At 39.6% G+C, this 55,693-nt stretch overlaps 2 protein-coding genes across 2 annotated transcripts; both read right to left on the reverse strand.

The window, feature by feature from the left end:
- Nucleotides 1-1,210: 1,210 nt before the first annotated feature.
- Nucleotides 1,211-22,975, reverse strand: arih2 (ariadne homolog 2 (Drosophila); the record flags this gene model as incomplete). The annotated part of the gene is given in 14 exon segments (XM_038723498.1): nt 1,211-1,336; nt 2,015-2,083; nt 2,446-2,589; nt 2,783-2,934; nt 3,476-3,497; nt 4,100-4,150; nt 4,342-4,459; nt 4,873-4,982; nt 6,071-6,192; nt 6,911-7,052; nt 12,088-12,160; nt 13,061-13,128; nt 15,318-15,844; nt 22,824-22,975. Coding segments are annotated over 13 exon segments (1,464 nt in total), but the record flags the coding sequence as incomplete, so codon positions are not given.
- A 3,533-nt stretch (nt 22,976-26,508) lies between these two features.
- xpc (xeroderma pigmentosum, complementation group C) lies at nt 26,509-50,304 on the reverse strand. Its single transcript, XM_038723175.1, has 14 exons — nt 50,021-50,304; nt 43,941-44,231; nt 43,695-43,791; nt 42,299-42,383; nt 40,580-40,737; nt 40,294-40,414; nt 40,078-40,167; nt 37,490-38,356; nt 36,238-36,398; nt 33,317-33,398; nt 28,593-28,724; nt 28,205-28,374; nt 27,426-27,519; nt 26,509-27,252 (listed from the first exon to the last, which is right to left on the reverse strand). The coding sequence occupies exons 1-14, from the start codon at nt 50,124-50,126 to the stop codon at nt 26,920-26,922; spliced, it is 2,787 nt and encodes a 928-aa protein (XP_038579103.1). The 5' UTR covers nt 50,127-50,304; the 3' UTR covers nt 26,509-26,919.
- Nucleotides 50,305-55,693: the final 5,389 nt, after the last annotated feature.

A 55,693-nucleotide genomic window follows, 5' to 3' on the forward strand; every position in this document is an offset into this window, starting at 1 on the left:
ACTTTTAAAGACACTTCCAAAGGAAAATGGGCCAAATGAAAATTGTAGTCCAAAAAAAGTTAGTTGTCACTGGTCAGTTACGCCAAGAATCCACTGACTCCAGCTACGGCTGCGCCACAGTTTTGATGCGTCCATAGCTCCGTCAACTTCAGGCTGCATTTCCCACAAGGAGAATTTCAGAATCAGAGCATTTTGCCTGCCCGATTTTGCTGACATGTTTAGATTTTTTTGACTTTTTGTGCTTCTACTATGATTAAGTAGGCAACGTAGTTAAATGTTTTAACCGTGTTTATTGTTGTTTTACAGCAGCTATCATTAAGGATTAGACCTTTTCGGGTTGAAAATGGACTGAGACTCAACTTCGAAACTTACTGCCAGTTTCTGGAAGATACTTTCTTCAAGCAGTGGTACAGGAAGAAGACCTCAGCATTCAAGAAGGCCATGATCTTTATGCAGGACAATGCTCCATCACATGCATCAAAGTACTCCACTGCTTGGCTATCCAGCAAGGGCCTCACCTGACTTAAATCCTATTGAAAACTTTTGGGGCCTTCTCAAACAGGAGATTTACAGTCAGGGAAGACACTACACCTCTTTGAACAGCATCTGGGAGGCTATGGTTGCTCCTTCAGTGAAAGTTGATAATGAAGAGATCAAGAAACGGACAGACTCCATGTATGTGTTCATGGCAGTTATTGAAAGGAAAGGCTGGCTATATTGGTCATAGTTTTGAAAGGCCAAAAATGCTATTTAATTTTAATTTTGTGTTGTTAAAGTTACTCTTGAGAACAAACGAGTAATTTGATAGAAAGAATAGATTTTTGTAATTTAGTTGCCTAACAATTCTGCACATTTATACATTCTCCTGAGTAAGACAAAACTCACTTTTTCTTTCATTTAGGTTTGAGGTTTAATTATATTCTGGATTAACTGAGAGCACTGTGTTTGTCCAATGATTAGTAAGCACTTTCCCCAAGTGCTTACTCACAGTGGGAATTGTTGGGTCTCTATAAATAATATTAGAAAGAGTACAGTCTAGACCTGCTCTATATGAAAAGTGCAATGAAATGACTTCTGTTATGAATGGGCACTCAATACATAAATATATTTTATAACTGGCGTACAGGACAAATTAAATGTTTTTTCACCAAAGTTATTACAATCACCTTGCTGGGACATGAATTTTAGAACAATCCATTCAATAGCTTACCCCTCTGTCACTGGCACTGAGCTCCCCCTCGCCTCCCACCACTCCTCTCTCATAGCTGTCAGCCCGCTCCACCTTCCATGACAAGTTTTCTATCTCTGCTTCCAGCTGTGCCTGCTGGTACTCAAACTGCAGAGAAGAACAGATGAAAAATGAAATAAATGAGTAACTTCACTTCCACCGGGAAAAACAATGATTGAAGACACCATTAACACAGGTATTAAAGGGGCGAAAAAGTAGGTTTCACATATTTCAAGGAAAATAATTATAGGTGGAAATGGGTGTGGCCTATATCATGGGATGTAGCTCAATTCCAAGTGCCTTGCTACACTGAGGCTCTGCTACAAATTTCACCCATTTCACTTGCATCACCTCCGTGGGGCAATGGGCTTGCGTTGGGGGGCTTGGACCCTATTATTACCTGCTAGCAGGTCTCGTGTTAAGCAGAATTTAGAATTGTTTTGGAGAATCAATATGATAGAATATGTAATTGTTCCACTTGGTTTTAAATGTTTAAATCTGTTTTATATATTTACTTATCTGTTTGTCAAATATACTTTTCAACATGTTTACACAAGCACAGCCTAAAAGTAGATCCATGTCTGATTCTGTTTCCCCTCTTAATCCAAAAGTTAAAATAAAATACATTCAGGGTAAGGCCCCCACGCCCCTCTGGCTTGGACCTCTAACTATTGGGTCAAGGCTAAAAATAGGCTATAGTAGGAGGAGAGGTGGAAGAAGGGTGAAGAAAACAACAGTATTTGAAAATGTGTGTTCTGCAATTCCAGGACACGCATGGAGACTCACCAGTTTCTTGCGTGGGCCAGACTCCATGTAATAGGCGTAAGGGTACGTATACTGCAGTGTGTAGCGACACTGGAAACGAAAAGACAAGACACACTCATAACCGAGTAAAATTTGGAAAATGTTTACTCACAGTCATGACTAGCAAAATTAAGAATGGCACCTTGATAATTTATTGACATGATCTTAACTCAACTGCTTTACTGATGCAGATGTACTTGAGACTAAATGGATAACATTAACCCTTAGAAGTATGTTTGGAATATTTTAAGAAAAAGATGGAAGAAAAATTTGTTCTAATAAAAAGTTTGGTTTTTTGCGTGCACCCTGTCGGTCTTTCTGTGCATCAACTACTGCATTTACATATCCATTTCTCCCCCTTACTACTTCTGCATCTAGATTAGGCACAGTCATAGTTCTTGTTGTGTGAGCACCTTAGCCAGTAGCTTTGCAGCGTTATGCAGGTACTGCCAGTCAATCCAGGTTCCCAGGTTGTTCATCACTCTCTCCTGGATCTTCTCCTGGATCCTCTGGTACGTCTGAGCCTCCAACTGCAGAGACTTGTTGTGATTCTCCCACTGGTGGGGTAAAGATTGAAAAACAAAAATAAAATCTCAGCATTTTCGTAAAAAAGAAAACAAAAGAGGGAGGAAATAAAGTTTTTTTTTTTTATCATTTGCTGGACATTTTTGTTCTTACTACATTTCTATTTCATGTTATTTGAGCAGCAACATAAAGTAAATACAAAGGGTGACCCAAAGTAAAACTTACCCTCTCGAAGTAGAAGAGGTATTTTTTGAGGGCCTCTCTGGCCTGAGCTTGCTGGCTCTGGTTGACTATATCAGGGTTTTCTTTGTAGCGGCTGCACTCGTAGTATTCACTACCGTGAGTTTTCCAGTCACCAAGACACATCCAGCAGAAGTCTTTCAAGAAACACACAACACACATTTATGGAGAAACCACTACATGCATGCATTATACAGTTTCTACAGTGACATGTTTACAAGTTTTGTATTATAGCACAACCTACTGTTGTCTCCGTCTAAACGGCCTGATATTGACTTTGGTGGGCAATATATTTCCCATTTATCCAGATGACTAACCACAATTTGGTTTAACCACATTACTAATCTAACGGACAAAATCTATGTAATTAAGAGGAAGCTGATGAATTGTATGGCACATTGGTGTGAAAAACAATTGTAAACAACTGACGTGAAGAATTTGTTTTCCCTTCATTTTGACTACTCAACTTAACTATATGTTCCTTTAGACTCTCAGCTTTCACCATTATCCAAAAGACGCAAAAACGACTTTTATTATGACAAAGCGTCAACTTTCACTTTTTTCACCTCAAAGTTATGGTTGATGGCTACTTTATTTGACGTATCATGCCACTAGGTGAACGAAAAGTGCCCCACAGAACAGTGAGTTCATGCTTCACTCTGAAATTGTGAGACTTACCGTGTTTGCACTTTGAGCATTGCTGAAACAAACAAAGACACAAGAGAAAGTCAGAATTACTGAAACAACACACCTGACAAAACAACCACGAAAGTCACACTTTGAATAAATCTGGGTAAATTAGCAGCTGAATGTTTTATACAATATCATTTAGTGCTTGATTTAACAACTGCTGTCACACAAGAAGCTTAGAATTGGGGCTGGACGATATGACCTAAAATCAAAATCATGATCAATTGAACATTTAACCTCAATTACGATTAATGAATGATCATTTTTTTATTTGGTTGTTTTTTGTTACGTTTTGTTTTGACCTCACAGTTGACAAGGTCTTTACTGGAAATATGCCCAACTATTAAAGTTAGTATATTTGCAGTAAATTCACAATTGTGAACCCAGTGCAGGAAATATTAATATGATTTTAAAAAAACGTAAGTTAGAGTGTCTAAATTACTTTTCAATTAATCGTCCAGGCGTACTAGAAGACGCACACAGCAGCTAACATTTCTGCCCAGGAGTGATTTAATCAAATGTCAAACTATTAAAGTTGAGGACTTAATCTCTTAATAATATTTTTAGCATTTCCTGTGTTCTGGGAAAGGGTGATTTTCAGCGCTGACTCACCATGTGATTGCATCCTCCGTTCTTCTCAATGCAGATATTGCACTTAGGACACTAGGGGAAAATTAGGGTAATTAGGTCAGGGTAAGTGACAGGTTTGTGTGTATTACAGATTATATAATAATGTATGTGAGTGTCTGTGGCTATGTGAGTGTACAAAACAACATAATGTGTGCAAGTATGTTAAAATACCAGTGGTTGTGTGTGTGCATGACTGGATGTGTACACGTTTAGCTCCACCATACATCTTTAGTGTGTGCGCTGATGTAGTTAGCCGTCTCCGAGTCATCTGCACATTTGGTCAGCCATTTCCGGATCGTTGCACAGTCTGTGGGTGCGTGGTACATCTGACGGCATTTAAAACTGAGAGAGAAAATGAGACAGAAAATACAGAGACTTACAGTTGTACTGCTTACAAGGGCATAGCATACAGCTTCATTATAACCTGATATGTTTAGGCAAAAAGAAATTCTGTCACCCAAAACAGAACAAATACACCAAACCACATTCATCCATCAGTATAATGTGCCAAAAGTTTTTGACCAGTAGTTACATCTTAATACTAGCATGGGACTCAGGACAATTTCTTCTTAATTGATTCTGACATCATATAATAGGTTAGTAACAGTTTAAAAACACAGGTTTTAAATTTCCATATTTCCACAAAAACTGCAGTTTTTGTGAAACTCTTACTGTTGAACATCGGCATGTGCGTGTGTGTGTGTGTGTGTGTGTGTGTGTGTGTGTGTGTGCGTGCGTGCGTGCGTGCGTAATACCAAAAGACTTCACTGCAACGGCTACACTGCACCCTGCGCGCCCGTGGCTCCTGCACCTTGATGACAATGGGACAGTCTGCACCTGGACACAACTGCAACTGGAAGTGACTCTGTGGGACGGAATGAGAGACAGAGATAATGATAAAACAGCCAGAGAGAGGATTCAGATTTAATGCTGTGTGAAGGACATTCAGGGCCCTATCTTGCACTTGCTGTCTTGTATTGCTATCTTAAGGCAGCAGAAAACGACTGCATCAATGACCAACAATAACCTGGTCTAAAGTCAATCGCGCATTATTTCCCAGCTATTTAAAGGGCACATTATTTAGATAGATTTAGTAAGATGCGCCTGCGTAAGTATCGTTCTAGTGATGTGCAGATCGCACTTATATCCGCAGATCGGGAGGGGGGAGGGGACTGGTTTAAATGAACATCCAGATTAATAGATGGTGGGTACAATTAGGTGAATCGTCTCCCCATTAAGAAAGACGCTGTGCACATTTACGCACGAGATAAAGCGGCATAACTTCACTGGATTATTTTAATATTCCAACACACCGACAGGATTGATCATTAAAATATATCATTAAGAAAACATTCATCCATCGATACAACACACAATAAAGAAATCACCTGGAAGACAGAGATGTGACCCATGACCAGTTCATCATAGTTTATAATGCAGTGCAGTGACGATACAGACATTTCATAGAGGGGAAGACCATACAGTATTTCCCACACACAGACTTCATTTGGGCGGGCCACACAGGTAAATTAAGTGTAGGGATTGTTAATTTTTATTGATACCATTATTGAGACTGCTTAACGATCTGAGTCTCTATTGATACCACTATCGATACATTGCTATTATTTGGTAATGGTTATTTGGTAAACTAAAATTCATCCTCAGCACTTCTACATGGAATATTGTTTATTTCTGTTTACCATTTTCATAACTGATTTTATACTACTGTATATTGTCTGCTATGTAGCAGAAGGGACTTACAAACTCAATTTCACTTTCGACCTGTTGTAACGTGAAAAATCTACCAACCTACACACAATGGCTCAGAGATTTTCTCTCCTTCTCACTCCATTTTCACATGCCTCTGACGTTTCATTGGCTATATATATGCAGACCCTGACATAGCATCTGAACAAAAAGATTCAGCACACACAGACAGAAACACACACACACCTCAACATAGTCTCTGAAGAGGTATCGTCTGTATTTGTCCTTCAGCTCCTCTGCTGGCAGCAACGGCAGGACAAAGTCTTCTGGCATCTGCAGGGAACAGTCCTGAGCCATACATGAGATACCTGAACACACGCACACACACTTATTAAGAAGAGTCCTGAATCACTGACAGAGTATACTGAGAGAAGCAACATGTACACAGTTTCATATAAAGGCTGCAACTGCTGTTTGTGTGTGCCTTTAATATATAATAAATTCATAAAGTTCCTCTGCAGGTGTGTTTGATTTAGGCGAGCTCATTTCCAGTTAAAGTGACCAAAAAACTGGATTAAGGTCATTTGTCATCATAAATTATCCTTTATTGGTTACATTGACTGTAATAGTCCCTCTGATAAAACAAAGTAGCACAGGAACAACTGCATACAAATATGCTCACACACAAATACAAAAGCACTTGTGCTCCTACACACTTAAGTAAAAGGACAGGGAGTTTGCTAAACTGTATGCACTTTACCACACATTTAAAATAAAAAAAAACCCTTGTAACTGATTTCCGTACACCCCCATCTGCTCTCCTGCTGACAGCCAGTCAAAATCACATATTATACTTCCCTCATCTTCAAAGTCAAAAGTCACCTGTCATTACAAACTGTACAATGAAGTGACTGATGTATGAGGCTTTGTTAAATTCAACACCAGTCTGCAGACCCTGCTGGTCTGGCAGGAAGATATAGGCTTAAATAAACTTCCTAAAGGATCAGAGGCTGAAACTGTGTCGTGATGAGACCCTGAAAGTGATGAATCCCAGGGCGGAAACGCATGCACACTTAGACTACTCACCCACTCCCATGCCATCTTTGACTAGTACAGTGCAGTACTGCTCCCAGCATCCTTTGCAGAAGGAGTGCTGGCAGGGTAGTGCCAGCAGGGAGTCTCTTCGTACAACCTGTAGGCACACACCACACTGGAGGGACTGAGGGGCCTGAAACACACAATCACGTATATCATCAACACGCCATTAAACACACACCATGCAGCAGAGCTAGTATAGGAGGGCAAAATACATACTAGGGATGAAACAGTTACCTGGTTGCCGATAAACCATGGTAGGATTCCTGACTGTTAATATTACCGTTACCAAATTTTAATTATCATTAAAACCATGTTCAATTACCAAACTTACTTAGGGTAAATACTGTCCAGCATAAACTAGCAACAGTCTCCCAGACAAATGTGCGCTTGCATGGCAGAACGCAGTAACAGCGCTCCAGAGATCACTGTCTTCTTATAACTCATTTGTATTTATGTAAATTGCGCATGTGGTCGTTACATATACTTCATATCTTTTTAAATGCACATTTCATGTGGTTTTCATACGTTTACATAAGATATTTTGTAAACAAAAAGTGCACAGTGCTGCTCATTTTATTTGTGGGTTTCAAAATAAAACTGGTGAAATGGTTTCAGTGTGTGTACCAGTACTCTTTGAACATTTTAACAACAATAATACTGATAACTGATCATTTTGGGCACTATAATTGTGATGTGAAATTTTCATACTGTTTCACCTCTAATACATACAAAACCCTCATATGCTTGTTACATGTTAAATGGCACAATAGAATCAAATCAAAGGTATCGATATCTGTAGCACTGATATTTATCATACAGCTTAGACCAGTGTTTGTATTTTGTTGATAAATCAGTGACAAAACTTATTTGAATTTTGCTGTAAGCAATAAAAACAATTTGTATCACTCTCCATTAGAAGTATAAATTACTGCTGCTGGTTGTTATTCAGCCAACTGAATGCATTGTATAATTCAAACAAAACAACTGTATAACTGATGACGTTGATTCGCGTAGCAAATAAGCTCCGCCCAGCTGATTAGACACCAGCGTACGACGTGATAGTAATCAAGTCAACCCGCTCTCATGCTGAGAGTGGTAACTAACTGATATAGTTGCATTGTAAACATCTAAAAACTGAGGCACAACCTTGCTCTGTTTGGGACTGTGAGTTGCACTTTATCGGCGGTGCTTAAGTTAACTTGTGTGTGGATTGGCCAACCGGTCTTGTCGGTTAGTTTCAGTTTCCCATGCAAATGCAGTGTCAGTCAAATGGTCTGAAGGGGATACTACCAGCAGAGTAAAGGACAGGTAGACTTTAAATTTTCATTAAATGATGACATTATTCTCATAATATTACGACTTCAACATGCCGGAGAACAACAATCTGTGTTTTGAATGTGCAGAAAGTTTTGAACATGAACAGAAAACCTGCTGAAACAGCGGAGCTATTAAAGTCCAGGAGTTAATAACTTAATTGAACTAACTTTTAACTGAATTAAAATGAATTTATTTATAGAGGTGAAAAGGTGCCAGTCACATTTAAAGAGGTTTCTTCCCCTAACAAAGACACAAAAGAAGAGGGAAGGCTAAAATCACGCCTGAATGTGTGCTGACTCAGCAAGGATGATATTCTATTCTATTCCTGTCATCATCACGCATAGACCAGTAAACCGAAATGTGCACATCCCACACAACAATATTATATTAGTAATCTCTTAAGGATTAGGACAACTGCACCAACTCCAGCACCCAGAACAAACTCATTTAAAATGGCTCTCTTCAATGTGAGATCACTTTTAAGTAAGACTTTTATCTTAAATGATTTTATCTTGTCTGCGAATCTAGATTTTATGTTTTTAACTGAATCCTGGTTGCAAATGAATGACTATAGCCAGCTAGCTGAACTGTGTCCGCCTCAATATGATTGTTTTAGTCAACCGAGGGTCAGTGGTCGTGGTGGTGGGCTAGTGAGCGTGTATAGGAAAAATTTTAAATGTCATCAAGTACGCTGTGATGAATTTAACTCCTTTGAAGTTCTCACTCTTAAAGTTGGAGGGCTGCAACCTATCATACTTGTTATAATTTATCGCCCCCCAAAACCGCCTGGAGGATTTTTATCAGAACTTCCTGAATTTTTATCTACTCTGGTTTTAAATTATGACAGAATTGTTCTTTGTGGCGATTTTAATATTCATGTTGATGACCCCAACAATGTTAATGCAACTGACTTTTTAAATATGGCCACTTCTTTTAACTTCAAACAACATGTCAAAGGGCAAACACATAACCGTGGTCATACACTGGACTTGGTTTTTACCCTGGGTGTCAGCATTTCCTCGGTGGAGTTAGTGGACATGACCATATCTGACCACAGATGTATTGTTTTTAGCTGCGATTCGCCTGTTACTCACGCCGCCTCACCAAGCTCCGTGTGTTGTCGCATCTTTAATGAACAAAGTGTTTCAAAGTTTTGCGCATTCTTTCAGAGCCAAAGCCAACACCTGTCTGATTCCAACACCAACAATCTGGTTGATCACTTCAATCATATCTGCTTGTCGTCACTAAATATTACTGCTCCTCTAAAGGTTAGGCCTACGTCTAAAGCTAGTAAACAACCCTGGATAAATGACAGCATTCGCAGCCTAAAAAGGGAATGCAGGAAAGCAGAGCGCAGATGGAAAAAATCCAATCTCCAAGTCCATTACCTCAGTCTGAAGGATTTATTAATTAACTACAATAAAATGGTTAAGGATGCGAGAACACACTATTTTTCTGAATTCATTACTACACATAAACACAATCCCAGGTTTCTGTTTAAGACTGTGGATCAGCTGGTAAACCCAACCCCTCCTTGTGCCTCAGCTGGAAGTAATGATGACTGAATTGTTTTTATCTTATTTTACCAATAAGGTGGTGTCAATCAGAGCCTCTATTACCCCCGTGGCCTCTTACTCAGAGGTTCCTCACCAGCAACAACAGAGTTTTAACCAGTTTTATCCCATCGACTTGTCTGAGCTTTTAAAAACAATATCACAAATGAGAGTGTCCTCCAGCCCACTTGATATAATACCTACAAAATTTTTACTAAAAGTAATAGATTCTGTTGGGCCCCATTTGATCTCTGTTTTCAACAGCTCCCTATCTACTGGTTGTGTCCCTGATTATTTTAAAACGGCTTGCGTGAACCCACTTTTAAAGAAACCTGGTTTAGATCCCTCCCTCCCACATAATTTTAGACCAATTTCAAAACTGCCTTTTATTGCAAAGATTCTAGAAAGAATTGTGTCCAAACAGCTGCTCACTGTGCTGGAAAATAACAAATTATTTGAAAAGTTTCAGTCTGGTTTTAGGAAGTACCACAGCACTGAGACTGCCCTGCTTAAAGTCACCAATGACCTTTTAATGTCTGCTGATGAAGGTATGTGCTCAGTCCTTGTACTCCTGGACCTTAGCGCTGCTTTTGACACCATTGATCACAACATCATGTTAGACAGACTGAGGCACTGGGTGGGGATCTCTGGTACTGCTCTAGAATGGTTTTCATCCTACCTGTCAAATAGGAAGTTTTGCGTGTCTGTAAACAACTATGTCTCCTCATTCTGTCCAGTTAAATATGGTGTGCCTCAGGGGTCGGTCTTAGGACCCATTTTGTTTTCCTTGTATCTGCTTCCCCTTGGACATATTATCCATAAACATGGCATTTCTTTTCATATTTATGCTGATGACACACAAATATACTTGCCCGTCAGATCCACAGACCCTGGAATGCTGAGTTCACTTAACAACTGCCTTTGTGAAGTTAAAAAATGGATGTCAAATAATTTCCTCCAGCTGAACTCAGACAAAACAGAAATCCTGGTCATCGGGTCCCAGCAGATGGCAAATCAAATACTGCCATCTGCTGGTTCCCTAGTAAATCACATTAAGCCTGTGGCAAAGAACCTTGGTGTTTGATTTGATAGTAATTTAAATTTCGAGCAGCACACCACAAAGCTTGTTCAATCATGTTTTTATCAACTTAGAAATATAGCTAAAATTCGATCTATGTTAACTTTTAAGGACACCGAGACCATTTTACACGCCTTCATCTCATCACGCCTGGATTATTGCAACAGCCTTTTCACCTGTTTAACCCAAAAATCTATTGATCGACTCCAGACTGTCCAGAACTCAGCTGCCAGGCTTTTAACCAGAACAAAGAAATATGACCACATTACTCCTATTTTAGCTTCATTACACTGGCTCCCAGTATGTTTTAGAATTGACTTTAAAATTCTATTGATCACTTTTAAAGCTCTTCATGGCCTCTCGCCTTGTTATATTTCTGACCTTTTAGTCCCATACGCACCAGCACGTACCTTGAGATCCTCGGGCAGAGGTCTGTTGTCTGTTCCAGAGTCTCGACTGAAAACTAAAGGGGACAGAGCGTTTGCTGTCAGGGCCCCGAGGCTCTGGAACAGCCTGCCCGAGGAAATCAGGTCGGCTGAGTCAGTGAACTCTTTTAAGTCCCTTCTTAAAACATACTTTTATAGGACAGCTTTTCCCGATCTTATATGACTTTATTTTATCCCTTTTATTTTATTGTATTTTACTAATTTTATATTAAATTTTCATGCTCTTATCTTTTTTTGTATTATTCTTTACACTTGTTAAAGCACTTTGTAACTTGTTTTTGAAAAGTGCTCTACAAATAAGGATTATTATTATTATTATTATTATTATATTATATGAGAAAAGGATCTACAAGAGAAAACATAAAAAAAAAACATACATTCCCCAAAATGCAGGAAATTAACTGTTTACTGCTCCGAATGTTCCTATAATTCAGCATGTAAGTAAATTCCGTAAATGCTCCGTATTTGCATAGAGCCTTTCTAGTCTTTTCCACCACTCAAAGCGCTTTTACACTACATCTGCATTCACCATTCACACACATTCATACACTGGCGGAGCAGCCGCCAGGGGCAATTCGGGGTTCAGTATCTTGCCCAAGCCACAGCGTATAGTGTTAAAATCTTGTCTCCATCTCGTGTCTCGTCACCTAAGTCGTGTCATACCAGTAGATATGAAAAAAATTCAGAATAAAAAGGTATAAACAAAGTATTTAAACAGTATATGTGTACAGAGTAAGCCTTCACATTTATTGCACATAGTCTGTTACTCACAGTGACTGATCGGCAGGTGCTGCTGGGCTGGACCAGAGCGTCAGACAACAACAGAGACGAGTTGGACTTATATCTGTTGGGAACAAGAACAGAGCCAAGAGTTGTATGATGATGAGGTTTGAAAAGTTCACACTGCAGTGCAGAAGAATAAGAAGTAGAGAAAAAGAAAATGAGAACAAGAATGACAAAATTAAAGCTGCAAGGACCGTTGAGAAGGCCCTCGCACGTGTATCGTGTCCGGGTGTGACGTGGTCGCTCTGCAGATCAGGCAGCTCTGCCGGCGCCACTCTGAATTTGCCACGCATTTTATTTTAATCACATAATGTCACACAGACCTTAATTCCCCTTGCCAGTAGGTGGTGCTACAAGTATAACTGACTACTGGCATTTTGATGTGTTCAAGGCGGGACTCTTATCAACGAGTAAAGTTTGTTGCAGATGTGAGCATGTACACTGAAGACAAAACAACTTCCTAATTCATGGCCAATCATCGATTTTGGACGCCACGCCACAGGCACGCCATTCCACGACAACTTACTGTTAGTGCAATTTTTAATCATCAGTGGGACTGGACTGCACAACGAAAACTTTGAGTTGATCGGACCAATTCCCTAGGAGGAGTTTATTAAAGTACGAAGTGAGTAAATCGCCAAAAATTACCATTAAATTCAAAATGTCTGACTTCCTGTTGGGTTTATGGTGCTCCAAGATGCTATTTTGTATATCTGGACATGATATCTACCACAAAAATTTCATACATTTTGCTTAAAAATGGGGCTTCCTGGGGGGTTTTGCCACACCTATGCACGAAAACATATCACACGTACATTTTCACAGGAACCTGAGAGAATAATAAACATGCCGAAAGGAAGGGAAGGGAAGGGTGAATTAAACAAGCAGAGATGGCGCAATTAAAAGAAAATAAAAAAAGGCAGAAATGGTGAAAGAAGCAGAGGATATCTGTCTTACATACCTGTCCAGTATTTGTGAAACCTGCCAGTGAAAATGTACCAGGATCAGCTTTGCTACTGCTGGTAAAACCTGAGAGAGAAAGATCAAACAGAAAGAGACGGTTGAAATGTTGTTTCAATGATATTCAGTTCAAAGCAATGAAATATTGCTTCAGTGACGGTGACAGAGAAATGCTTCAAGATCCTGATGTAAACACATCAGTACCCCTTAGTACTTATATACTGGCTAAATAACAAGTCACATACCAACAAAATACTGCCAAAAATGTAGGACATTTAAAAGCCAGTAGACCTCAGATAAGGTACTGATTAATTGAGTCACCAAAAGAAAATGACTGAACAAAAGACTGAAGTTGTACTGTGCAGGTCCAATGTGTGATTGTGACATAGTTATTACTCCTAAACACCAACATGCAGACTCAAAGTTAAAGAAATGTATCACAATACCATGCCGTTAAAATGATAAAATACTGCCTTTAATTGGTATCAATATTTTAAAAATGACAGTGTTTTAATAGAGTATAGGTCACTGGCTTCTGCGAGTGGGTGGTGAACTGGTATTCCTGATTGGATAGTTAAATGACATGTTAATCAGAGCATCCCCATTGGTTATTCAGTAGAATGTGTCAAATGTGGGACAAAAGTACTTGTAGAATCGATCCATACCTGTAAACTTTGGGTTTTTCTAATATTAAGATACAAAACTTTTCCACACAGCTACAATCCAAAATAGCGTTTGTGAGGTCAGGCACTGATGTTGGATGAAAAGGCCTGTCTCACAATCTGAGTTCTAATTCCTCCCCATGGTGTTCAATGGGGTTGAGGTCAGAGTTCCTCCACACCAAACTCGTCAAACCTTGTCTTTATGGACCTTGCTCTGTGCAAAGGGACACAGTCATGCTGGAACAGCAAAGCCTTCCCCAAACTGCCACAAAATTGGAAGCACCCAGTTGTCTAAAATAGACAACTTTTAAACAACTGGGCTGGACGAAATCATGATTAATTGAACATTTTACTTCAAATTATGATAATTTTGTTTTTGAATGTTGTTTTTTGCCCTCATAGTTCACAACCAACATGGTTTCACTGTAAATATGCTCAACTATTTAGTTAATTATTGAATTTATTTATAAAAAAAAAATCAATGATCTAAAATGTTAATTGATAAGGTTATGTTGACGTGCACATGACAGAGACGTATGACCCTTATATTCGGCACATCGCTGCTGCTGAATTATGAGACCGCTAAAATTTCACTCAATTATTAATATTAATGCAGAACTAATGATTTTCCCCGCACACTGCGCGAGCACAGCAACACACGGTTTGCTAGCATTTAGTTACGTGACAGCTGCGGTTATATAAGCAGCGGCGTTAACATCAGGCCTTTTAAGGAGTGCAGTGCGTGTGTGTAGCGAGTGAGTAATGTATGGTGGAGAAAGTGACGGAGAAAGCAAGCAAGTTTGTCGTCAGTCTGGCAGTAAATGTACAAAAACATGTTTTATTCTGTGGTAAAGTTATAGAGTAAATAGGTAATTTTGCCCTTCGTGACAACTGTTAGGGGTGTGAACTTTTGTATAACTCACCCGTTTAAATAATATTAAGCCTTAAAGTTCTGCATTATTAGGGGCGTGACCACGTTGAGTGACAGATTACTGCTGCCGCTTTCACTGCTAGCCGTCTGACTGCCGTCTGTTAGCTCCGCTAATACAGGCAGTGATGGAGCTCTGCAGCTCTGCCTGTTTGAGCCTTTTGGACATTTCTTCATGCAGATACAGGACAAATAATGTCAGACTGTGCTATTTATTGGAGAGAAAGGGAACCCCCACAAACCTCAGGCTACACAGGCTACCAACCTCCAACCAGACAAGTCCCGGGTAAAAGCATTAGCTCCTTAGCCTGAACCAACTCGGTCACATCCAACAAGGCGGGCGTGGTTTCTGCAACCAGTCACCTCAGCTCCACCCATGACCCGCCTCTTCGCCCATTTTTGGTTATTATTTTGCTGCTATTAAATAATTTTGCTATTATTTTACAACAGCCTGATAGGAAAGTCTGAAAGCAAGGTCTATCTTAAAGGTTATGAACGAAATTGTCACAGTGACCCATACAATTTATTGGATGTTATCAGCACCTTGTTCTTGCCCAGTGGTAATTTTGGATACAACTTTTACAAATACTACGATGGAAATAATTAATTTCATTCTCAGTATTATGACAGTGCAGCATCACATAACCCAGCTACACACACAAGCTCACCTTCAGTGCAGCAGCCACAGTGTTAACCTCCTCCGTCAGCACCTTCTGACTCTCTCTATACGTTAGACAGGTGAACTGGTACTCCTCTGGGTCGAAGGAGTCCGCACCCTGTTGCTCAACATCGCTGGCCACACCCTCATAGTAGGCGGCAATGTCACCCTGATCCTCCTCTTCGCCTCCATCGTCCTCATCCTCCTCTTCTTCAGAGTTCACCCCGAAGTCTTCCTCATTGCTGTCCGATGCCTGGCTGTTCATATCCACAGACATTCAGTCGATTGAATCAATCACCCGGACAGGTAGACGGCCCGCCTACCTGTCGGATCAAAGTTGTCCGATTGGCTAAAATGGCTCCTTTGAAGCTGCACGTCCCCGTTTCTTTCCACGGCTCTTTCGCTCGTGTCAGTGTTCATAGACGCCCTGCCTTCCCGTTGGTCTGAGGCGCTTAGAGAGCACACTCAGCAGCAGCGGAAGAAGCAGAAGAAGTCACACTCCCCGTCACTCATTTGGAAAGCTGGTTTCAGGGCGAGCTGAGGACAGACAAAAATACGGATTAAAGTTATTATTCATCATTCTTTTGAATTTTTTGTATTACATGTAATTTTAAAAAATGTATTCTTAATCTGAATAAGTAAGTGGGGCGGCTGTGGCTCAGGAGGTAGAGTGGGTTGCCCGTTAATTGGAAAATCTGTGGTTCAATCCATAGTGTCAAAGTGTCCTTTGGCAAGAAACTGAGGCCCAAATTCTTAGGCTCAGTGTATCAATATGTGTGAATGGGTGAATGTTACGTAGTGTAACAGTGCTTTGAGCAACTAGAAAGGCCCTATACAAATACAGTCAATTTACCATTTAACAGTGGGTCTCCTGCAAGTTAACAACTACTGCAATCGATCCTTTTTGTAACCACATTGGGAAAAAACCATTATGCCCGCACGGCACTTGTTGGCGTCAGCTGCGGTCTTAGGCATGTTCTTCACTGTTGCAAGTTTCTCACCACAAGCTTGGCTTTCTGTTTCTTTCATCTCCTGATATCCTTTAACCCTACTGTAACATTTTTTGTTGTGCTTTACATCACTTGTCACCGAGCAATCACTGCATTCTATCATATTAATTAAACGCTGCGGGTAACATTTTGTTTGGGGTTGAGCTGAACATGTTTATGAAGGGTTTTTTTCTCAATGCTGCGGCAACATTGAGTCTGCATTACAGCCCCCATGACACTAATCTACACATTATAACATAGGAATACTTTTAAACAGTGACAATCTAACTCCGACAATACTGTCAAACTACGTTAAATACCCTAATTGACAACACTGAGCCACAGAAGAGTAGATTAAGTGACCCAATATTCTGCCCACAGCACGGTAGTAGGCCAAAGTTTTGAGCATGTTGTGGCTATAGTGAAATATGAGGGACCCACTCAGACCTCTTTATTTGCCATTAAGTGCTCCTCAATACCGTGTTTTAATGGTGGCCATTATTCCAAATGAGCCCTGGATGGTGTGCTATTTAAATAGGCTAATGACTCAAAATTACCCCAACATTTCAATCCGTGTATGTGTTCATATACAGTTCACTGAATTAACTAATAACTGTTCATGTTTGCTGTGTACCATTGGATGTACTGATAACTATCACTGAATTACTTTGATACTGAAGAAATCTTAAAAACCTTAGGCCAATCCTTCGTTGTAGATATTGTCCGCTGGCAATTTTATAGACATCGCCTAACCCTAACATGTATTGAAACAATGCAATCATTGTGAATTGTGCCCTATTCAAAAGTTTTATAGTATTTTAATATCCAACTGTTGCAATACATGTATTGTGATTTGTCTGCATAAATAATTGCACATACATTTGAATATTGCTATATTGTACGTAGGGCTGGATGATTTCACATAAAATCAAAATGAATTAACATTAATTAATTGAACATTTTACCTCAATTACGATTATTGAACAATCATTTTGTTTTTAGTGTTTTTTCTTTTTGCCCTACTAGTTCACTGACAAGGTTTGTTCTGTAAATATGCTCTATTACTATTACTGAATAATGGCCACTCCTACTAAACTTTCACTCAATTATTAAAGTGGAATGGATTTTCACCCGCACTCTGTGCAAGCACGGCAACACACGCTTTTGCTAGCTTCCTCTCCATATCCAAGAACATCAAAGGACATCTAAGTTACATGCAGGGCTCGTGCAGACTACACAACTTTCAGCGTTGGCCGATGGCCGTGCTGTTCACACTACACAACTTGCCGTCTTCTGAGGGGAGTCTGAAGTCGTTGTGGCGTTCACACTATGTCACACACTACACGAGCTGACAGCGGCTGTGTCATCTGACACTGGTCTCCAAACACAAATTAGATCACGGACCCCAATTTAATATGCCGTTTAGGTCCCCATTACTAAATAACAATTTCTTTTTAAATTCATTACGATTCAAGTTAAATCCGCTTTAATTTAAATTACATGACTTGTCTCTTGAGACATAAGTTACATTATAGGTCCTGCAGTATCAATAAGCTTAGATCTTGTTGATTTTACTTTCCTTATTGAGTACACTGTTGTATGGATGAGCAACGCCGTTTCAGCCATGACCTGTGTGTCAGGTAACAGTTAATGACTTGCCCACGGACATTCAGCTAACTTTCTAGTTCACTAAGACGTGGTGGTGTTGTGATGTTAGCTATAGCAGCAGGAGAGTTGTATTGCTGTCTGGAGCTGCTGTGTTGTTCAGAGACCGTCTCATCCTCTCATGTCAGCTTTGCAGCAATAAGTAGCATTAGTTTGCTAACCCACAACCTAGCTAACGTTAGTTACAATGTTACATTACTTGCTGTGTCGTTGTTCACTCTATATTATTGTATTTCTCAAGAACAGCTTACCCCACCTTTATAATGCAGAGAAAAATCACGAGTTCATAATATTTCACTGAATTTACAAAACATGTTCTCTATCAGGATATATATCATTATTGGGAAATGAAAACACCTGTATCGGGAATTTATATCCCAATATTGCATAGCCCTACTTAGCATTTACAAATTAGAGAGTGAATCAACCACCATGAGCATTTTTCTTGCACAAGGATTAAATTAATAAAAACTATCCACAAAATTAAACTGCGGTAAGTGGAATTATTATACTAGTGGTAAGCTATAGTATACAAATGTATGAAATTATAATCAATTTAGTAACATAAAATTAATAATATTATACTTACAATATACTATTAAATGAGCAATTTAATTTTTATTTAATGATATGAGAGTACATGCATTTATACTTTACTCCTCCAGGTTGTGGATAGAGCATCTGCAGTGGACAAATGTAGATTTAACAAAGATGCGGGCAGGAGGTTGTGGTAAAACAGGGCTCTACAGTGCGACCATTTTGCTTGCATATAACATTAAAAATCAATCCGCGCTTTATTTGTGCAAACAGGAAAAATGATTTACGAGCACAATGTGTGCGTAACTACAAACCTACCATAATCTCCCCCACCCCGCCCGTCCCACCGCTAATCGTTCAAAACACCTCGCCCCGAGTAGAGGGCAGGACACAATGCAAAGCTGGTGTCAGTCAAATGACAGTTATCAAAACTCTGGCAGGAAAAAAGCCAGCTAGCCACCGGAGCACCGGGAGAGTTCCCAGTGGGCGGGTCAGTCAGAGAGATGCGGCGTCAGCAGCTGGAGCAGTGAGACAGAAGACAGTACGGAGAAGATGAGGAGGTTGTGGGTTTGGCTAGCGGCTATTTTGCTATATCAGGTGCCTTTTAAAACATGTTCAACTTTTCATAAAGTTTATGTGCTCATCAATGTCACTTTTCATCAACTGGCCAATCACAGCCTGGATGGGGCAGGACATAAAAAAAAAGTTTGACGTGCTACAGTAAACTTTCAAATGTTGAACTTGTTCTGCATGAAATGTTTTGTTTATTTATGAGATAGTAGCATTAACAAATTAAGAGACAAATAAATGTAGGCCATTTTTCTTGCACAAGGATTTAATGAATGAAAACAATTTACAAACTCACCAACTGGAATTAATATGATACCGGTGATGGGCTATATAGTATACCAGCGGTTGACAACCACATGCCGGCGTGGACACGCAGAGACATTTTAAGTGGCCCGTGAGAAGGCAAACTCAATCCTTCAATATTGATGCAGCTACGTTGTTTAATATTACATTAAGTTAGTGGAAAAACAGATGATCAATCACCATGATGAATTAATTTTGACATTTTAATTAGGGTTGTCAAAATGATAGAAAAATAGAAATAAAATTAATACCTTACGCAGGATTAATCATAGTAATCTGCGGCCGGTCAGCTGCAGCAGAACGTTGTCTATGAGAGAGGGCCAAACTAAAACATTCAATATTGAGGGGGGATAGGAAAGGTCCCTCCCAACTTGGCCTGATCCTCGTTTTTACTGTAATCTGATCAAAAGGAGTTTACTTTCCATACGGTTTGGGTGACAAATGCTACATAGACAGTAAATATGGTGAAAAAATGTTGGCACAAATGGCATTTGTAACTATTTTAGCCTTCTGACTGACTCTACACATTCCAGCTTAGGCTAGACCTGTTGTGACTTGCTTATTCAAACCTAGGAGGCAGGTGCCTAAAGTTTCTTGAAGGTCTTCAACACCACAAATATAGATATGCGATTCATTACGATTCATTCTATTAATTAATTACTACAAACAAGTTACAAAACTTGTAATTAATTAGATAATTTTTTTTTAATCGCTTGACAGGTCTATTTATGTCTTATTATTGTTAACAAGGTCAAACTTCAATTAAAATCTGACTATCAGTGCATAAATTAAAAATAAATGACATGCATTAACAAACACTGTTGGCACACTGGATGTCTTCGTCTTTGTATAATGGCACTCATCACAGGTTGCCGACCTCCTGTAGTAGAACAGTATACTGTTAGATTCAAATTTTTATCTATTGTTATAATATTAATTATATATAATTCTTTTTATACTATTACACTAATATAAACTAGTTTCTCTTTCGTGTTGAGTGAAAGAGCCTCTGCAGTGGAAAGATTTCCACAGCACAGGATGTCAGTGTGCCAATGTGCTCCTTCTAGCCTCCTCCTTGTTCTGTTTTATGAAAGTTATTGTAATACTGTTCAGTAGCCTTCTTTACATTAGGTGTGGCTTGGGTTGTGTGGGTGCTGTTGGTGTTTCGTGAATCCACCCCTGGTTCAAAAACTACACCAGCGCCAATCACAGTAAAGTTTTTTTGTGTTTTTCAACATCAAATTTTCAAAACATCTGTTTCAATATTTTAAAAAGCTTCAACAAATTTTTAAGGCCAATGCCGAGTGTCCAGTTACAAGGGTCTTCAGTTCCATAGTCATCTAAGGGTTTCACACCATAGTTGAACACTAGGTGAAGGAGCACACACATAGTATAAATACATATATAATAAATTGTTTGTTGAACATTTTTCACTGTGCTCCTAATTTATTTTATTTTTTTATTTAATTCCCATTTAGGAGCACATGTGCTCCCTTGGGAAAAAGTTTAGCATAGAGCCCTGTGCAAGAGGAATGCTATGCCGTGTGTATATTGTAGGCAGTGTGGCCTGTCAATTGCAGGCAATTCTCTTGTCAACGGATCAACACAGTTTAAGCTTGATTCTTTGAAGCTGCACAACAGTAAGAAACACAAAACTTGCAGGGACTGATGCATCACCCTCCACACCTCTTACCAGCGGTGAAATACAGTACCAATAGAATTATGCGCTGCTGAGGAAAGTTTAAAAAGTTAGTCTGGAGCCCTGGTTTGTGGTCCCCAAACTACATTTCATCATAAAAACACTTGTGAACTGACAAGAAAAAGAACATGAATGAGAGAATGGATTATACACCTACAATTGGATATGAAGGATGCAAGAATTTTCTTCTCCGCAGAGTTGGAGGTAAATAAATAATAAAACCTTTCCATGAAAACGTACAGCTGCCTGCTCGTATTGTGGCCTTTCACAACATCTTCTGTTGTATTCCATAAAGCAAGAGCGTACTGTTAAAAATTAAAGTAGAATTTTGTTTATTTACTACCGTGTGACACGGTGACAACTGTATCCTATAAGACGAGCTAGCCATGATATAAAGACCAATGGCTTTGAGTGATTTAGATACAAGGTCCCCTATTACCCATTTGACTATTTCTGTGTTATGAACAACTAAAATCCTCCTTACTTAAACTACTCCAGTTTGTTCTCTGGCTGCATATTTATCTGTGATCCTCTGTCTGCTCCTCATGTCTGCTTTTAGCTGTGTATTGAACTTTCAAGATTCAATATTTTGCTAACATATCCTGTACACATGTGGGACACAAGGAATTAGTTAAGGCTTCATGTCAAGGTTTGGAGGATTAACTTAAGATGTTGTTCTAGTTTTGAGGATGAGGGAAACAGACAAACCGTGACGTGTGTTAACGTTGTGGTAAACTGTGCAGTAACAGTGAACACAAAACGGAAAGAGAAAAAAAAACACCTCAGTTAAATCCAAGATAAGGGCAAGCGCACAACAGCAAAGCAGTGATGCATGTTTGGACTATGCTGTCAAACACATTTGTATGTGCCTTATCTACCCATTTAATCGTTCGGGGGACTTCCATATTGTGCAGCTTGATCCACATTTGTTACCTACCCAGGCAGATTTCGCCTGTGATGACTTTTAAAACACTTTAAAAAACATCAATTGAAAATGACCTCAGTGGCCCCAAAGTTAGCTTATAATCGACAAGTGATGTGTATCCACTATGTTCAAAAGACACCATTCAACACAGTTTCCTGGCACCGGGGTTCAAATGGGACTTCGCACAATATCCACCTGGAAAGAAGACAAGGACAGCCGTGAAGCCTGCGAGTCGGCGGCGGTGCCAGTACAGCGACACATGAATGCAAACATTCCGCTTAGTCCAAGCTAAAAATAGGCAGCAAAGTGGGTGACACACATCTTGCTAGGCTAATGTATCACAGCGAATCAGCACAGGGTTGAAAACACGTCTTGGGGGGATGGGGAGGTAACGTTAAGGAGGTTTGGCAAAAGATGAACCAACCCAAAAACAGCTTGGTTGTTGCACATAAGCATTTCTGTCAGACTTGAAAGAAACTAAAGCCAAATCCACAGAACGGCTGGCTAAGTCACCATTAGCCGGATTAGCTTCCAAGCTAGCGTCCTGGCAGTTTTATTCAACAGCGAAGTTAATGTTTACGACTTGCCAAACCCACGGGTTCAATTATTCAGAACAGACTTGCAAAGGTTTTCAAGAAAACGTTGATAGCAGAATTTGCAACTCGAGAGCTAGTCGGGTTAGGCACCACCTTATGCCTCCCGCGGTGCCTCCGCCTCTCAGCCACTCTAGTCCGGGGATTGAAATGTAAACAAGGCCCTCGGGAGTAAAAAGGCACATTTACACAACCCCTGCATTAATTTCCACTAGTTAAAATCAGTGATATTTACCTCTCACGGGAGCGTCAGCTCTGTCCACGTTGGCAGTCAGAAGTGGTTTTAGTTTGAGGAAACCCAAAACGCGATTTACGCTCCGTGCGCTCGGGTGGTTGACGGAATACAGACGGGTAAAGAGGTACTTATCTATGACGTCACGTCCGTGCTTCTCGTGCCAGCCTCCTAAGACGCAGCAGTTTCACTTTGTATCAATATTATCCATTTGTACTTCAGCAGTAGACGATGCTGCAACATCGTTTTACTTTTTACTAACATACATTCACATTACAACAACCAGTAAGTATCTCAAGTTAGTTGCAGGGTTTCAAGTTTTCTAATAACTTGATGGCCATTCTTATTTCCCTGTGTACATTTACATTTACTCATTTGACGCTTTTATCCAAAGCGACTTACATGTGAGGAAGAACATACAAGCATCAACAGAGCATCAAATACAGATCTACAACTGACAATACATACTAGTAAGAGCAGCAATAAATACTAGTAAGAGCTCATAGTACATATCACATCAATGGGGTAGATACCTAGGGAAGGAAGAGTTAACAAAAAAGTGCTATCAATACAAGATAATTGTAAGGGGACAGAAGAAGAAGAGCACGCGAAGTGCATGTTAGAGGTTAGGAGTGTTGCGTTTTCAGATTTTGAGAAAGGAGAGGCTTTGTCCAAATCAGAATTAACAAAAAGATTTAATTACAAAATTGGTGAATAAAAAGACGTCATTACAGACCAAACAAATAACACTGCAGTGGACTGAAAAGTTGAGTTGAGTCACTAATGAGTTATTTTCTATCCTCCAGGTACGTGGGCGGGTTTTTTTCCTCCACATGGCTTAGGTCCATAGTCATTGGTCGTTTGGTTAGCTTCTTCCTCACCCAATTAAGAAGGGTGTACCTTACTGTTCTTCGCTACTTTTGGTCAAACAAGAGAGCGGCGATCCCAGACGTGAAACTCCACTTTGATCTGACAGGAACAAACAGTCTTTGCTCTATCAACTAGTCAGACAGCACAACAGGAGGTGTCTCTAAAACGGTCGACACCCAATCTTAGATCTCTATGAAAAAGTTAAACAAAAGAATCCTTCTGGCACTAAAGAAAGAGGTGTCAGTTTCCTTCACATTACAAAGAGGAGATAAACAATGGTTTAATTAACATTCTAATGAAATTGTCTAGCCTAAACCCCCCCAGTATTACATTTGAAAAAACACTGAAATACATTTGGTAAAAACTTTGTTGTAAAATTTTAAACTCTACAGGAGTTAGAGGTGTTATAAGAAAAAGTGTTCTCGGAAGAGATGAGTTTTCAAGAGCTTCTTGAAGTTAGAGAGGGACGCCCCTGCTCTGATGGCATGTGGTAGTTCCACTATTGTGGTGTCACAGATGAGAACAGCCAGGACTGGGATTGCTTTCTGTGAAGGGATGGCAGAGCCAGGTGGTGTTTGTTGGAGGAGCGTAGCAGGCGAGAAAGAACATAAGTTTGTATTATGGAGTTTAGGTAGATGGGTGCAGACCCAGTAGTCACTCTGTATGCAAGCATTAGTGACTTGAATTTGATTCTGGAGGCCACGGGGAGCCAGTGGAGGTCACTGAGTAATGGAGTGACATGAGTCCTTTTGGGCTGATCAAAAATCAGACGCGCTGCTGCGTTCTGAACCATTCACCACACAAGCTGGAAGACCTGCTAGGAGGGCATTGCAATAGTCGAGGTGAGAGATAACCATGGCCTGTACCAGAGGCTGGGTGGCGTACTGTAGGGCCTGATTTTCATTATGTTGTATAGAGCGAAGCGGCATGACCGAGAGACAGCATGGTCTGAAAAGGACAGCTGGTCATCAATCATGACACCCAAGTTTCTCATCACTCTGGTTGGAGTGTTGATAGTCAATTTGTATAAACTGCCCCTGCTTTCTTTGGCTATAGGTGGCACAGGTAGGCCTGAAAGTGCTGTGGCTCTGCAACTGGATGGAAACACTGCACTAAAGTGGTTTTAGAACAAATGGATTTATAAATAAACAATGCATCACACTCTGCTGTGCTTCTCAGCCGCATCTGAGAGAAGCAGAGGGTCCAACCTGTGGAGTTAGTGCATTGTAATTGGTCTTGAAATGCTGAGGAGGTAGATGCATCGGCATCAAATGCAACAGTTCAGTCAGTTGTTATTTGTGCAAAATTACAAATATATTACTTTAAAATAATTTTCACTGTAAGGAATGCCTGTGGACTTTTCTTGACAAATATTTAAACCAAGATAGAAATCAATTAGAATTCATGTAGCAAGAATATTACTTTTTTAAACATAAAATAAACCTAAAGATTTACCAGCACATACAGACACACACATTTTACTGCAAGTATCAGATGCAGATGGTTTTTGGAAAACTAGTTGCATGTGTGTGTCCTTGAGATCCATTAAGAATACTGGGTAAGCTCTGTCTGGATGTCCCTCAGATCAACACAAAGAAAAAATTTCCCACGGTCAAATGAGGAAGGAAATTTGAAAACCAAAATAAAAGTTTTTTGCACATTGGCTGTGTGAAGCAAGGTGTTTTTTGATTTTTATGCTAGATTTGATGTCCATTTAATGTAGGAACAAACGCAGACAGCAAAATCTATTTTAAAAAGACTACATTAATAGTAGTTGCTTTTATTTCTTTAAAATAATAGGGATGTAGCAGTCTAATAATGAGAGAGAGAAAAGAGGATTATAGTATTTTTGAGAAATCACGACACAGAGTATGTGAGATAAGCAGGTGTGGGCTTGGCTAGTACCTGGACGGGAGACCATCCATCCATCCATCCATCCATACCTCCTAGGAAAATTGAGTTGCTGCTGGAAGAGTAGGTGGGCCAGTAGGGGGTCGTTTTCCCTCTGGCCCTAACAAGAAAATCCCAATGCCCAAGTCCAGTGATGGGGACACTATGCTATAGGAGATGCCGTTCTTCAGATGAGACATTAAATAGAGGGCCTGACTCACGGGTCATTAAAGATCCCATGGTACTTAAGAGAAGGGGGTTCCCCGGTGTCCTGGCTTTCTCCAGCTGGCCTTCTAATCATCCCCCAGTGTAATTCACGCCATGTTTCCCTCCCTCTCCAACTGATGTCTGATGGCTCAAATGGCTGTCGTGCATCACCAAGGTGGGTGTTAGACATCGGTGGTGGTTGAGATGAATGAAAAGTCCAGCCAATAACAATGGCTGGTTGGGGAAACCCACTTATACAGAATGTGATTTTATTTTACAGTAGCAGGACAGAGTGTGGTAACAATCATTTCACAGCTTTTATGTGATGGAAGTTGTTAATTTTCAATTCAGCCATTAGCCTTATTGTTTGTAGCGTTGTTTGTACATGGGTTATTGTGTTTACTTGCCATTGATGAAAAGCCATCAATTCAAGTCAGCGTAAGCGCTATGAGGCGTTATGAATGGTGAGCTGAAATGGAAACCATGCCTACCTAGCTCAAACCAGCACGGTACTGGTCACGTTTTGGAGCACACCAATATTTGAAAGATGGCTGAGGGTATCACAGATACTCAGGTGAATGATGAACAGAGTCTCTTTATGCTATGTTATACACATGAAACGATAAGCACACTTCCCTGTTCTCACATTCACGATGAGTTTGTTCTCTCAACACAATTTGATAACACTCTTCTGCACAAAAGCGCACATCAACATGCTGGATTTGATAGTCACTAAACATGTTTTATTCCACTGGCATCTTGGCATGTACTGTCTTTTATACTTTCATACAAAAAGCTACCAATAGAACATATGAGCTAATAGAAATATATACAGTAATGGAGACAAAGCAGGTTTAATCTATGTTTTATCACCACTATAAGAAACAGATAAATCTACAGATCATTTCACAACAAAACATTCCTCTCCTTTCGCTTTTTATAGTGTTATAGCTAAATGTTCCAGTGTTGACCAACCTTGCAAAAATGTATTTCAGATTTGTTTCGGACAAGACATACTTTATCCTGCTTGAAGGTATGTTGTGTGAACACTTCTAAAGAACGTGAGGAGCAGACATCCAAGTGCTTTTTTGAGAGCAAGGGATAATCGATCTTAATTTTTGTGTCTCTGACATCACACTTTCTCAAAAGGGAACAAATGTTTCTCTTGTCCTCTCTTTTCTCGTTTTGTCATTGTTTTCCTCTTCAGTTCGCTGATGTTCCCTCCACCCTCCTCTGCTTGTCTATTCTGGGGCCAGGACACCGCCAGAGTTTCAGATGCAGTCTTAGCTCCTGGACTTCCACACTCAACCGCCTCCTCATCAGATGAAAGTCCAGCACCCTTCTCTCTGTGCGCAAGGCTCACCAGTCCCTCGTTCTTCTTGCCGTAGCGCTGTTTAAGCTTTTCTCTGATCAGGAGCCCCTTCACCAGCAGAGCCCAGTTGGAGATAGTCCTCTTTTCTCTTTTCTGGAAAGTGGAAGAGAAGAAATGGATATGTGGTGTGTTGGTGCCGAACAGGCTTTAATTAACTGGTTCTTCTCATACTGAAAAATATCATAGAAAGTTATAAGCTTCTATTCAAAAATTCTCAAATGAGTTTAAAATAAAAAAAACAAAAGAACAAAGTCAGTCAACCACACCTCTTTCTCCTTCTGTTTCTGAAGCTCTTGTTCTTCTACCCAGGCTGCTCTGAGAATCTCCTCATGCTCCTCACACACAATGTAACCGTCAGTCCTGAAACACACACACACACAAACATAAAATAATGTATTTGTTTTCTTTCTTTCTTTCTTTCTTTAGTAGCAGAAGAAACTATTAACATCCAGTGAGTACTTTTTACAATGTGCAGACTTTGGGTTGTCAAATATAAAAATATTAAGTATTCATATATAATACTTTGCAAATGTCCACAATGGAGAAGTTTTACGTGAGACAACAAAGAGTAAAAGAATAAAAAAGTAAACTTACTGAGTAGGCAACAGAACTAACAAAAAATATATTAAATGAGCTGTAACTGTGCAGCAGTTTTTACAATATGTGGGAATCAAAACAAATGAATGACATGAAAACATGTTCACTGAGATCAATTCAGCTAAACTTGTAAAACAAGCTTTGAAAACTAAAAATATATTTTAAAATAACAACCCCATAGATAAGGGATTTGGAGACAGATACAGGTGTACTGTGAGTATGCGAGTGCAAATATCAAAAACCAACATGCTACCAACTGATATTTCTTCTCACAAAAACATCAGATAAAAGCAACTGTTACAAACGCCAACAATAGAAAGAGGAAAAAAAGTATTCATAGACAATGATTACAGTTGAGTAAAATCATTGCCATGCTCCTGTACTGATCACATTCCCCTACTTCCTGGTGTTTAATCGCTCCTGTCTCAGTTTCTCAGTTTTGTCTTACACAGCATGCGAGTATCCTCCATGGAAGTCAAAGCCTGTGACCGCAGGGGCGGCGTCAATGTTCAGCTTCCTGGCCGTGCGGTGCAGGTTGGGCAGCCTGAGGTGAACACAGCCCACCGGTAACATACAGGGCTTAAACAAGTAGACGTTACCGTAATCATTACGAGGAACCTAAAAGGGAACAAACATATAAACAACACTGTTGTAAAATGTTGAGCTTTGGGATCTTGTCATTTTTCACCTCTGCTTTCTTCATTTATAAGCAAATATTTTCTTCTGAAATTCTTGGTTGTTCATAAAATATGCATTCATTTTTTCAGCTATATTTTTATATTTGCCTCAGTGACTCTTTCCTCACAGTTATCATTAAAGTCCACAAAGACGGATACCTTCCCATCCACAGCTATAGGCGGCTGGTACTCTTCAGTCTGCCATTCTCCAAACAGAGGCAGGTCATTTTCATCCTTCAGCTCAGACATCATCCTGGCTTTACGTGAACGATTAGAGAAACCCTTCACTTTCTGAAAGAGTGATGCAGAGGCATGATTATATACAGTACATTGTCTCATTATGTACTTAGTTCAGACCATTCAACTACCAAACATACTGGTTTGAGTCATACCACTGAATAGTTTTAATATATTACTGTTACTACAGAGTCTGGACATCTAAAAGCATAAAACCCACATCCATGTCAGTATAGACATGAAAAAGTGTTTGGCCCTTTCCTAATTTCTTATTCTTTTTGCATGTTTGTCACACTGAAATGTTTCAGATCATCAAACAAATTGAAATATTAGACAAAGACAACACGAGTAAACACATGGCCCTGTGTGAAAAAATGATTGCACCCTAAACCCAATATCTGGCTGGGCCACCCTGAGCAGCAACTGCAATCAAGTGTTTGCCAGAACTGGCTATGAGTCTTTTACAGTGCTGTGGAGGAATTATAACCCACTCATTTTTGCAGAATTGTTGTAATTCAGCCACACTGGAGGGTTTTCGAGCCATGACCACTTTTTTTAAAGGTCATACCACAACATCCCAATGAGATTCAGGTCAGGACTTTGACAACTCCAAAGTCTTCATTTTGTTTTTCTCAAGCCATTCAGACATGGACTTGCTGGTGTGTTTTGGATCATTGTCCTGCAGCAGAACCCACGTGCGCTTCAGCTTGAGACAGCTGGCGCCTTCCTTCAGGATTTTTTGGTAGACAGCAGAATTCATGGTTCCATTTACCACAGCAAGTCTTCCAGGTCCCGAAGCAGCAAAACAGCCCCAGACCTTCACACTACCACCACCATATTTTACTGTCGGTATGATGTTCCCTTTCTGAAATGTTGTTAATTTTACACCAGATGTAATGGGACACACCTTCCAAAAAAGTTCAACTTTTGTCTCGTCAGTCCACAGAGTATTTTCCCAAAAGTCTTGGGGATCATCAAGATGTTTTCTGGCAAACCCGAGATGAGCTTTTATGTTCCTTTTGGTCAGCAGTGGTTTTTGTCTTGGAACTCTCATTTTTGCCCAGTCTCTTTCTTATGGTGGAGTCATGAACACTGATCTTAAGTGAGGCAAGTGAAGCCTGCAGTTCTTTGGATGTTGTTGTGGGATTCTTTGTGACCTAAATCTCAATTACTCTGTTTCTCATTTGTTCCTGAATTTATTTGGCTCACAGCATGATATCTAGCTTTTGAGATTCTTTTGGTCTACTCACTTTGTCAGGCAGGCCCTGTTTAAGTGATTCCTTGATTGAGAACAGGTGTGGCAGTAATCAGGCCTGGGTGTGGTTAGAGAAACTGAACTCAGCTTTCCAAAGATGTGATTTATTTTTTAACAGGGGGGCAATCACTTTTTCCACACAGGGACATGTAGGTTTGTTTTTTTCCCCCTTAATAATAAAAACCTTAATTTTAAAACTGCATTGTGTTTACTTGTGTCATTTTTGTCTAATATTTCAATTTGTGACAAACATGCAAATACAATAAGAAATCAGGAAGGGGGGCAAACACAAATTCTCTCTACTGTACAAAGGAAAAAGTATATGAACCCTTTGGAATTACCTGGATTTCTGCATCAATTGGTGTAATGATCCAATGTGATCTGATCTTCATCTAAGTCAACAATCGACAAATACAGTCTGCTTAAACTAATGCCAGACAAACAATTATATGTTTTCATGTTTTTATTGAACACACCATGTTACCATTCACAGTGCAGGGTATGTGAACCTTTGATTACAATAATAATAATCACAACAATTAGTCATTTAGCTGACACTTTTATCCAAAGCTATATATGTGTCAGAGGTTTCACGCCTCTGGAGCAACTGGAGTATATCAGAGTCGTGGCTTTGTAACAAAATCACTAATGATGAGGTAGGAATTGATAATTATGTTTTATACAGAGCTGATAGGACATTAAGAGGGGGAGGTGTGGCTTCTTATGTTAATACAAATCTAATAAGTGCGTCTCTGCTAATGTTGCACCAACTAATTTTGAGTGTCTTTTCAATAACATCATCTTTCATTAAAACAAACGGCTTACTTTTGGAAATATTTACAGACCTCCCTCTGCGCCCACTGATTCCTTAAACTGTATTTTGGCTACTATTAATTCACTTAACAGACCCAACGAATCTGATCATATTGGGAGACTTTATTTGTAACTGGTTGGATCGGTCTTCGTCAGGTGATAGAAATCTTTTAGGCAGGGTAAGCCTCACTCAGCTAATTAAAGAACCCACTAGAGTTGAGGCTTTAATTAATGTCACTTGTTGATGAGGCATGGAATTTCTTCCATACTGAGGTAAAAACTGTAATTGATAAACATGTTCCTGAGAGAACAATTAAAGTCAAAGGCTGGCATTTACCATGGATAAACTCTAAATTACTTCAACTATTGAAACAAAGCGCTAACGCTTGGGTTAAATATTATCTAACAATGTTCAGGAGGAATTTTGGACCATTTCTCTTTACAAATTTGTTTCAGTTCAGCAATATTCTTGGAACGTCTGGTGTAAATTGCTCTCCTGATGTCATGGCACAGCATCTCAATGGGGTTGAGGTCAGGACTCCGACTGGGCCACTCCAGAAAGCAAATTTCTGTTTTTGATTTACTTCTGTGCTTTGGGTCGTTGTCCTGTTACATCACCCATCTTCTGTTGAGCTTCAATTGGCGGACAGATGGCCTTACCTTCTCCTGCAAAAATTTTTGATAATCTTTGGAATAAATTTTTTCATCGATGATAGTAACTCCTCCAAGCCCTGAGGCAGCGAAGCAGCCCTAAACCATGATTCCCCCACCACCATGTCCTCTTATGAACTCCATTCTTGTAGTTTTGTTACATATCGTAGAGTCGTCAATAGAGATGTTTCCATGTTCCAGAGATTTCAGGATTCTTCTTAACCTCATTGAGCATTCTGCGCTGCGCTCATGCAGTCATCTTTGCAGGGCTGTCACTCCCAGGAAGAGTAGCAAGAGTGCTGAACTTTCTCCATTTATAAATAATTTGTCTTACCGTTGACTGATGAACACCAAATATACTTCTGTAACCCTTTCCAGCTTCATGCAAGCCAACAATTCTTCATCTTAGGTCTTCTGAGAGCTTTTGTTCGTGGCATGGTTCACATCAGGCAATGCTTCAAGAGAATAGCAAAATTAGAATTGATGTGTTTTTTTTATAGGGCAGGGCAGCTCTAACCAACACACCCAATTTCGTCTCATTGATTGGACTCCAGGTTGGCTGACTCCTGACTCCATGTTCCCTGCCAAGGGGTTCACCTACTTTTTCCATCATGCACAATGAATGTTTACACGGTGTGTTCAATAAAAACATAACATATAATTGTTTGTGTGGTATTAGTTTAAGCAGACTGTGTTTGTCAATCTGATTTTCTCAAAAAGAAGATCAGATCACATTTTATGACCAATTTATGCAGAAATCCAGGTAACACCAAAGGGTTCACAAACGTATTCCTGCGACTGTATACAAATGGAAATACTAAGATAACTTTCTGTGTTTTCTTTTAAAGCACAATTTGTACGTTTCACATCAGCAATGTATGTATCTAACTTGTTCTGTTCTCTTGTAATGTTCTCAAACATTTTCTTTCTAACCCAGAAAGACGGAAAAAAATGCATGCCTCACCACCCTAGCATAAGGGGACTTAATTTTTTATCAATCTTAACAATACGGGCAATCGAAATATAACAAAATAGACTTGCTAGCAACAGAGCACTTTTTGTTTGTCTACACCCCATCCCCCCCTACTCCACCCCCGTAGTAGCTCTGTAATACTGTAGTTACTCAGTTATGGTTCTTGTTGCCAGCAACCTTGTCATTACCATCAGTTCAATAATCTAATTAAGACCGACTGAGATTTAATAACGTCATTGCTCCCCAAAGTCTTACAGTCTACATATGCACATATGCAGCAAAATATCACTGTCATAATAAAAAATTGTTCCTACGACTTCAGCAGCTATGTTGACAACTCATATCAACCCACACTCACATTAAATCATTCTTCAACTTAAGAACTTAGCTTTGCAAAACTACAAATTTAACTTCATGTAATGTGTGGCTGGCTTTACACGACTTCCAAAAAGTTTTTTTAATCATGCAAGTCATGCAGTCAAGTTTTAGATCCAGATACAATACTAACTGTGCCCTGCTTTATATAATCAGCCGAAAAATACAGTAACTTAAGGCCAATCCATTGAGGCCACTCTATCTGTTACATTCGTGAGAGAGAATATAACAGCTAAACATTAGAAGGCAAAGCTGCATGTCATTAGTTGCATTTAAAAAAATATAAAAAGTCAGTATCTACACCAAGGAATGTTTCCTCACAGAACTAATCAACCAGACCTCATTCACTTTAATATTAGGAAGGAATCTATGATGGAAGAAAGGTGGTTGTAAGCTCTGTTAAAATGGTGTGTTTAGTGGTTGTACGATCATCAGTGATGTGTTGATGAGAGGAATAGAAAAGTAACAGAAATAACAGAAAAGTAAACAAACAGCCACAAACTGAAAGAAGAGAACTGATATATGTAAGAGAAAAAAAGACAAAATATAATAAGATTTGAGAGAAGTAGTGTCTCTCACCTTGTATGGCTCCTCTCCTAGTCTGACAGTTCGTGCTTCTTTCAGCCATGTGTCTCTGGAATGGAGGGTGTGCACACAATCCCTAAGAAGAAAGAAGATTTACTGATATTCAAAATAATGAGAAATATTTTATCTATCATACAAATATTCTCATTTGCCTGAAGAATTTAAGGCTTTGCTCATGGCTTGAGCCCAATGCAGACATATATTGGTTGTAAGATGCATTTTCATTCTAGGTGTGAACAAATAACAGTCAACAGCAGATGTAATTCACAGCAAGCTAATCACTACATCTTACAGCACGTGGCAGTTTAAAGGTAGGGTAGGTAAGTTTGAGAAACTAGCAAGAAACTGCTAGATTTTTAAAGTATCCAACAGAAAAAACCCCCACTCTCTCCTCTCTCATTATCATTTAAGACGCTGTTTTTTCCGCCAAATAAAAAGTATTGTGTCTTTTTGTGTGTGTGCATAGTTTGGTCTCTCCTTATCAGGCTGAACCAACTACCATGACTAGTTAAATGCACACTGTTCATACACTGTTAGTTTAATTATTTACATTATGTCAGGAAGCAGGAGGAGTTCTTAAGCATGATATACTGTGTGTAGCTATTTATTTTTAAACATATTAGCATTAATCATTCAGTCATTTCTTCAGTGTTGTCACATGAAAAGATATAGTCAAATATTTGCAAAGATGTGAGGGGTTTACTCACTTTTGAGAGATACTGTAGCTACAATAAATTTTGTAACCTGTAAGTTGATGATTGTGTAATGCAATGCGCTTACTGCCTCAGATGCTGCTTTTTTTTTTTTTACCCGGTCCTGCCCAGCAGCCTGGTATGCAGTATGAGCATCTGGATACCATGTTGTACCAGTCAGATTTTGCTTTAAAAAAGGAGTTTGAACTTAGTCCTTTATCGTCTTTATTAATTATTTAATTATGTGTGTGTATATCTTTGTCACCAGGCCAAACCCCTGCTTAGAGTCAAGCAGAAATACCAAACTTAAAATGTTTATTCTGGGAACATTCCTGGCTACTCTTGCTGTAAAGGTGTCACTTGGCGACACTTTCAAGGAGGACAAAAAGGTCATGTAACCCACACGAGAGTGGTCAGAAGCCATAAAACTGAGACTTCAAAACACACACGTTCAACAAATGCTGCCCACTCCTTTATTCGCGCTGATGAGTGAACTGATAAAAGGAGATCACCAGACATCCCAAAATCTCTTCCAACAGTATTGGAAGAGATTTTCATTTTAACAGCAAGAGTGTTTACAACAGCAAAACTACTACATAAACTCAATAACTGGATATACATATAAAAATGTTAGTGTAAATGTAAAATAAATAATATTCCTGAAGAAGAAAGGGCCCGATTACATTACAGAAAAGGGTATGAAATGTTAAGGTCAAAGATTGATGCTAGTTTATTTATTTAGATTTATGATTAGACATATAGTCAATAAAAATCCAAATATATCTCAGATTCACAATACAATATATAAAATCATTATTACAATATTGCATACTGTAGACACCCAAGCAAACAACACACAGACACACCTCTGTCTTTAGATTTTTCTGTCTCACTCTTACCCCTGCCATGGCCACCCTCATCCTTTCCCCCGTTAATGTTTCCTTCTCATGTTAAACCCACACTTTGTTGAATCTGGTATCTACCTGCAGCTCTTGTTATTCAGCAGTCTCTGTGAGCGTCTCCTGCTTATTTTCTCGTAGCGGTCATGTCAGCCTACAGTGTTTTAAAAAGGTAGAGCTGGGAATTCCCTGTGTTTCTTTTTCAAAACTGCCTTTGCAGATGTATCGATACAGAAGCATCTGTATACGCATATCAGCAAGGAATACACAACAATATAATTCTGTATAGATATTTTGAGAACAGCCCTATTTAAATCCTTGTTCGATGTGCTCTTTTTGTCCTTTGAGCACCTGCCCTTCCAAAGGTCTCTGCACAGCCCTGAATCTACGAGTTGATGTTGACATTCTCCTAAATCAAGACAAAGTACGAGGAGGAGATTCAACTGAATTAACAACACAATCCAAAATAAGATCACCCCACAGTTTTCACATTCAGTTTAAAGTACTAGATTACGACCGATTTATCGTTTTGCAGATATTATCGGCTGATATAAGTTGTTTGCAGATATATCTGCATTGCCGTTTATAACAGCTGATATGACTATTAAAAAAGAGAGACAGATTATTAAAAAAGAGAAACAGTCCAGTAGTCCGCAGTCTACCGGAGCTCAGAGCCAGTGTTCTGTCGATTTATGCTACCTATCGAGATGTGCTACAAGCGTGGTCTGTTTCCACGCCCATAAATCTGTGCAACCTTGCTGTTGGGCATGCCGTCGAGACAGTGGCTGATCGTCAGCAATATCAAAAAGAAAATAATTATTATTCTATCAGAATATGCTACCCCTGCTATAAAGACGGCATAATAATAATATAGTATTTCAACATGCTCCCCATCTCTTTACAGTACACATGGAGTGAGTAGTAAAGATATTTTGCAAATCCGGCCATTGCATACCTGCTGTTGTATGATGTTTGTGTATACTTTTGTGTTTACTCAGCTCATCACCTTCTTTGTGATTAAGCAACTGATGGTGGTTGCTGTTTTATTGTTGTTTAATAATTTCTTTATATAGCACAGCAACATTTATTGTGTAAATCTAGCTGTCCTATATTTTGTTTATGTTTTCTTACATGATTATTATTCCTCTCACATATAAATATTGTATGTTCATCAAACTATACTTATTTTTAAGGGCCATAATCATGTAAGAAAACACAACCAACGTACATTTTAGGATATATCATGCAGATCTTTTTCAAATGGGTGTTGAGGGTAGTAGGTTTACTTACAATATATTCATGGCTGGTTTTTTTTACTACTGACCTGGAGTACACTGGCTCGCCTCTGCAGTATCCCAGTACAGTGGCTGATGAAGGGTAGATAGCTTCGTATTTCAGCAGGTGTCTCTTTAAGGCATAGAGCGGGTGGTTCTTATACTCGCCTACTGAGATTGGCATCGGTTTGTTCAGCAGCTTGTTTTGAAGCTGGGTGGCCAACATGGGGAAAACACAGAGAGAAAATGGTTGGTATCGGTAAGTATGCTGTGTGTGTGTGTCTGTTTAACCAGTTGTGAGAAAAATGAGAAGCTCCTCGGTGGCAAAGAGGGAACCTTTTTATCTTTTATGTATTTTACTTAAAATTACTGATTCACAATTTTTACTTGCAGTAGACGGAGATCAAATCTTTTCATGCTTTGAATGAGCTGCTTTGGAAGTCCTTTTCCCTCACCGTCATTAATATGTATACCTGACTCATCTTACTTTACATTTACTCATTAGGCTGATGATTTTAGCCAAAGCGACTTACAATTGCTGCCAATGTCAGGGCAGAGGGCATGCATCTGGAGTAACTAGGGGTTAAGAATCGTGCTCAGGGACATGGATATGTTGCATGTGTCACAGGTCTCTCACACCAAAGACGTCTTGCATCTTATCCTCTTCTCCATAACCAACCCCTATATCATTTACTACTTACACAATAATGAGAATCACTGCGTGTGCTGCAGCTCAGTGTGTTGCTCCATCAGCGTTTTTGACGGCGTGCCTTCAAAAGCCGCTAGACGAGCATATGATGTTGTGAATGATGTGTTGGTTGCAAAGTGATACAGATTATGTATGGTTATGAAAGTAAAGGCTGGACTACAATCGAGTTGTTTTCAGGCAGTTGGGATGGACTTTGTGCTTTTTCACTTTGCAAACTTATCACAAGCACAAAAAATATATATAACACAATAAAGGAGAGGGAAAAAGCCAAAGAGTTTAACATGACCGGTTTAAATTATCTGGGTCTATTTTTATTCATTTGCTGTTCACTGATTTTTAGCTTAACTGTTCTCAGTTGTAAATAGGCAAAACCAGTGTTCTATTTTTGTATCATACCTCATAAAACTTTACTAGTGTCCTACAAATAAATACACAAAAAACAGTAATTCATTGGTAAGACAATAATCTTGGTTATTAGTCGTCTACTGTCACTTAAAATTTTAACTTAATATTCTGTTAACATGAAGCACCAGAGCCAACAGTCTAGTATGTATGTGTAAAAAACAAATGGACCCGTCTTTTTTCAGTCTCACCTCCTTGTCCTCCATTATGTCCCTCTCGTCCTCGGGCGCCAGGAACGGCTCAAGCGTTTCCTCCCACCAGTCTTCATCCACTCGTCTCTTCCTGGACGATGTCATCCAGGTGGGGTCATACTTCTTTCCCAGGTCCTTAATGAACCCGTCTCCGTCCAACGACACCACATATGTCACTGGCACTGTTGCATTCTGGGAGCAGAGATGAGGCATTCCGACACCATGCTCCACATCCACGCAAACCCAGGAAGAGTTTTTTTCCAGAAACACCTCCAACCACTCGTCCGCTCCATGCTCACCCTTCTTTTTCCCACTCCTATGCTTTGTTCCATTGCTTGTTGTTCTTTCTGCGTCGTCATGATCGTCTTGCCACTCGCATTCCTCCTCCTTTACCTGTTTTTTATCTGTTCTCTTTGAAGCTGTGGTTTTCTTGCTGTAGGCCACTTTGGCTTTGCTGTTCCTGTTCCCCATCTTCTTCTTTGTAGATTTAGCCCAACTATCTGAATCTTCACTGTCCTCTTCACTTGTTAACTGCAATTCCATGTCATCAGAAAGCCCCTGCTCCTCCATTTCCCCTTCACTGTTGCTCTCCTCCTTGTAGTTAACTTTTGAAGCAATGCTGCGGCGTTTTGAGTTCTTTGGCCTCTGCCCTCCTGATGTTATAGCCTTCTTCTCTTCCTCCTCATCGTCCTCCTTTATTACTTTTCTCTTTGCTTTCTTTCCTCCACTGTCTCCTTTGATCTTCAACCCTCCTGCTGGTCTCTTCGTACCAGGAGAGACCTTCGACTCAGGGGGGCTGCTCTTGGAGGTTCCATGGCTTGTGTGGCTCTTTCCCAGGACATCAGCAGATGTTGTAACTCCTTTGCCCTGGAGAAAGGACAGAGATATTTAGATTATGTGTATATAATTTACATGTTTTGCAGAATAACTAGGGTGTTTTGTCTTTCCACAGATGAGCTTTGATAACTGACTGTGATACAGCAGACAATGGAGGAGTCATCGAAGAACTTCTGGAGGTGGCTCGTTGCCGAGTCAAAGTAAAAGTCAGAGGATAAGAAAGTGAAAGGCTGGACAGTGTCAAAAGCACTGGAGAAGTCAAAGAAAATGATCCTCACAGTGCTGTGTGGCTTCTCCAGGTGTGTAATCTCTAGTAAGCTAAAAGTATTGGATAAACACAGCTAAAAGTACGGGATAAGCAGTCAAGAGACATCTAAAAGTAAGTTAATGAATAATGTAAATTAGGGGATGTGACGAGATTTCTTGTCAAGTTAAAAGCTGTCTTGTGAGACTCATGCAAACTGGGGTAGGGTATTATTTAAAATTTTATGATACCAGTGCCAAAACCAGTAGCCTTAAAGTGATACCAATACCAATAGAGTACTTCATTCGATACTTTGCATAAAATGTCACCTATTAGGCCATAGTAGTTGATTAGTAGCCTGTTATTATTTTTATTGTTGTTATGGACAAGCAAGGTGATGTATTTTATTTCTTTTTTCAAATAACTGTTACATAAAAGTATTGTAGAAACTGTATCACATCCTCCTCATCCTAATTAGTTCACCCTCATTGAAAGACCTCCGCGAGTGTTTTTCTTTATTGGTGAGTCACAAACTTCCAAGTATAAAACGAGAAAGCACTCTGTTTAAACAAGTTACTTAACTACACTTAAGACTCAGACAGACTCAAACAGAGGAGAGCCAATCAAACTACACCTGAAGCAGCTGCAGCCGGAGGCTCTTTGAGTAAAATCAGCTGATTGGCCACAAAAGCCTTTAATTGATTTGATGGAACGCAGCGATCGATCAGTGACAAGTGATGTGAAATAAAAATGTACAGAGAAGTGTTAAATGATACCAGAAGATGAAACCTACGGAAAGCCAAGCTTGTGGTGATAAACTTGCAACAGTGACGAACATGCCTGAGACCGCAGCCGAAGTTGAGCGGCTGTTAAAATCACGCATGGACTCGGCACGTCTTCAGTTAGTTTTTTAACCTCCTGTTCAGTCATCCTAGCATGCAGTCCCAGACAGGGTTTCTGTGTCTGTCAGGCACACATACACCCACATCCACACACATACACGTACAGACACACACACACAAATTTAGGTTGTCCATTGTTGTCAACTTGTAGGTTCATCATTCTACATGTATACTAATTAGTAATTTATTTTAATTAAGTGTTATTATTTCCCTTCTCACGGCTGTGCTCTGTTGTTTATGTATTTTGCAGGACTGTTTCTCTTCTTCATTCACCCGCTGTAGTTTTCTCATGTTTGCTGTTGTCTCCTGATATCGACCCCCCACCCCTCCCCCATTTTTTTCTACACCCCTCCCAGTGACAAATAAATACATAATTTAAATTTTTTTTAAAAAGCTGGTCCCAGTAGGCTTTAGGAGATTTCAAACATCCAAAAAACCTCAATGAAAACAATGAAAAAGTGTTTTCTTATGATTTTTAGTTCATCATTCTTCTCTTAAGTAGAAGGGCTAAGGACAGAATTCTCTGTACATTAACTGCAGCCCTTGACTAAGTTTGCTGCTAAGTCTGTTGTGATAACATCAGCATCCACTAAAGGGCCAAGTACCTTGGCTAATGGGAGTTTGAAAGGTATCGGCTGCAAAGAAAGAACCAATCGGCTGAAGAGATGCAGAGACCTCAGGACCAACAGGAACAGCTGCAGGGAACACAACAAAACACACAAGAGCTTAATTATTTATTCAGTTAACTCTACCTTTGAATGTTCACTCAAAGGCTGTATTTCACTTCATTAAATGGATAGGTCTTGTGCCAAAATACCAACATGAGTCATCTCCTGGTGGTCTCTGGCTGACAGATTGCCCAGCCGCCTCTCCAGCAGAGCACAGGGGTCCGGACACTCTTCACAGGAAAGACTGGGGTTGAGAGTGAACGTTTCTCTAAACCTGGAAGGGAAGAGGGGGGGGATTAAATGGAAATAGAAGTTACACCAAGTCAATAATAACTGATAAGGTCAAGTTGATGACTTGCACTTTTTTTTTTTACACATTCTGACATGAAAGATTTCAGGTTCCACTACACGTCGTTTTTCATATTTCATAAGCACACACCATTTAAGCAGTCTGGAGAGGTAGTTTTGGTCAATATGTTCCTTGGCAACCATACTGAAGTGGGGGGGCAGCAGCGACAGAGTTATGGCCAGCAGGAGTGGTTCACTGCACAGTTGGTTGCGGAACATCCCATTGGCTATCAGGCACATGAGGTGGACCTGTGATAGAAGTTCTGTGATCAGAAGTTTGTAATGACCAAAATCCCACTGTGATGACGTAAAAATCAGACACAGAATTACATCAATAAGAAGAGCAGTGGCCTGTACTATGAAGCGGGGTAACTGGCTTATCCAGGTAACTTCAGTCTATCCAGGAGTAACTCTGTGACGTCAGGTGTAACTTCCCGGTTAACACGTACTACGAAAAGTGGATAGGTGTTACCCGAGGTCTGTTGCCATGGCAATTTACGCTGCATCTCTAAACTGCTCCGAGCAGGTTTTGTTCGTGGTTATCTCGAGGTTACCCTGCACGTGGACCACACACCACATCTGTACTCAGTGTTAATGATGAGAAGTAGGATATTAATACACACACTTGATAAAATATGTTTAGATTTCATCCTGATTTGTTTCACTGTTGCAATGAAGTTCTGAACACAACAGCATTACATTCAGATAGCCTAGGAGATTTTAGAGAGGAATCTTAATTAATTAACGGGACAGTTCCTTAGATGTAGCCCATCTGTAGTCTATAATTGAGTTCCCCTAATTGTTTTCACATATTTAGATTTTTATTTTATGTGTCCAAAAAATACGGAGCCAGGGTGGAGGTTAATAACCGAGAAAAAAATCCTAGATTCAAGTGTGAAATTTACAAGGAGACTGAAATTAATGTCACACAAAATCGTAAATCACTCGGGCAAACTCTCTAATGTGCATGATAGTGATTGTGGGCTAAACGTGAGTATTTCCTCACTGCTAACTGCTAAGTTTAATATAAAACTTTCCAATGCATGCATAGTGGCAGTGTGTGTTTGATGTTGCAGCCTTGCAAAGTGAAGGTTCTCTCATAAATGAGTGACTTTAATGTCAGAGAATATTCAAGTTTTTTACTTGTAGATTAATCTTGCAGATGCCCTGCAATGGACTGGCGACCTGTCCAGAGTGTACCCCGCCTTTCGCCCGATGTCGGCTGGGATTGGCTCCAGCCCCTCGCAACCCTGTACGCAGGATAAGCGGTTGACGATGGATGGATTGATTAATCTTGGAGATTAAATTTTCTCTCGGATTATTAGGACTACCCCTCTCCGCTGGCTCCATTTTTTTCTATTACAATGGACCTTATGTGCAGTTGTACCTTTACATCTTAATCATATTAGGTACGCATAAAAGAAGGACCCATAGAATACATACAATAGAGATTTGAACTACTATAAGAACACTGGGAATTTACTCCAATGCGATGCCAACAAGACTCCCTGGCTTTGTCGGCCGCCGCGATATTAGATTTAGCCGTTAACTTGTCTTTACATTCATCATATCCTGACACTATCAACGTGCATTCTTCTGGAGAAATACGGAGCATGCGCCATTGCGAAGAAACTCTGCCTGCACGGCCGAACACACCCCTTTTATGCGAAAGCGCACCAACTCCAAGTAAGTTAACACCGACTAAACTAACCAACATCTTATCCACTGTCGTAGTACCGTTTAACTCCAGTGTAGGTTGAACTCCCTTCATAGTGCAGGCCACAGGTGGCTACAATACGTGTGTTTTCACCTTGTGTGTGTTTATCAGCTGGTCCTTCTTGTATCGGTTCAACATCCGCTTCAAGTATGTCTCAAACTCTGCCTGCCTCTTTTTCCTGGCCCATGAGAAAACAAAATTAAGAAATAGTGTATACTCGCACACAAATCGTTTCCCATGGAGCAAGTCCACAGAGCCTTAAGATGGTTTTGAAAATGCAAAGTCTGGTTAAAGAAAATGTTCTTCAGGCACTCTATGGCAGAAGATGAAGAAAAGGTATCTTCGAAGCCTGACTAAATAAAGGCTTATAAAAATCTTAACCTAAGACTGCCCGAAGAATGTTTTCTTTTAAAGACTGCAGATGTTTATCAGAATTACTAAGTAGGTTTTCACATACAAGGCGTTTGCCTTGGTATATTGGTGCATGACGATAAACATCACAAGTAGACAATTTAAGTGGAACAATATTTAAGATTAAATTTTACTTGAACAAAAAGGACATAAACATAATACTTCTCCCTGAATGTATCCAGTGGAAGCTCTGAGACTAAAACTTATTACAATAAATCAAATTAAAACAGTTATTATTGTTATGTGCTCATATTCTGATCTCTTCTTATACGGTCTTTTAGGGCGGGTTCATACATAAAGGTCAAGTTCATAAATTCACTTGACAGCGGTCTGAGTCTGGCTGAACCGAACTCAGGACATAACAAAACACACAAGAGCCCAAAAATGTACCTCCTTGGTGGTTCATTTCTGGTGTGAACAGGATTTGAAACACAAAACAAGAAGTGTACTATTCTGTGTCATTTCGTTGGTTAAACGTTTTCTCTTCCTGTTTTGGTGACTGGTGAACTAGTAGTGCTTTTGCAACTAAAATGTCAACTAGCCAGGGATAAACCTGGACTCACAAAGTATTTAGATGCATCCTGATTATTTGGGCTGAGGAGAACGTTTCTCAATTACGAAAAAGGTGCAGAAGAACACTGAGGCATTATAAATATTCAGCGATAAAATGAAGGAGAACGGATTCCAGCAAACTAATAAGCAGTGTCACGTGAAAGTTTAAAAAACTGCATCAACAGTACATCAAAGTACTGTAGTATGTAATTATTTGGAGGGGTTTGTTTTTTTACCTGCGACTGCATGAGCAATGATCAAACACCATTTCAGACACATGGCTTTTGTTTGCAATTTCTGGACCACTTGAGTTTTTGCTTTGTGAAAGCAAACCATATCATTTGGAAAATTGAAACAATGATTATCTTCGCATTGGTTCGATTTATGAACCAGACCTTAAGGTGTGAACCCGGCCTAAATTCCTATATGGTAACAGTAACATTACATTACAATTATTTTGTAAATATAAACAAGTAACAATACACATGTATATTCAGTATATACACATGCACTTTGATTCACTTACCTTTTCCTGACTTCTTGAGTCTCAATCTCTATCTCAACTGGCTGAGAGGGCAGGACAGGTTCTGGTAGCTCAACTGGACCCATCTGCTCAGCCAGCTCTGATCAACAGACACACTCAATCATTTTGTCGTTTTTGTTTCCCACTTTACTCCTAACATGCCACACCTCTTGTGAAAATAATATTCTCACCTGTATATGTAAAATTAAAAATAGTTGGACACTGTTTTTTTGTTGATCCCTGACTCACCTTCCACTTCCTCCCAATCATCCGCATCTTCCTCACTGTCCTCCTCCTCCTCTTGTTCTTTCTCGGTTTTCTCAGCATTCACTGCGGCCTCAGGTGCTTCTGAGGTCACCATGTCAAAGTCGTCTTCACTGTCAATGTCAGTCTCCTCCTTCTTCAGTGACGACTGGAAGTATTTACTGGTTTTGACAGCAAGGGTGGGTGTGGATGTGGTGGAAGTGGTGTTCCCTGCTGCTCGTTTTGTGGACCTACATGGTTTGGGTTTGACCTTCCTCTCAAGCGTTTCCTCTTCCTCTGTGATGCCATTACATGGAAGGACAGACAGAAATAAAAGGTTTTAAGCTGCTGTGTTTAAGTAACGATTAAGGCTGTGGCTCAGGAGGTATAGTGGATCAAAGGGCTTATCACAGGAGACAAGACCTGCGTGGTAGCATCAGCGCGTGAGGGGGTCCGTGAATGGGTGGCTGTGCGGCAAACCTCATAAAGTGCTTTGTACTCCCCTACAGAAATGCAGCCTGAGTAGGATACAGGTTGGTTTTCAGTCTTCTAATTCTCACTTTTTCTTGCCTTATATAGTTGATATCCTTCTAATTTAAAGCTGCTGTATTTAGCATCAAAGAATCTTAACTACATTCATGCAAAATAGAAGTATACTCACCCTAAACAAACAAGATCACCATCATAGACCACCTTGCCTCTATCAGCTTCTGCCCTGCATTTTATATTGATAACCCTTCCTGTGTGTTTTCTGAATAGTACAGTAATCCCAATAATGCATTTAAAACTGTGACAAGAGCTGAGAGACTGATACAGAAGGAGAGAGGCAGACAGGCCAGCATGTGTATGATGTATGACCCAAGGCATATTTAAAGAAAGAATGCATGTGTACATATGCATTGTATGGTGCATGCTTTAGAGAAACAATTTTCCACAAAAACAAGTATATAGATAGATAGAAAACAGAATGTACTGGTGACCTCTGTATGCTTGTACATTCAGGCAAAATAGTACTTAGCACTGTGTAGCATCTTAGCATAGATATCTTTGCTGTCTACCAGCAATGGCTAACCTAGCTTAAACTTGTTCTATTGACATCCTTACTCTACTGACAGCGTTCCTCTGACAAATATACTTATTGTAAGTTAAGAAGGTACTTTAGGGCCAAATGTTTTGTTAATTTGAAAAATACAACCATGTATTCAAACTAAAATTAAGTATTCCATTTTTTTCAGTTTAAATAAAATGTTGATTCAATTATGGAATTATTTTGAATAAATTAATATTTTTATTTTTCACTTGTATATATTTGGTATTTACGGACTTATTTATATATATTAAAATTAATAAAATAATTACCCCCACTGTTAGGGAGAACTAAACGTTTGTAAGACCATTGGTGACCTGTGACTTCAAATTAAGACAAGTGAAGTAAAGTTTCTATTATTTTATTCATATTTTAGTTTCACAGCATATTTATAGGCCTTCTTGCTATGTGGGAGCTCAACCAGCAGAGGTCACTCTCCCCCCTTCTGTGGTGCCAACAGGCAACAAGGTTCTGACCTTTTGACTTGTGTTTCTATCAAAGAGAAGGCTGCACTGCTACCAGAGGAAACTGATCACTGAGTCTGAACGGTTTGCAGAACTTCACCTGCCTCCCAGCTGCTCTTTTAATGGTGCCATTACTGTTAAAACTCTCATCTTCCACAATCTATTGTTACCCATTCAGTGTCAAAACAAAACACTTCCAAAACAAATCTGTGGAGTTGTATACTTTTTATTTTCCTTTGCAATTTTCTCCAGTGTTATATACTTATTATGTTAGTTAAGAAGATTAAATATTTTTATATGCAGCCTGTAGTTCTCATTAGTTATGTAGGCCTACTTCTTTGTGAAACCTGGTGAGCATTACTGTGAGTAAAAAAGCAGCTCCTCTAGCTCTGGGGCTTTCAAGTCTTTTACTGCCTTTCTTGGATTTAATTCTGTTTAATGAGCCATCAGGGAAAGCTATGCGCTGTTCAAACCTGTGTAAAGTAAAATAAAAGTGAAATTGAGTCCCAAGACCGGTGATGTGAGCCTGTGCAGGCTTTGAGGACTGATGATAGTTTCACCTATCATCATCTTTCTCCGAATAAATGCTGGACTGGCAGGAAATCCTAACATGCTCCCTGATCACACTGCAACACAATGCATCAAGACAGATCCTGAGTGCTACGTGAATATCAACTCTTAAAGAGGCATTTGTCTCCAGGTGTGTGCCCGCTACTGGAGAGGCAGGGTTCCCTGAGATTTCAAACACATAACCCACCAAATGATCAGGAACATTAACTCGATCCATTTACCATCGCATATTACATTCAGCCTCCAAGAAACAGATAGGATGACCAAGTAAACAACAGATTTCCCCCCAATACTCAAGTTTTGTCTCTAATTCCTTTTAATACATCCAATGCACAAAAGAAGAATACAAAATGAGACTTTTAGATGCATTAGAAGCAATTATTTTCTTTTAAAGTTGAAAGCCTCAAGTATTAGATTATGTGAGATGTTGTCTGTAAAGAGGGTGCTGGTGATTGGTACTAAAGGTGGGTGACCCAGGTAAAGTGGACAGGTTGGAGCTGTGTCTAGCACAGGTCACCCATGTATTTCAATATTGTTATGCACAAAAGCAGAGCCACAATTCCAAGCTGTGGTTTACCATCTTTCATGATCTAAAACTCCAAAACAGGGCCCTTTTATTGTGCTGGATGTAGGAGTGGTGTGCTCCTTTGTCCTGACAGTCCAGCATTTATTTGAACAGAGAGTGATGGTAGGTGATTGCCTTGCTACTATCATCAGTCCTCAAACCCTGCACAGGCTCACATCCTCCAGGTATAAATCTGGGAGGTCCTGAGATGACTACCAGGGAGAAAAACTAAATGACTCAACTTCACTTTTATTTTAATGTACACAGGTATGAAAAGAGCAGAGCACTGCCTTCCCTGGTGGTTCATCAACCAGAATTAAACCCAAGAAAGGCAGTAAAAGACTTTAAAGCCAATGGTGCCCAGGTTTCGCATATATGTTCTTACATTGTTTTTGTATTATTGTTTCTTGGGTATTATTGTCTTTACACTTGTTAAAGCACTTTGTAACTTGTTTTTGAAAAGTGCTCTACAAATAAAGATTATTATTATTATTATTACATAACTAATGAGGAGGCTGCATGAAAAATATTTAACCTAATTCAGTAACATAATACTTTATATTTCACTGGCAAATTAAATGTCTCAAAAATAGAAAAGTATACAACTCCACAGATTTGTTTTGGAAGTGTTTTGTTTTAACATTTAAGAGGTAACAGTAGATTGTTTAAGCTGAGAGTTTTTAACAGTAATAGCACCATTAAAAGTGCAGCTGGAAGGCAGGTGAAGTTCTGCACACCCTTCAGACTCAGTGATTAGCTTCCTCTGGTAGCAGTGATCAAATGCCAACAGCGCAGCAGAGCTGTAATAGAAAATGCGATAGAAAACAACACGATTGTAAATGCCTATTTTAATATACCATTTCTTTCCCTTCTCTCTGTGTCTGCATCCCTTCTTAGCTTATGAGCTTATTTTCCACACAACAACTGTGGGTTTATTTACTCACATTAATACATCACAGTGGCTGAAAGCACCATATTGGTGAACACTCAATTATTACTGGATATGTTTACTCTAATTACATTGGACTTCTTCTGAAACGTCCAGATGCTCCCAATTCAACTTTTCTTGGATAACCATGACCTGGATGAATCTTTACAGATGTGTAGGTTTGTCTAACCCTTTCTCTTGTTCTCCCTCTCTCAGCACAAGAATAACAGGGGGTTCAGTGGAGCCTGAAGATGATCTGCAGTGATGTTTTTAATAAACCAAACATAAAGCCAGTGATGTGTTCTTTCTTTGTGGAAAAAGTACCTCATATTTTTTGTTGTTAGCCTCTTTAGTGATTGTAAGGTTGCTCCTGTTGAACTGAGTTAACCATTTTTTCCTCATCTCCATGTCAGCTGGGAAACCAAACATTCGTACTCCTTTTTCTGACCAACTGCAGCAGCATCTCCACACAGCACAATAAACTTCGCTGCAGACTGTTGTAAGACAGTTCAGAGGCACAAACCACTTAACATGCTGTTTTCTAAGTTTATTGGAGATTTATTAAATTAATACACGACAATCATTGACAGTCACCTGTCTGTTCTATCTGAAGTCATAAAGATTACATTAGTCATTAAGACCAATTAACCCTGGTAACATGGGATTACTAAAAAGGAATGTTAGAAAAGTAAATCTGATCTGAATTTTAAACATGTTTTCAAGAGAAAAGCACTTTCCAATGTCAACAAGGTAGGTGATTCTAGCTGTTATTGTCAATAATATATGTCCTCCTTTTTTAAAAAAGATAGTGATGTAACTACATACACGTCTCACTGTGCTGTGCAAATATTGTAAATCAATGCATTTATTTTATAAATTATGCTTAAAATCGCTGTTTTGTTGTTTCTCTCGCTCATTTTCAATTGCCTGCCTAGGACTTCCAGGAACTATCAGCGGTCTCCATGATCCACGTGATGGTCAAGCATTTTGGGGGGACTCTCTCTTTACAGGGCTCTGTGAAAAACAAATTGACCGAAGTTCACAGACTCTCTTCATTCTTTGTTCAAAAACGAATAACGATAAAATGAACTGCAAAACCCAAACAAATGGCCGCTTTTAATTAGTTTTTAGTTTTTTGATTCTGACACCAAAAACGTTTTTTGGTTTTGAAATCAAAAACAGAAAAACTGTATTTTCGTTTTTGAATTACAAACGAATTACGGATTATCCAGAGACCCAGAGCCTGCTGTCATGTCCTCACTTTAGACACCTCAAGTAAAAATTGGTTCAACTCACCCCGCTCTCCCCTCCAGCTTAAAACAGTGACGTTTTTTAATATTAAAAATTATGCAAAAGCCTTTTTTCTCCAAACTAAGTGTTGTAGTATAATTAAGCAATAGCTCACGACAGGCCGTGGTATACCCTTATTATATCACAGTGAAGGGGCGTTCTTCGGCAGCCCCCTTCACTGTCTGAGAATGAGCGTATATCATTTATGAATACAAAAGTAGTTCCACCAAGCTGCTGGTGGGCTTTTAAGCAACACACATCAAAGGCTAAAATTACTAGAACTATTTATTTATGCACGTTGCCGTTTATTGTGCAGCCACTAAAAACTGTCCAGCGTCAGTAGATTGACTTTGGTAACTTATAATATGCTTGCTCTTGTGTGCGGTCGGCCAGCAGTGCGTAAAATAATAACACTTTAATATTATACCTACCATAAAGTGCGGAATTGCATCTGAAATGCGATCTTTATCAGATCCCATTTTCATACCAGGTGTAAATGGGGCGTGAGACCCCCACGAAGCTCAGATTATAACTTGAACTCTGTTTGTCGCGGAGTGATACGGATCTGTGCGAAGGAATTCGACGTCATACCCGTTATATATTCTCATTATATCACTGCTATGAACCAATCAGATTGCTTGATTTGAGCTACCCGTTTTATAACCAGCAGTAGATCATTAATGTCCAAACACTTCATTCTCTCAGAGTGAAGTTATTGAATATTTGTGCCCTATCGAAAAATGCTACAGACTTGTAGCTCGTTGTCTACTTAACTACGATAGTAAAGAGGCGTCGTTTGTATTTTAAACACGTTTCGCTTACGAGTTATTGATCCCGGAAGTTCGAATCTGTGAATATATTTCCAACTTTACTGAACTCCAACAGGGGATGAAACTGATTCAGAAGACGCCGTTGGATTCTCAGTGTTGAGCTCAGGGTTGCATAGACACACAGACACCTCCCCTGTTGAACCAGCAAACTGACCCTCCTTATTTTGCAATCTAAGTTATTTCCACACAGATTAACACTAATTTACAAGTAAGCTAAATGTGGTTTTCCCACTCATTTATTTGGAGGCAAACTTCACACACCCTTTGCAGCAAACTGGAAGCACGAGAGGTTACATGTATCAGTGAATAGCGGGATAGATCAGCGTGATGCATCCTTTCTGAGTTTTCATACCTGCAGCTTTCTTCTTCGCTCTTGGTCTTGCTCCGCTGGTTTTTGCCTTCATCGCTTGCTTCGGTTTCTTTGTTTTGGTCTCTGCAGCCTCTCTCCGCTTTGCCATGCCAATGCTGTCTTTCCTTCCGTAAAATGTTTTAGGCAAAACTAGACAGGCAGAATTCCCTCAGCTCTCTGCATAATGTTGTCTAAAGGCAGGTTCATAGTAATTTTCCAACATTTCACTCTGCAGCTTTTACTACACAACAAACTGTACCCAAGTTGTTTTGCAACCTGAACTCTGACGTCACGTCCGCTCCGTCTTCTTCAGACTAGGCACTGTTGCATTGCTGCCTCCCACTGGTGATAAAGACAGTCTAGCCTACATTAAGGCTCCTCCTGACCTGTATTTTCCAATAGGCCCGCAGATTTCAAGAAGTGAACTAATTCCAGTGTTCTTTCTTTTTGATTTGGATCATCACCCATCAGAGTTTTTAAATATAATAGTTCAACTCCCAAATCGTTTAAACCCATGAATAACAGTCTCCTTTCTTCTGCATATCTCAGACAGTGAATGATGATATGTTTGACAGACTCCTGTAAAGTCTTGACACTGTGTTTCCACACCAGAAACAGTCTACTTGCCAACCCGTCCCAGCCTTAATCTGGCCAACTTAATCTGATCCATCCAAAGGCAAGATCATTGTATTTCCAGGGTTATTTAATGGTTTGATGTCATAGAACTTCCTAACTCTGGTGTTTTTAATCCACTCGTACTCCAGTTGTTGAGTCAGTCTTTCCTTGATGATGCTACGGCACTCCAGTCTGCACTTTCTTCCAGCCACCACTAAGCCCATAGTATTGCTACCAGCTCTGCTGTAAAGATTGACAGACCATCAGGCAGTCTATGACACTTTCTGAAATGAATATGGGGAACATTCAAACCAAAGCCTGCTTTCCTACTCTCAGGGTCTCTAGATCCATCTGTATAAATATCTATGTAGCTATTCCAATCATTACTAATGTGCTCCTGTACATGATTTGCAACATTTCCTTCTCTTCCTTCCTTTATTAAGTGTTTAATAGATATGTCTGCATCAGCCTCAGGCAACAACCAGCGAGGGATAGATGGCCAGCAGACAGAACGCCCTATTTTTCTTTCATTAAGTTTAAGCTCCTCTGCATGTCTTAACAGAATTTAAAACACTATACCTACTGTATTAAGCCTGCTCTCACCCTTTCTAAACTCCCAACACTCTGCTAGCAAAGAGACTGAAGGAAGAGCTGATCCAAAGCTTTTAATTTTTACAAAATAATTTAATGCCAGTTTTGCACATCAAGAAGGTTTGTAATCACATTAAGTTCTACCTGGCAAATTTTAGATATGTCCATAGTTGCATGTCAACAAGGGCCGCTATAATGATCATGCGACCTGCTCACAAGCAAGCAACACTTCTCTCAAACCACTACTCTCCCTATATAAAAAAAACTCTTAAAGTACTTGATAGGAAATCCGTTTTACTATCATCATTGTCATGTTTTAAAAAAATGTAACCTTTTAAGTTTGGAAAACTTGATTACAAATACAGATCTCTGTTTTTGTTATAAAAATAGTAAAATTTTACATGGACGGGCTCCTCCTGTATTGAGCCAGTTTGTAAACACGCCACTAAATGCTTACAGATCTACAACAAGTGCTGCTAGAGATGACTGCATTGTGCCGTTGAGGAAAAGTGCATTCAGTCAAACAGCTTTTTCAGTCAGGGCTGCTAGTGAATGGAACCTCATCCCAATTCACATTAGGAATTTTAAAACTTACGCTTCTTTTAAATTTAACTTAAAGAAGTGGCTAACAGATAGTCAGGACTGTCAACATTACATTTAGACACTAAATCTTGCTGCTATCTTGTCTTTTCTGTCCTGCCTGTTTGTGCTTCTTGTACTATGCCTATGAGGTTGTCTGGCTCATTTGTGTTTAGATAGGTTAAACCTCTGTTGTGTGTCATTTGTGCATATCCAAAAATGGATGCCGTTGCTATTATACAATGTTAGATGGACTGACTGCCTGGCTTGTGTGTGTATGTGTGTGTTGGTGTTGGTGTTGACCTACTGTTCTTGTTTTTATGTTGGTCTAGTCTAATTTTTGCTTGTATTGGGCCTAACCTGTATGCACTATTTTAATGCTTTCATCTTTTTAGGTGTGACATATTGCGATCTGTTCAGGGACAGCAGATGTATAATAGCCTTTTGGCTAATTCTGGCACATTATACATTTATTTATGTATTATTAGTGAGAATTGTTCCTGTTAAATAAACCTGAAATAAATAAATAAATGTTCTTTATATGTTAACTTTTCATCCACCCAGACACCAAGAAACTTTAAGACTGTGACTCTTTCAAGAGGTTCCCCATACAACTTCAGGCCCCGACTGTCTACACGGCCTCTTTTCCACATTGCTCCATCATTTGCGAACAAAGATAGCTGGAATCCACTTCCTAAGTAATCAAACATATTATTAACCATTACATTGAACAGAACTGGACGGATGACACTGCCCTGCGGAGTCCCATTATCAACAATCACAGAGTCAGAAAAGCTCCCCACCTACTCTTACCTGAATACACCGTAACACAACACCACAACACCCTCAGATATTCCATAGTCAGTGAACTTAACATCTACCTTCTCGGGTGAAAAATTGGATCTCCCCATGGCTCTGGATGCTCCCTCCCACACATTTCTTGTTATGATTTTGAAGTGTACAGTGCTGTCATTATTTACTCAAGAAGCAATTCGCTCCATTATTCTCCCTAAAGTCATCTTTAAATCACTGAAACAATAATAAACAATACAATGTAGTTAATAATCGATCCCCTGAACTACTATGTAACATCCACAACATTGCCTGAACTTCAATGTTCTTGAATGGACAGTACATTATTCACTGTGTAAAAGTAGGGACACCATAATTTAACATCTAATAAATATGTTTTACGCAAATTGTACTGCAAAAAAGGCCCACTAATGCCCAGACCATGAAAAAACAGTATGAAGAGACAAATACATTACAAAAGATGGACCTTTAGGATTTGCTGGATGAACTATTGCCGGATGTGCTGGGTTGGGTGGGACCATGGGAGACACCAGATGTGTTATGAGCAGAGAACCAATGTGTGTCACCACTAACATGGGCAGTGGGACCAATTGGCAAGCCATGGGTGTTGCCACTGAAGATGGCAGAGGTTCCATTGGACAAGGTGAAAGTCTCATCAACAGTGATGACAGGAGCACTAGTGGACATGGTGGTGGTGTCAGCTGAAATGGAAGATTCATCGGTGCAAATATCTTGGGTGGCAACGCACCAGATAACTTGATCACCCCTGGAGATGGAAGGGGTATTATTGAAGAGAGACTGGGTCTCCACAGTGGAGATAGTTGAGTCAACTTCTTTGGAAATGTCACCAACACTACCAATGACTTCAAGAACATGGAAAAATAGTCGATTGACAGTTAACTTTTGAGTAGCATTTTACTCAGAACACATCTTGGACTACAACGCTTGTATTAAGTGGTGGATTATAGTAAGTACAATTTTTCTGCACAAAATATTACTTAAAATAACAAAATAATGAAAACATAAAAACAAAAACAACCTCTCATCACAATCTCTGTTCCTACTTTCAGACACATTCCCACCTCAAACCATTGTCATTCTCTTCTTGTCCACCAGATGCCCTGACTTTCCCTTTTTTCCCCATCAACTGACTGCCACTACTAACTGCACAGGTGTTCTCACTTCCCTCATGAGCCCTGCAGGTAGTGACCTGTTTCCACTTTTCTCATCCGCCCTGCAGGTACTTTCTTGCATTGAGTTTTGCTTTGGAGAAGCCAACTGTCTCCTAACCTGGACCTTTATTTGCCTACCTACCTGCACTTGCCTGCCTACCTGCACTCATCCTGCTGTCTCCTATATTTACAATATTCAAAAGAATTCAGAGAGCGCTTCAATCACACATCAGATCTTGATGAACAAAAAAATTAAAGTTCAAAATTTAATTGTACAATTCGTTGAGAACAAAATGACGTAACAACAGTCACTGGAAACCAAAATCACCAATGTGCTGAGGATTGGATTCCAAATCACACAGACTCCACCCTCATGGAGTCTGTTTGTGACAGTTTGGTCAGACACATGCCTACCAGTAGCCCACTATTCGTAACTGGACAGATTGAGATCCCTGAAGTTTAATTAACATGATGTTATACTGTGATTATTAAAGGTTCAGTGTGTAGGTTTTGGTGGCATCTAGTGGTGAAGCAACAGCTCAAGCTGCATTCCCGTGCTCCTCAGATGGTCCCATTTGTTGTAAAGTTCTTCCAACTTTGGTGTGTTCATGTGCTCTTAAGTCGGAATGTGGAATCAACATGGAAGCTAACAAAAATGTGTTGGATTAGCATTATCAGAGCATATAAAGATCATGCGGCGGCGTGGTGGACCAGTGGTTAGCACAGTGGAGTTTGCATGTTCTCCCCGTGTCTGCGTGGGTTCTCTCCAGGTGCTCCGGCTTCCTCCCACCATCCAAAGACATGCGGACTAGGTTAATTGGTGGCTCTAAATTATCCTTAGCTGTGTGTGTGTGCGTGGTTGTTTGTGTATGTGTGGCCCTGCGATGGACTGGCGACCTGTCCAGGGTGTACCCTTCCTTTCGCTCAGCTAGGATTGGCTCCAGCCCCCACGACCCTGTAGGCAGGATAAGCGGTTGACGATGGATGGATAAAGATCACGCAGATATCTATGATATCTTATATCAATTTAATTTCTAAATCCAACAACAAAAAAGCTGTGAAAATGTTCAACATATGGTTCTCTTTTAATATCTTTACATAATATAGACTACCACAGCAAAGTTTGTATTATTTGTGTATTTGTATATTGTTCTGTATACTTCTTTATGTCCCATATGCACTTTTTCCTCTTTTCGCAATAAAGATTTAAGGAGGGATAAAACATTCTGATTATTCCGACACCATATGAATGCACCATTAGTCACAGCACACCCCTTCCTTGCAAAAGCGCAGAGGCAAAGCTACAGTGGCTGACGCACTCTGTCAGCTCAAAGTTACAAAAGGTCCTCTATTTGTCCAAATTTCACTTCTATTCTTACTACTAATAAACCAGACGACTACTACTACTACCACTAAAATCGTTACTTCTTCTTCTTCGTATGTATTCACTGTGGCAATGAAACGCGCTCAGTAGAGCTGTTCGTCTGTTTGGGCTACTGTAGAAACATGGCAGCGCAAAGGGCGACGTCCATGTAAGCAACATAACATAGTTATGGATATATTGCATTTCTGTCATTAGATCCTCCAAAATATTACACACTGGACCTTTAAGTGTTCGCTTAACTATTTTGAGCCATGTGCATTTGGTTACTATCCCTTTAACCCTGCATGACCAGCATCACTTTGATTTTGTTTATAGATGCATATAGATAGAAATATTTACCACAGTTGTCACTGTCGGATAATTGAGCTCCCTGCATGGTGACTGTCTCCATCAGAACAGGACTGTCAATTGAAGCAGATAAATACAACAAACTTTATGGGTCAAATACACTATACTAACAATTAAACAAATGTTGTATTATTTCGCAGCATACAGTATTGTCATTGCCAGTCATGGACATTT

The sequence above is a fragment of the Micropterus salmoides genome, unplaced genomic scaffold, assembly GCF_014851395.1.
Source record: "Micropterus salmoides isolate LMB-PRFRI ecotype aquatic unplaced genomic scaffold, ASM1485139v1 Ms_hic_scaffold_16, whole genome shotgun sequence".
Lineage (NCBI taxonomy): Eukaryota > Metazoa > Chordata > Actinopteri > Centrarchiformes > Centrarchidae > Micropterus > Micropterus salmoides.

Excerpts from the sequence above, each read along its gene's own strand:
- xpc (XM_038723175.1), bottom strand. The coding sequence starts at position 50,126 with ATGGCAAAGCGGAGAGAGGCTGCAGAGACCAAAACAAAGAAACCGAAG. Across the intron at positions 40,168-40,293 it reads ACCACCAGGAGATGACTCAT|CTGTTCCTGTTGGTCCTGAG; the intron begins GTTGGTATTTTG and ends TGTTCCCTGCAG. Across the intron at positions 28,725-33,316 it reads TAGGAGAGGAGCCATACAAG|AAAGTGAAGGGTTTCTCTAA; the intron begins GTGAGAGACACT and ends TCACTCTTTCAG.